Genomic DNA, 72089 nt, shown 5'->3' with positions numbered 1-72089 from the left:
TCTACAGCATGAACACAAAACACGACCCAGTTACAATCTCAAGCGAGGCACTTTATTTCACACAGGGAAAGAAGAAGAGGCGACAGAAGGGATCTTGAAAAGATAAGTTAAAAACATTGGTGAAAATATAAAGCCTTTGTCTGACATAATGCACACCACATATCAAATTCTTACCTGTCAACAAAAGTCTGCTGATGTTCTGTATTTTTTTTTTTGGCTACGAATCCCATTAAAAGAGTCAAACTCAGTGCATTGATGTGACTTACTATAGAGATCCACTTCTGTACAAAAATGAATCCAGACACATAACCAGAGGCAGAAAATAGTCCCCAACAAAACCACAAAGTAGTCCTGTTGAAGTAGTATTTACTACTGGCAGTGCATACCTTTCTAAATGCAAATAGAAATTAAAGGAACAGTTCATAAAAATGACTCGTATTTTTGACCATTTATTCAGGATAGAGATGGCAGCCTTCACCTTTTCATCAGATTTGTTGACATCAAGATGAAATAACAAAGATACCTGAACTTAAAGACAAGGTAGACGAGTTCCTGAGCTTACCATCATTAGCAGACTTTGTGAAAAGTTGCCCGCAGTCCATCACTCTCACGTCTGCGTAGGGTCTGCTGGCCGAGTCAGCCTTCAGCCCCTCGATCTTCTTAATCACCTCAAAGCCTGAGATGACAACCCCGAAGACGACGTGGACTCTGCACAGAGACAGACACCATTGATGTCCATTACAACTTTGGAGCAACTTGACTAAAAGAGGATTTTCAGACTATTCCCAATGAACATCTTACTAGGAGTGAAGGTGTCCCACACAAACCACAGTTTTATGTCAAATATAGTAAAGTCCTGATGAAGAAGATTAGCTGAGCATTGCAGTGTTAGGACGCACTTACACTAGGCAGTCTGTACCGTGCCCAACCACGTTTGACCCCCAAAGTCCAGTTTGTTTGCCTAGTGTGAGTGCTCCGTTCTGTGCTCAAGCCCGGTACACTTCCTTGGCCCTGGCATGGATGGAAGAGGTGTGCTTCGGCACGGTACAGCTGCTCATGCACGAGCACACGCAGGGTACACAATGTGAACATGAAGTATAATCGATCCCAGCCTTCCATTATCGAGATAGTGTTACGGATGAATCTGTCCAAAATGACTCCACAATAAGCCACAAAGACAGTAAATGCAGTCATGTTCTCCTGTGTTGTTCTCCGATGTGCGGACATGGACTCAACTTTTTCTTGAGTCCCCCTGTCTGTCTTGTAAACTAAAAGCCATGCATGTTTTGTATTAAGACATCATGTTTAAGAGGTAAGTAAGAGGTACATTCTGAGGCCTGGTTAGCCCTGGAGCAATGTGCATGCAGGCCAGCATGGGAATGAGGAGTGGGGACAATTGTGCTTCAGCACCATACAGATCAACTTTGCCTAGTGCGAGAGCGCCCTTACACTTTGACTTTTTTTTGTAGTCACTAAAAATCAAATACAAGTTCTCAAAGCCTTTGAGAAGTCCTGGAAACAGTTCATTTAAATCAAGACACATGTACATTCATGATAAACGTTGAACATGTTTTTTTTAAACTCTTAACGGTGTAAAAGTAGAACTACTGTTTACCCATCAAGATGAGGCGCCATCTTTGTTGTGCTGTTTGTGGAAATTCCAGCAAAGAAGCCAGGGAAGGTGGACCAATGGCAGGGACAGGGTCATGTAAAAAAGAGGAGAATGAGAAAAGAATGAGAATAAGTAAGTCACTTCAACATCCTGTGAATGCTACAGTGCCTCTGGGAAAATTCTAAAAAATAAAAACATAAAGTTTGCCAGCTTCTGTTTCATGATATTTCATTTCAAATCAATCTAGAAAAACTTTAAATTCTGGTTGATGACGTAAAAATAACAGGCATGTGAGTTGGTAACTTTATAAGAAATGTTTGAATCATCAGCCTCCTTTAAGTCAGAAGTATTTAAACACACAAAGAAAACTTCTACCTTATAGTGACAGCATGTCATTGTGATTAGCAAAGTCTACATAGTCAAATAAGACGTGTGACTTTGGTGAATACTATCCAAACAATCCAAAGTAAACACTGTACTCGGCAGAATATTTGCTCATAAAAACTAGAGAATGATGAAAACAGTCAGGAGAGAGAGAAACACAGCCTTGGAGAAACATTACCTTGGAGGAGCAGGATGCTAGAGTTTCTGTAAAATGTTACACAAAATGGCAAGAGAAGAAATGTAACACATTTGTAGGAAAAAAAAAAAAAGAAGAATGAATCCATGTTTCTCTGCACTTTAGAATCTAACTGCACACACAGCGGTGACTGTCAATGACTCATTCTACAGTTTTAAAACAGAGAAAAGTGGAAGAGTGCAAAATCATTAAAAAAAGCAAATAAACCTGTCAGTTTAGTGGTAAAGTTTTCATTACTCAGTAACTCACATGAAAAACTGTGAACCGTTGGTGTCCTTCCCTCGGTTGGCCATCGACAACAGGAAGGGTCTGTCGTGTTTGAGAGTGAAGTTCTCGTCTGTTAATATCAGAAAAAGACGTATGGAAGTCTTGGAACGTGTTTTTGTAAACATGAAGACGGAAATATTCAGGGGACAGCAAGTCAAAGGGGATAAAAATGGTGATTTATGAAACCTAATCATTGCCTCACCATCCACTCATTCCATAATGGCACTGATTTGTTGTTTACTATGATCCTTTTCTTAAGTACAAAACGTGTGTTTCAGTCCTGAAACTAAAAATGAACATCATTCTCACCCTGTTCCAAAGTATAGAATCATGGTTTGCATCTATTGTAACATTTAACCAGAGGCTTAGATGTGAAACCAGCTTCATTACTGAGTGAAGGAAAGCCAAACACATCGAATGCTTAGAATATTTGTGCATTGATGTGGAGTAAGTCTACGTTTACAGAGAAAAATGTAGAAATAAATTGACTGGAAACATGCTATAAAATATAAGAAAAGTAAACAAATATAAGTCATCGTTATCATCAGGCTTTCTAAAAACATTTAAGTTGGAAACTTAAAAATCTAAAAGTGCTTCCAAATCTATTTCATCATCTTATGATGAACCAGCGATGCAAGGCAGCAGAGAGCCAATGTGCTGCTCTTAATAAGTCTTCTATTGAGCAAAGGAGCCTGCAGCCTGCATCTGACTTGGTGTCATGGACGTCATGTGGTTATAAATACCTCGTAACATAAAAAAAGTAACATGAGCAGCTCGAGGCTCTGGGGCTCTAAAAACAGTGAAGCTGTTTGTATAGAAGAACCTGTAACAAGCCTTTCACAACAAATTTGCACCTGCATCATTTGCAAACATTTGCACAGTTTTTTTTTTTCAGAGGAAGGTGGTGGGGACAATGTTGACATTGTGTTACTGAACTGTGTACATCTCTTACCTTCTCATTTTGCAAAAGACCACTCTATAAATAAAAGAATATGTTGAAAATTTTAGGCAGGAAGATTGTAGCTTTCAATAAAGAGAATGCCTACTCTCCATGCTGATTTGACAAAGCCTTCTACTGTACAATAGCACTATACAATGGAGAAGTGAAGGTCAACAGTCATATGTAGGAACATTCACAAGAAACCCATTATTAACATTAGAGTGACATGCAAAACATTTCACATGCAAAAGGCGTTACTTTGCTTTTAGATTGACTTTTAGAAGACAACAACATGATATACTGCTTTTTTGGTAGTTTGAAATTCCAATTACCTTCAAAGTAGCCACCGTATATGGACTCTCCTCCCCTTCCATTTCCTGCAGAGATCAACAGAGTTCATTAACATCGTAAAAAAAAACCAAAAAAAAAAACTTGAAACGAACTCTAAACACACCTGTCAGAGTTTCAGAAATAAGCAGAGCGATGCATGTGGCTCCCACATTCAGACAAAAGTGTAGTGTCTGCATTTTGTCCACAAACACCCACATCAACATCAACATCAACACAACAAAGCAGCCCTTTGATTAGAATATGGTGTCTACCCTCGCTTCGTCCCCCCGGTGATTTTGTAACAAATTGATGGTTCTGAAACAAGGATTGGACGATATGGGGGGAAAAAAATTTAAATAGTGTGACTCATATCACAAGTGCATTACTATTACAAGGAATCTATGTTTGCATTAGAATTTGTATTGTCACTGAAAAACCTTTTTAAATAATGATGATTGGACATTTGTATACACCTGGAGAAAATGTGTAGGCCAGTGCATCTCTGCAGCATTTAGTGCTTTGTTATTATTCTGTATGTTACAAAGTCAAATTCAAACAACTCTACTCATCCATCCAGGGGAAGTTTGTTTGGAGCAGCTGGTACATTAAAAAAAAAAACACAGTGATGTACAGTAAAGAAAAATAATTAACACAATGTTTTATTAAAATGTTAAATGAATAATTATATTTAGTTAACTGATAAAATGAATAAATAGACTGAAAACAAACAATAAAAAGATCAATTCAATCAATTAAGAGGATAGAAGCACCATTTTCTATAAAAAGGATAAAGAGATACATAAAAAAAATAAAAACCTCAGAAGCGTTAAGTACGATTGTGGAGGTGAATAGCGATGAGTTCTACGACCACGTAAAACACACCAACACCTCTTTTACTTTTTCTTTTTTAAATTAAAGGCTCTATGAGATGGAAGTTGCACCAGGTCATATTACAAAGATCATACTGTGATTATTTGTGCTGCTGTTTCTGGAAACGATGCAAAAAAAATAACCATTGTTGAAAATCCAGAGAGTAACTGATTCATTCTCAAACAAACAGTGAAGGCTACATTTCTTCTACAAAACGAAAGAGTTAACACAACCAGAACTAACCACAGCTAATTCAATCAACTTGATAAAACACGTCAATTTAGGATGCAAAGAGGTCCTCTGTCAGACATGATTACCTTCAGTGAAGTCGCCACCCTGGATCATAAAGTTCTTTACAACTCTGTGAAATGTGGAGCCTTTGTAGCACAGCTTTTTCCCTGTGATTTTGCCCGTTCCCTTTTCACCTGCAACGAGAGACATGTTACACGAGCCCTCAAATGCGACACGTTCAACAGACGACCTACTGTGTGAAGTGCTTCTGTGTATACCAGATGCCTTAAAGGTGTAAAGTAATGTAAGCCGTGAACGTTGCCACAGGATTTATTCTGAAACCACATGTGGAGAATGAATGGAGGAGAATTTAATGAAGCACATGCCTTTATTCAGGCATCCTGTTGTTAGTGCTCCGACACATTTCATTAAGAAGTTTTCCACTAGAGTGAAGCAGACAATGGGCCAAATATTGGGTTTACTTTCTAAAGTAAAAGGAGCCCTACAGGTAGAGATTTGATTACATGTGATGTGAAGTGTTGAAGTGTGCTTTCAGAGGACAGGGGGTCTGGCCGTTCTGATCACCTGCTTAGGTTGCTGCTCTTTTAGTATTTTGATTCCTTTTGCTTCAGTATTGGTTTGGTTTCTAATGGTGGAGACTGATCCCCCCCCCCCGTAAAGGACACAGCAGTGACACTGAGAAAGCCACAGCAAACTGCTCAGTCAGACACATCACATCACTGAGCAGTGTTGTGTCTGCGTGTCCAGGAAAAGGAACAGACTTACGAGGTATGGAGGGCTGAAAAATGAGATGCAGGATCGATCTGCTGTCTGCTCGCAGATTTACGGCTATCTTTAGTCAAACCAACCCTACTACAGTACACCGTGTTCTACTCTGTTGGATGATGTATGTAGGCAGAGAGACCAGGACCCCCTCTGTCCAACCAGGGAGTCCATCTGTCATCGGACAATTTACACATGCTCCTTTCCTCAACATATCAAATGACCAAAGAGGAGTCCAGAGTGATACTAGGGCTCCTATTGGCAGCCTCGTTTTCTTACTCATTATTATCTTGATGGGACAGATTGGAAGTGAATGATACAAGCTTGATTTAATCAGAGGAAGTTGTTGATTTATTGAAGTATGTGGCCTGACAACCTCAACCATTTTCAAACAGTGAAATGGATCACTACAGCACATACAGGTTTTCATGAAATGCACTCACACAACTTACTTCATTATTTGGGTATAAAGAACATATTGAACAAGGATGGAATAGAAATAGTGTGATTACTAACCAGTGCACAAAGAGAGAAAGTTCTTGCTTGTCTTGGGACAAACATCGGAAAAAAGTTGGAAGACTATGCGTCCAACTAGAAAACACAGAAGAGAACAAAGTAAGCGTGTAGCTCCTAAAAATGAAAAAAGTCACAGGATGATAAGAGGCACTGTCAGATAAACATGATGTTCATAAAAATAATTAACAAAGGCTTATAACATCACCAGGCCGTGGATACATTAAGAGGTGCATTACAGGAGTATAACACTGCAAACATCAGCATATTTTTAATGGGTTTCCAACAATTAGGAGGATCCTGTGGTGAGGCCGAGACATTATAGAAACTTTCCCATAGCTCACACCAAACCTGAAAGCTCTCTGATGAACGTGATGAAGGTTGGTTTGTTCCTCCTTATCTAAATATGTATTTTTTATATAGCCTGCGGCCGCTGAACTGGTCCTCCTGTCTTTACATTTACATCATTTGCACTTAGCTACAGCTCCTTTGGTACACAAAGCTAATAGCTACTTAAGGCTAGGCTTCAAACAAACTGTTCACGACCACTCGCAGTGACACACTTACAGAAAAAACCTTTTATACATGCAGATTATGTTTTTAATTATATCAGTTCAAAGCAACCATGTATGAAAATTAACCACTTCTGTTTACCTGTAAACTGATTTTAAATTCTCTTACCTGGCTCCCGGTTGAGCTCCACATCAAAGTAGCACTGAGGGCGGTCTTTCACCCCCATAGTGATCAAAGTCTAGTTGACCTAAAATGTAAAAAAGGGTAAAGATAAAAACTCTGTATTAAAAATAATCAGGCTACAGTCTCTTAAAGAGCCACGTTCAGGTTGACTTTCTCAGCTGTCAGTGTAAACCTATGGACAACAACATAGCAGTGTGTGTTGGAAACAATGTGGGGAAACTAACAGACAGCAAGGGAGGTAGGAAGAAGAAGAAAGGGGAGGGGAGAGAGCGATGGGAGGGGAGGGGAGTGAGGGACAAGACTCACTGTACCAGCAATGCAAATCTAAGCACGGCTTCCTCCCAGCACATTTTTAAACTCCACTTCAACATGTTCACTGAGTTATCACCGTGTGATGGTTTACAGACACTGATATGTCACACACTGCAGATACTACAGAGCCTGCAAAAACACAGGCAGAGTCAGAATAGACAGAAATGTCTCTTCAAGGTATGACAGTGGCCTGTTGTGAACATGTTTACATCAAAAGCAGTACAGGCAAACGCACATCAAACACTAGTTAACCCAGAATAAAGTAGGTTCATTATTAAGGAATCATATGGACCAAGCAAACTCTATTCTGGATCCTTTAAAATCGACTTCAAATACCAACTCACAAAATGTGTTGGACCTAATTTCAGTCTAGTGACAGCTGCAAACCACAAGGACCGGGATGTCCATTTCCCATAAAACACTATATATAGCCTATATGTGACACTGTACAGACAACTAATATATACATTTACATTTAATCTTTCATATTTAATTTACAACCATTTACGACTCTGTTTTTGCACATTTACATTCAATCTTCCATATTTAATTTTCCTATTTAAGACTAGTAATGCTTAGCAATGCTGGTTGTATATATTCACATTCTTATTTTTTATATTTTTAGAACTTATTTACTTTGTATTTAACATTATATTGTGTTTCGATTTGCGAACATTGTGTTTTTTACTCATATTGTGTGTTTGGATAACCTGCTGCTGTAACGCCACAACTTCCCAGTTTGGGATCAATAAAGTAATTCTATTCTATTCTATATATATAATATCATATAATCTACACTATTTAATGTAATGTAAAAAATATTACAGTAGGTAAATCTGACCCATCATTTCAGCAAACCCCTGCTAAACCTAAAGACAGCCTCACCCTCATCATGTTAGAATAGATGTTTATTGCCATTTGCACAGGTACAGGTACAGTACAGGTACATTGGAATTCTTGTGCGTTTCTCCCTGAGTCAGCTTCTACAAAAAAGTTAAAATTATATATAAAATAGACTAGCATTGTAAGAAAAAAAGAAAGAGTACAAAAAAGTAAAAATAAATAAGTTGTATGAACAGCTAAGTAAATTAAAATAAACTGTACATCCCCTGTCTGTCTCAGATTCTCTGAGAATTGCATTGTCAATAAAACTTCCCAGTTAAATGTACACAGTAATAATCCACTTCAACTTCATAAATCCTATTTATGTAAATCTTTTTCAAGCCAATGCTTTTAATACATCTTAATAACTACACGCTTAAAGTCCTAATGTCATGCAAACCACAGCAGCCAGTTAGCCTAAATACTCAAATGAGGTCAATATATTAATTGATTGAATCAGGAATGTCGATGATAACAGATTAAAATTAACATAAACACTCGAATGACCTACAATATAACGCTATAAATTAATTTACATTAACTGGTATAATCGCATATCAGCTCAGTTGTTAAAGGTTCTGCATACTTCATGAATAACAGGAAAGTAAACAATCATATTTAACTACGTTTACTTCCATGTTAGCGCAGGCGAAATGGTCGAGCTAACAGCCAGCTTCCGTTCGACTTATCTCACCCACAAAGACAATTCACATAAAAATAATGACGACGAAGCTGAAGGAAAAGCTTGTTCAGCATTGCAAATAAAAAATAATTACCTATGTGCAGTAGCTAGCTAAACAAAAAGCTAGTCACTGGCGGCCGACAGGTAGCATGCGCTAAACTCACTTTTTGATGAAGGGGTGTTGATGCGCTGCAGAGTCTTTTTGTCCCTGCCGAGTTTCCGTAGCAGATTTGTTTTGGTGGTATCAGGAAGAAGCCTTCAAGTTAGCTCGGTGGCTAATTTTAATGCGACTTTATTCGCATTTAACATTACAAATAAGTGGGAGTATTTGTATAATCGCTGGCAGTTAAAAGTACCAAACTTAACTCAGTATGTGCATCTGAAGCTGCGGATGGCTGGCTGCAACTTTTGTATTTTTATGATATGATGGTGTAAGCTCGCTAACCACAAGTAGCTAAGTTACAAGCTGCAGCATGAAATCCATAATAATGAGGTGAGTTATTCTCTACTCGTATCTATATGACTCTCCACTGGAGTAATATTTATTTTGTGAGTGGGACTTAACTGAGCAGCTTTCACATAAGAATAAAATCAACACAGTTAATAATAACATTCAGTTGTTGTGTCCACATGGTTAAACTGATGGCGGTATGAATAACAACAAAAGGTTTGTTATAATAATTGGGTTTACAAGTTTTGTATACACAGGTGTATGTTCATGTGTATAATATATATGCAAATTGTACATATAGTAGCCTATATCAAATTGTATAGATATAGACATAGATGTATCAAATGTATAATTGTAAACATACTGTATCAAACTGTATAGATATAAGGATTATATAAATATATAAAATGTAAATATAGTACAAATAGATATGTATATATAGATATAAGGATTGTATCAATATATAAAATGTAAATATAGTACAAATAGATATGTATATATAGATATAAGGATTGTATAAATATATAAATTATAAAAAATCATAGTATATCGAGTTGTATATATGTATGGAAAATCATTGGCTTGTAAATATCAAATATAGTATCATAAATATAGTAATATAGATAGATTGTATATCTAGAGAGATTATAAGGAACACAGAATTTAATTTAATAAATATTAATTATTGAGCTGTGGAAAAGGGGTAGGATTAAATAAGTTTATACTTCTTCCTTTTCAGGCATATCAATTGAATATGTGTAATTTGCTTTTTCTTTTTCTTTTTTTGTGAAATAATTTGAACATTGTTTTTTGTTTACTGTATTTTCGTGCTTTTCATTTTGTTTTGTATTTTTGATATGTTTGATTTTATTTGATATATCTGAAATAAATTTAATCAATCAATCAATCAATCAATCAATCTGTTCAGTTTCAGTCACAATTAAAGTTTGAGTGCAGTAATTTGTATTTATTTAGATTTGAGATGTTTTAGATGCTTCAACACCTGAATACATTTTTTTAAAGTGACATGCTTCATAAAAGTATGATGTATTTCATAGCTCTTGTATCCCACTTTAAAAGTATTGGGGGAAAATGTGTGTTTTTTACAATTTCAAGAGCCACAGTTACCTCGATGTATGTCAGAAAGATTCACAATTGGTCTTGAATGAAAGCCAAGAATGTCCCCTTTAAAATGATACCAAACACAATAGTATTTAACATTGACAAATGTCCTGAACATGAGCCTAAACCAAGATATGCACCAAGATATGCTGGTTTCTGTGACTCAGCTACCACTCAGGAAAGTCTATCATACCAAAATATAATCTACAGACATGGACATTTTCAAAAATCATCACTAACCTTTGCCACCTTGAGTGGTACTGGTTGAACATCTGGCCCATGGACTATATGGGTACCGTGTACTTAATAAACTGGCATCTAAATAGATTTTGGTATAAATAAACAAAGTGGTGTATTTGTGGTATAAAATAATAGTATCTCAAATAAGAAATAGGTGTATGAAAGACAACACAATTATCTGGAAAAAAAAAATCAAGTGATTGTCATGCCTCTCTCTGTTCTCTGAATGTGTTTGAATGCATTGTTGTTGTTTTTTTTAACAAAACAAGACATTTTAAGTGTTTATTTTGCCTCTTAAGGATTATCGTTTTACAATTTGTAATATACTACTGACACAAATGAATCGATAAATCAAGAAAAAAAGATTGATTGTAGTTGTAACCCTACCACAGCATTACAAATAATATGATCTTTCTCTTGACCCCATGTAGGCATTGTGTTCTTCATGGACCCAGTGGATCATGTCTCTGATCCTGTTTGCCTTTGTGGTTCGAGTCAGGGATGGACTCCCCCTGTCGGCCTCCACAGACTTTGAACACAACCGAGAGCTCCAGGAGAGGAAACAGCAGCTCAGGACCGTCAGCAAGGCTCTGCCCTGTTTCCCTGACAGAGGGAGCATCAAGGGCCAGGAGCTCAACATATAGTAAGGATTGTGTTCTCTGCCACAATGCCCATCTGTAGTGACTCAGAGTGTGTTTGCTTTTTTTTTTTTTTAAGCTGAAAACAGACAGAATGTTGTCCATGTGATCACAGGGGCGTTCATGTCACGTTTCGGCAGGCGGTTTGTTTACTAAACACCTTTTCTCCTGTGACCTGTTCAGCTTCGTCTGTTCGGAGGGTGTTTCCTACATGACCGTGTGCCACTGCAGCCTCCCTGTTGCTAAGGCCTTCTGCTTCCTGGAAGATCTGCGCTGGGAGTTCACAGCATGCTTCAATAGCACTGTTGTTGCCTTGGCAGCCCGGCCGTATCCATTTTTGGAATTTGGTGAGTTTAGTGAGATATGAACCTGCAGATTTACTCATGATTAATGAAATTGCAGAAGGTGTTTGTTTGAATAACAATAATACTTCTTGAATGTAAACCACAGCTCCCATGTTTACTTTAATACTAAACAGAAGTACAAAAATCACAGAATAAAAAAAAGAGATCGCCCTAGAGTTTTTCTTATCTCTAAACACGTTCTAATGTTACCCTGGATGAAAATCCACAGATGGCACCATTCAGAAGCTGAAGCAGCAGTACAACCAGAGTGGGGGTCCGGCCCTGGAGGTGACGTTGGCAGAGGTCCAGGAGGATCTGAGGATTAAACCACCACAAGTAATTAACTTGGAGGAAGTGGATCTCACTAACGGCATTGCAAACGGGCATATCGATCAAGGTCCTGGATCAGGTAAGACTGCTGCGCATGGAAGTTATACTGTATAGCAAATAAATGACATTTTCACTGTAATATTTGTTTATTTTTTGTATTTAATTATTTTTGTAATGAAACAGTATTTCCAAAGATTTGTCGGTGTTTTATTATAGTTACAGACTATTTCTTTATTCCCTCTGTTTTGTCAATCAGGTCAGAATGTAAGACTTGAACCTGTGACGGCACCAGGCATCCTCTCCCTGGTCCTGAATATCATGTGTGCATCTTTAAACATAATTCGAGGTGTTCACCTCATCGAGTATACATTCCAGGTACGGCCAGAATCCTATCCCAACTTCTTCAAATATGTTTTGTAATTCAAAAGAAATAGTTTACATGAAGTATTTATACAGCACAGCCTTCTCACCTCATATCACAAAGTCATTTTCTTTATGTGCAGTCTGGGATTTTCGTTCTGGAATCAATGCAGTACTTTTAAAATCACGTACACTTTCACATTAACCGCCTTATTTGTCTGTTTCATTTTCTGTATGCAGGATGATTATGACGGTGTTTGGAATGTTGTCGCGTTTCTTCTGGCGTTTATCTGCTGCGTGTTTCAGGTAAACGAGCCTCACATTTCCAAAGCACAGCTGTTCACTCCTGCTTCAAGAGACATTTGTCGAACTACTTTTTTGACCCTCTTCTCCGCATCCACAGTGCCACCTCTACCTGTTCCACTCGTCTCGAAAGAAGCCGAAGTGCTTCACTCTGTTGAGTATCATCTTCCTATGCAACCTCTACCTGTTTGGCCTGAGGAACGCCTGGCAGCTGATCTTCCACATTTCAGTCGCCTCACTCTCCACCTTCCTCATCCTCACCCGCAAACTCCAGGACAGATCCAGTGACTGTGGGGTCTGAGGAGCAGAGGACACTCGATGGTGTTGCTCCTCTCACGGCTTGTTGTGTCTCCAGTGTTCATGCCAGGTGAGAAGACGAGGGGAGAACAAACAGTTTGATTCTCATCATTTACAAGGATGTTTCATGGATTTTGAACAACAAATTCTCATGAACTTTTTTCTGAGAACAAGTTCAAATGTCTTGTATACAGTATGTACTTGCACTTTGTGAACATTGGTTGTGGATGCAGTGAAATGTAGTACTCACTGGATCCTTTTAAATGATCTTCTCTTAGAATTGGGAGACTAACAGAAAAGCTTAAAGGAGATGTCTGTGTTAGAAACATGATGTCAATCTCAGTCAGTGCCATCTGCTCCCAAAACGTTTTTGAAAAAACAATGAAGGACTTTTTTCAGTCGCTCTTATTTTTCATAGAAACGATAATTCTGTCACAGCCATAACTTTTGTATCGCTTCATGCTTTTATAATTAAGACGCATTTCTGCTCACTGTCAGCTGTTTTTGCTGCCACAGGCCATGTATCATGTCTCCAGTTTAAGTCCAAGGTAACAGTTATTGTAACGTTAATGCAGCATTGATCTAACTGAACATTGAAAACAGGCACACATGACTAGAGCCCGACCGATTAATCGGCCAGCCAATAATAGCTTATCCAGAGACTATTGGTATGGGCTGACCGATATTATTAGATTTAGTCACCAGTCAAAAAAGCATTTCAATGAACTGTTGTTGTATTTCACTAGTAGGTCTCTTTCTGGCTGTCACCAGCAGAGGGTGCTATATGGATTATAACTAGCCTTATTACCCTCCAGAGTATTTGATAACTGCATTTGGGGGATCAACGCAATAAATGTATTTGTCTTCATCTATCTGTCTCTACAGATCGATCAAACAGTATATCTTAAAATAATATCGGCTGATATATCGGTATCTGATTTTTTTTCTTTCAAGATCGATATCGGCCCTAAAAATCTCATATCGGTCGGGCCCTGCTACAGACAGGCAGGTCTTCCGTCCCACACTGGTGGCCATATGATACTTTAATTATTTAGAGTAGTTTGAAATCTTCGACAGTCAAATCAAGTGGACAATGTAGCTGCTTTTCATTTGTACATAGAGTAGTAAAAACATAATGCAGAGGTGTGTTTGTAAAGCTGTGGGTTGTTTCATGCCTTACTGTGTTGACTTCTATACACCGGAAAGTGCTCGGCCAGTCTTTGCAAAGGTGCACACGTGAGGGCTCAGTTATTTCAATCACATTGAGGGAAATAATAGTCATGTCAGGCATGATGGAAGTGCATATTTTACATGATTTTCACCTTGTGATCAAAGCAGAGTCATATCAAATCAACTCCAATTTTAAACCAATTTGTTTTGTATGAAAAAGGTAAATGTAGATGTAGACCTACTGTAGATGTTGAAGTAGGTCCAGTTTAGGTTTTTCTCCTGACTTCAGTATTGTTAGAACGAACGCTTCGGGGAAGAAATGAAAACACTCGTTTCATGGGTAAATGTTTTACTGCACTAAAGCGGTGGTTAAATTATTTTTTTGTGGTGACAATTGTTCTTGAATGTGTCGCAGATCAGGTTCAGTTAAAACAATATTTATTTTGCGGGTTTTGTTAACTTTGTTCTTTCTGTCTCCTTCGTTGGGGTTTAAATATCGCTCTGTCATTTTTGTCATCAGATTCTTCTTGACATAGAAATCATGTGGTCTGAATCTGTGTTTGAATATAGAACACCAAACTGTAGTGCTGCTAAATAAATAGATTAGCTTTGAGTCTTCTTTTAGCTGAATTAGTTTAATTTGTGGTTTTTTTTTGCACTGATGATGGTTAAGTAAAGAAAGTCTGTTTTTAGCATCAGTTTTGAAGGAATGCAATCCCAAAGTCCTTAACTGTAGTAATTAGTGCCGTCAGCATTAACTAGTTAATCACAATTAATGAAGGTCTGAAATTCATGCATTTATTTTTTTTAATTGTGATTAATTGTATTTTGTCCCTTTAGGCGCACGGTGGATAAGCCTGTGCAGTGTCTCCCTGTAGTCACAGAGATGGAAAATAATATCTCTGCTGCACCTTTGAATGTCTCATTTCACTTTAAAATCTCCAACACCCCTCAGTAGACGAGCCAAAAGTAATAGCCACCTTTTGACGACAAACGTTTTGCCTTTTTTTTTTTACCGTTCCTTGGAACTGTTTTCATTTAGTTTTTGATCAGTGAAGAGTTTCTTTTTCTGTTAAGTTAATTTTGTAAACTTTCAATCTACCGGAAGCTCCTTACTTGATTTCAAAATAAAAGCAGAGTTTAATTCAAATGGCAAGTACTCTCAGCTTAAGACGGGACAAAAATTCAAAATAAAAGCCGAACAAGTTTTACATTTCAATGCAAAATAATGGAATTTCAAAACATGCGATTAATCACAATTAAGGATTGAAATTAAATCCTGCAAAATGTAATTGTTTGACAGCCCTGGTAGTCATGGAACTGTATAATAAAGTCACTTTTAGCTTTTAGTTTACAAAGAGTGAAGAAACTGATGTTTGCACTTGACAAATAAAATGTAGTTAAGCTGCATAAAAGATAGAGTCTCTAAATGATACAGTAGAGTTTTAGTTAGCTTGTGGGTTGTGCTGTCTATTTGCTCTACACTAAAGTGAACAGCCTTGTTCTGCTGTGTGTTAGCATAAGACTGAGGAGTAAACTCACTTCTAGAGCTTTTCTTCAACAGGGTCGACTTACAGACATTTTGAATACAATCAATAAAGAAAAGTATTTTCTGTGTCAGACGTTGGTGATGCTTGTATATTTTTGATACAGAGGACTAACTCACTATTTACACTGTTCACTACAGGTTGTTGACCAAATCGATTGTACAATAATGTTGACGGCAACGGTCTGAAAGTGTAGAACCAAATATAATGGAGGATATTTGAAATGAAAAATGAAGGATAATTATGTGTGTGTGCAGGTTTACAACACAGGAGAAATAAAATGTACAACTGAAACATGATCGACCTGATGAATAGGACATGTTTAATACAAAACAAAGTGGGCATCTGTTAGTTATTTGTTATCTTGTAAGACTTGCATAAGGGTGGTTGAGTGGTTTTTTTGTATGTGTAACCCTTGTTGTGACAATGAGAGGTTAAGTAATACTATCATTCATTGGAACTGCCAAATACACTGGAGATTGCAGGGCTTTAATTTATCTTCTTGGTGGTGAAACTGACATTTCATTAATAAATATTGTCTTTTTTTTGCATTTGGCTTCTTTGATTTGTTTTTATTGATATTGATGAGACAGTTCAAAAAAATTGCTCCATTTGTAGATGCATGTATCTAACTCACCACTAGATGGAGCTCTTTCACAACGTTACAACCTTCTATGGTTGTGTCAGTGTCAACAGAGAGGGTTGCTGTTGTTATGTTATCAGCTGATTGATTTAACAATACGTTATTAATGTGCCTAATCTATACTGTATATAATTGTCTTTTTACAGTCTCAGGCCTAACCTTTATAGATGAAAACTTCCTGTAACCTTGAAAAGAAATCCTGAACGGCACTGAAAAAACTTAACTATTAAAGTTTGGATTATTCAGACAGAAGAGGTCACAGGAGGTGAGAATGAAGCACTTAATGGTCTCATTAAGCAGCACATTTTAGCATTCATAAAAGTCTCCACTTACTTTACCTGCTGACCCTGTTTGACATCGATCACATGAAGGTTTAAACAGCTGGAGCTATGACTGCTAGTCTGACTTCAATCACCTTTATTATGAGAGTTTCAACCAATCACAGTTTGAGAATAACTTTCAGAATTAATATTTACAGGTGTTTCAAACTTAAAGGCATTCTTATAAGATAAACAGTTTGAAGCAGGAAAAATTTCATGTGAGAGGAACGTTGGGGAAATTGTAAAAATGTTATGCTTGCATTGAAATAATAGAATCTTTTCATGATATTTCAAAAAGGACATATGGAAATGAGAAGCTAATTTCCTGTGCCTGCCTTTCATCTTTCAGGTTAATGACTTGTACATCAAAAACTCGACCTGGCTTTTAAAAGAAGCTAAATTAAAGAAGGCAGCCTTTTGCTAATGATGCGGACGTTTCAGTATACAGTGCCACTCGTGTGTTTTTCAGATCTTTATGGTTTACAGTTACGGTTTAGGCTAAAGGACAAAACCTGCATGGAGGCTAATGGATCACATCAATGGAGTATAAGGAACTACTAAGTATGAGGAGCCACAATAAAGAAAAAAGCATCGGAGATTTCCAGAAAGAAAATGTTATTTTAAAAGAATAAATTTGTAATATTTTGAGAATAAAGTTGTTAGAGATCCAAGTCCTGATATGAAAATAAGTCATAATTTGACAAGGGTAAATTCATCATTTTATGAGAATAAAAAGGCTTCATTCTATTCTCTGGTAAGCCCATTTTATTTCGAAGGGAAATGTCAGAGGCTCAGCCAGTCACCTTCACTTTAATGAGGAATGTGGAGCATCTTGTAATGTTATACTTTGGTAAAGTTTTCACAAATAACTGAATACTTAATCATTTGGCACATTGCACCATATTGTCACAAGTATCAGGACTCGGAAAAGATTTAGTGAGAAACTGAGTCCACTTCAGAGAAGGATGGTCTCATAGGCAGCCTTATAATATCACAACATTTTTTTTTTTTTTTACAAACGTATTCTATCGAGACCTTATTCTTGGCATCTGAGATTTTTTTTCTTCAGCCTTCATACTCTGAAGTGATAAAAAAGTACTTGTTTCAGCTTATCCAGGGGTTTGCATGTGTCTCAGCCATAACATTTATTAAAGCTCCACAGCATGGATCCCACTGATAGGATGATTCAGTTTTAATCCTCTTCCTATCAATTAAGAATTAGTTTTACAGGAATACGCATTGACCTTTCATGGCCTTTAACCTTCGCCTATATTACTCACTCACTGCATTTTCCTATAAATAGGCTTCTGTTTAATGTCTAGAGACACCCATAAAACCCTCCCATAAACAAGGGACTCAACTTACATTTTTGACCACAGACAGAGACGTGGTTGAGTAATTAGCTGAGTAGCTTTCTGACTGTGTGTCAGCATTTTCCTGAACATCAAAAAAGGAAATGTGTTGTTGCAGCCAGGAAACCAATACAACATGTCTCTAAGAGCTCCAAGTGGCATTATAGATCCACGGTGCCCTTAGCTCTGCTACAGTTCATCTTAATTAAAGCATCAGCCTCAGTGATTCTCATTTGCAGGGATTAACCTCTTTTATCCTAATTGGCAGATGAGAAGCTGGCCTCTATCCCTGAACAAATAGGCTTAACAGCATGGGTGGTCCTGCTCAAATGTTTATGGCTCACATTTCTATCGCTCGCAGGCTAGTGTGTCCTTTGCTCTTACAAGTACACAAAACAGCTGCACTGTTGCTATTATTCATGTAAACGTTTGCCGTTAGGTAGCCAAAAAAAAAAACAACACAAAGAAAATGAATTTCACAGGTGATTTAATACTGTGTCTACTACCATTTTATTTGTGTTTTAAAGAAAAAGATAATAACATGACACACACTGAGCTTGTTCCTGTCTCTGTAATTTGTCACTGACAGACAGCTGCTGACAGGCATGATTCCGCCTCCACGTCAGTCACATATTTATAATAAATAGCTAGTTTAGAGCTTTCTTTTAAGTCTTGCAGAGTAAGAAATTGAAGGTTTAAGTCTGACAGTTGGGGCACTTGTCTAATTTAAATTTACATAAAAAGAGGTCAAACCCAGATCACAGAAACACACCCAGAGATAATGTTTCACAGATGGTACAAAGGCAGTCAAGCATGTGTTACAGTGGCTTGCGAAAGTATTCACACCCTTGAACTTTTCCACATTTTTTTCACGTTACAACAACAAACATAACTGTATTTCATTGGGATTCTATGTGATAGAGCAACACAAAGTGGTGCATAATTGTGAAGTGGAAGGAAAATCATGTGATTTTCTGGTTTTTTTTACAAATAAAAAACTGAAAAGTGTGGCGTGCAAAAGTATTCAGTCCCCCTGAGTCAATACTTTGTAGAACCACCCTTCGCTGCAATTACAGCTGCAAGTATTTTGGGGTAGTTCTCTACCAGCTTTGCACATCTAGAGATGGACATTTTTGCCCATTCTTCTTTGCAAAATAGCTCAAGCACAGTCAGATTGGAAAGAGAGCATCTGTGAACAGCAATTTTAAAGTCTTGCCAGAGATTCTCAATTGGATTTAGGTCTAGACTATGACTGGACGATTCTAACACATAAATATGCTTTGATCTAAACCATTCCATTGGAGCTCTGGCTGTATTTTTAGGGTCGTTGGCCTGCTGGAAAGTGAACCTTCTCCCCTGTCTCAAGTCTTTTGCAGACTCTTAACAGGTTTTCTTCTAAGATTGCCCTGCATTGGGCTCCATCCATTTCCCCATCAACTCTGACCAGCTTACCCTGTCCCTGCTGAAGAAAAGCATTCCCACAGCATGATGCTGCCACCACCATGTTTCACAGTGGGGATGGTGTGTTCAGGGTGATGTGCAGTGTTAGTTTTCCGCCACACATAGCGTTTCGCATTTAGGCCAAAAACTTCAATTTTGGTCTCATCCTCTACATGTTTGCTGTGTTTCCCACATGGCCTGTGGCAAACTGCAAACAGGACTTCAACAATGGCCACTCTTCCATAAAGGCCTGATTTGTGGAGTGCACGACTAATAGTTGTCCTGTCGACGGATTCTCCCACCTGAGCTGTTGATCTCTTCAGCTCCTCCAGAGTTACCATGGGCCTCTTGGCTGCTTCTCTGATCAATGCTCTCCTTGCCCGGCCTGTCAGTTTAGGTGGACGGCCATGTCTTGGTAGGTTTGCAGTTGTGCCATACCCTTTCCATTTTCCGATGACGGATTGAACAGCGCTCAGTGAGATGTTCAAAGCTTGGGATATTTTTCTATAACCTATAACAACATTATCACTGATCTGTCTGGTGTGTTTCTTGGGCGTCATGATGCTGTTTGTTCACTCATGTTCTCTAACAAACCTCTGAGGTCTTCACAGAACAGCTGTATTTATACTGAGATTAGATTACACACAGGGGGACTCAATTTACTTATTAGTTGACTTCTGAAGGCAATTGGTTGCACTGGATTTTATTTAGGGGTATCAGAGTATAGGGGGGCTGAATACTTTTGCACTTCACACTTATCAGTTTTTTATTTGTAAAAAAAAATGTGTAAACCACGTATCATTTTCCTTCCACTTCACAATTATGCGCCACTTTGTGTTGGTCTATGACATAAAATCCCAATGAAATACATTTACGTTTGTGGTTGTAACGTGACAAAATGTGGAAAAGTTCAAGGGGTATGGATACTTTTGCAAGCCACTGTATGTGTCCCTAGTCTGTCTACAAACCCCCCAATTGTGAGAAAAGTCCATCCTCTCAGTTTTATTTCCTGCCCCACTTTTCAGAAAATCTTAGCTTAAAAAGGCAGATTAGACATTTCCCTACGTGACATCACAAAGGGCAGTAGCCCCTCCCCCAGGTGGGTGGCACTTCCACAGTTGTTTGTTCGAGCTGCAATCTTCCCTGTGTTACAGTCTAAGTTAATGGCATGACTGCTGCACACAAAATGATGATTTTCATTTATAGTTACGGTCTTGACTCGATCACAATTCCTAGATGTCTTGGTCTTGTCACGGTCTCGGAGCACTCTGGTCTCGGGTATGTCTTGGTCTCGGTTAGTGTGGTCTTGACTATAACGCTACTGTTCTGAGCAGGGCTGAAATAGATAAGTTCAAGGCAAGATAAAATACCGTATCAGAGTGGATTTTTTACAAGAAACTTCACAGACATGTGTTCGAGACCTCTGGGATTTATTCAGACTGGTTGAAAAGGAGTATAACGTGAACTTTAAAAAATATAAATTCCAAGTTGTATAGAAAAATAATGTGGCTGTAACACACTGCATGCTGTCAGCGAGATAATACACAAACGGGTTAGCAAGCTAGCAAAATATAATGGAAATCAAAAAGTTCAAGTAGATAGACTAGCTTAAATCATTGATTGCTAAAAGTGGGTATATTGCTGAAATGGTTCATGTTTGAGATGCCTGGCCTATACACTCTTAAACAACTGGCAGTAGGGTTGCCAGGAAGTTACTGTAAAATTAACGGTATATTGCTGTTGCTGAAATTTAAAGTTTTCTACTGTTTTTGTAAATACAGCAAAAAGCTGTGATTTTAAACCTTAACAGGAGAATACTGTTGAAAGAATTAACTGTTTATTTGCAGATTTTTACTGTGAATTGTAAATACTACACCTAGCTATAGATTAATTTCCTTCTACCAAAATGGACACAATATATTTATTTTCTAAACCTAGTGATTTGATAAATGATTCCTTGCATGTCAGGTTATAAAACACCATGTTTTAAAATAATAAATAAACAGTGCCTTTAAAATTGCAACTTAAAATGTTAAGACAAATAATAAAACTTCAAAGTGTCTTCTCAAACCACATCTGTCTTTATTGAAACTGTGACAAAAACAAAGAAAATACACTTTAAGAACATGAAGGTTAAATAGGCAAAAAAATCTAGCACAAATATTTACATTAAGACATTTAGCAAAGGCCATTTCCAATGTATAAAAAGTACATAAAAGGGTTTTGGTGGATACATTTTAAACAGAAGTGAAAACATTTCTGTTATAGATTCATAACTGAGTAAACAACCTGTCCTCTGAGGGAAATTGGGTCCCTGGACCTGCACCTCCCTCTGATTTCTCTTTCCAGACTGAAACTGCCACAAGGATTCTGTAAAGGCAAAAAACAACATTAGAACAAAAGCAGCTCCAGCTGAACAGTGGACATTAGCATATGGACAATCCTTTCTGAATATTCTCCATATACAAAGAAGTAAAGTAAAAGTATGTAGAACTAGTATGAATAAAAATAAGTCATGGAATTACTTTAGGTACATGAATTCAGGATGTATGGCAGCAGCTTTATGTGTTAAAACAGTAAAAAAACAAAAAACATGCTTCAGGTCCATTCTGACAGTCTCACTAAAGTTTCCTTTAATACATTTTCAAATACTGTATATTATACTATTTATACTATGGCCATATTGCCTAGTAGGCCCAGCTAATCATCATTTCTAATTCAATATTTAATCAATAGTCAGTGTCAGTTGAAGCTGAAACAAAGAAAAAGTGACTGTTGCTGTTAGCTAACCTTACCATTCTAGTACCACCAGGCAAGCAAGTCAAGTTCATTATAGCCCACATTACAAGAAAATGTTTTGTTTTTTGTCCCATTTAGCAACTGTTAAGATCTGTATTTCAAGCTAATGTTAGCTGGCAAAGAATTCACTCACTGCGTTTGTGTCTGCCTGCAGTGTTTCTGTGTAATTTCCAAATCGCTAACCTTAATCTTACAAATGACTTCAAACTTGTGATGGTTTTTGCCTATTCTAACTAACAAAGCAGTAAGGCACTCACCTCTTAATTGTCAGGATGGAGATGGATGACAATCTGGCAAAGCCAACTCCACTGTCCTTTCAACCATGTGGTCTCAACTTCTTTTTCCCAAAATGCATTGCAAAAACTACAGTAAATTACCGTTTTGTTTCCTTCAAGCAATAATACAGTAAAATATTGTTATAAACCGTTATAATACCGTAATGTCCTGTATTTAAACATAACAGGATCATACTGTTGAAATTTCCTTGTAAATTTACAGCAATTTCTTAGAGTGTAGGATCAATTAGATAAAAATAGGTTTAAGTAAATTCTTGAAAGAGTTATCGGAGTTCTGTGACTAAAATCATTTTTGGGGGCGCTGGTGGCGCAGTGGTTAGCGCATCCCACCTGTGGCTTCTTTCCCGCATGTCATTCCCCACTAACGCTCCCTGATTTCCGACTCTATCCACTGTCCTATCTATCCATTAAAGGCACAAAAAGCCCAAAAATAAATCTCTAAAAAAAAATATATATTTTTGGATAGCCTAAATGGTTGAGCTGTTTCACTGAAATAAATGACTAAATCCGTTAGCTTAGATCGGTGGACAAAGATTTATAGTTAAGGTTCATATGGTCGGCTAAATAGTTAAAACATAATATTGTGGCTTTATTTTTATTGGTTAATTCTTAAAACTGGCTACAACACAGTTAGCTAACATCAGTGGTTAAAATAGTTAAGTTTAATGATTGAATATTAGCTAAAAAAGCTACTGTTTGGTATGCTGAACGCTGCTTAGCTATAAAACTATTCAATGGTGAATTAGTTGGATGCAGGCTAGTTAAACGACAGACAGTTGAGTTTGTTTGCAGATTAAGCAGTTAAGTTTTGTTTGGAAAGAAAGTCAAAACAATGACTTAACAGGTAAAACAGTCTTTTCTTTCTGGTAAATGGTTGAAATAGTTCACTAATGTTTGTGGATAAATAGTAAGCTAATAATATGTGAATAATTGTCATGGTGGTTGAAAAATAGAAACTGGACCCAAGTGCAGAATCTAATTAAAATTATTCATTTTAACAAAAAGGCAAAAGACCAACAAAAACTTACTTTCTTCAAAAAAAACAGGAAGTCAACAACTGACATCCCACAAACAATGATCTGACACAGAAGGGAAGAAACACAGACTAAATAGACACAGGGGTAATCAGACACTGGTGAGACTAATTACACAGGTGAAGACAATGAGGACAATCAGACTGGAGGGAAACACAGAGGCAGGAATAACACAGGACAAGAAACACTTAACACAAAATCAGACCAAATCATGACAAGAATAAGCAAAAAGCTAAGTTTTGATTGCACATTAACATTATTGTGAAATCCTCTTTTATATAAGGGGCCCCATGTAAGAAATCGATCACATTAAGATTTGAGAGGTTGTTGATTATATTTGACTTTATTTTCTTACAGACTTTTAGGGCATGTGACAAAAACGGTTGGGTACAAATGTGTTCACCCTGACTGTGGCTGCATCAAAACCCATAAAAAGCCACTAAGCTCTTATCTGATATTTACATATGATGGCAGGATGTCTATTGGATTTCTCCCCAAGATTGTATTAAATTACTGTGAGCTGTCCTATATTCAATCAAGGTGAGTCACTCTGGCACCCGCTCTGATCTATTTAATCTTGTCTCAGGTTCAGTGCCCATGCCAATTGCTGGCAGCCCACACTTTTGAGTGTCCATTAATTCTGCTTGCATCCTTCATCTCTTTTCCCCCCAAGGCCTACAGTTTACCAGTATCTCTGTGGAGGTCTCTCAATATTACAAATTTGAGATTAATAACCGAGAAAGTTCAGTCTGTGTTTTTTTTTTTTTTTACAACAGTGGGCATCAATAAATGTTGTCAGTTGTATTTGTGTACTTGAAAATGCATAAACAGGTTTTTTTTTTAATTTTGCACTTTGGGGCATAACATCACACGTCACATCATTACTTAGGCTATACACAGCATATCGTCACTGCAATAAAGTTGTTGTTTCTATGCATAATCTGATGACATTATCATCTAGTCGAGGCTTGTTTTAGTATATTATTAACATTACTTTAAGCTCAGTTTTGGTCTCCACCATTTCCTGAGGTAATTATCTCACGCTATACCTCCAAAGAGTTCCCCAGCTGATTGATACACTGGTATATGTATCTACAAAGTTTAATTACAGACAGGATGACATTCTCTTAAGGGGGAATAAAACAGTTTTAACCCTGAAACCTTCACTGGTCTGAACTGTAGGCTTTCAACATTTTTATAGCGTATTTTCATAAACATGTCAGAAGTACTGGAAAAGCTTTTAAATGAACAATATGATAAAAATATGCTATGAATATGATGTGTTCATTCTCCTTCAGACCTTGGGGCTATACAGCATGTCCCTTACGCTTATTAGGATGTTCAACAGTTCATGACTTTAGTCTCTGATGTTCTCTGCTCACTGAACAATTGCATACAATCCTAAACCAAAGAAAAATCAAATGATAAACTAAATTACAACATAGAGGAACGTGTTTTGTTGCCTCAAGGGTATTTCTGACAGTAAAGTCTTGAAAATGACTGACTGAAATTAAAACAGTTCATTTGATAGATGTAATGTTCAAAATTGGACTTTTAGATTTGGAACAGCAGAAGAAAAACACTCACAGAAACAAATCCAAATCATACTCTGCAAGCCTTTCCACCCAATATTTAGGGGCACCACTGCTTAAAAAGTCTAAAAGCTAAACATTTCTGTTACGACCAGTGAATTTAGGACCCAGATGCAGGACACATAAACAGAGGGGGTTGATTGGTAATGAGGTTTATTGTGGCAAATGGAGATGAAGATCCTGGAGGTTAGCAGAGTGAAGGGGACGAAGGCTGACCAGAGTAGAGGTGTGAGTGTGGCTGAGCAGTTTTGAGTCCAGAGAGCAGGTTGAGGCAGATGGCGGAGCAGGAAGGCAGGTGGGTGAAATGGTGATCCTGAAGCAAAGGAACAAACAGGATGAGACTCAAAAACCAAAACAAGCACAAAAGATTAATTTCAAAGGTTTTTTCAAAATCTTAATTTAGCCTGAGCCGTAGTCTACCGCAGTAGTTGATGCAACGATCTGGCGATGAGTGGATGGAGAGCCGGGGTATATATACTGCTGAGTTGAGGAGGAGATGGAGAGCTGGTGTGCAGGTGAAAGGAATGAACCTCAATCAGGAGGGAGCCAGAGTGAGAGAGCCATGACAATTTCACCCAAGAACTTTTCAACCACGTAGTAATGAACCGAACTGTTTCTTTGTTCTGATGTTTGAAGTTAAACATGCTAATGTCCTGTACATGTGTTTGTCTTGATGTGACATGACTGTGGTTCATGTTTCATGTTCTGCAGAAACAGGAACCCGGAAACCAGTTTTTAAACTGAGTCAGGCCCGCTAAACTGCAACTTAAGGTTACTTTTAAACTTTCCTGTATAATAAATGGAAAGAAAAACATGAATATATCCTTAAAGAAAACACATAATTCAATTATATATTTCTTTTGCATGTATCCAATTATTCCCCCTCTTCTGAAACTCAGTGAACACAGAGATAGTCTGAAATTGACTCTGCTATCAGTCCAACAGTAACTGCTCCTTCAAGAGCTATCTGTGACGCTGCAAGCTCCAGAATGAAAATATTAGTGAGAGAGACAAACGGATGAAAGCAAAGTCAAGGTTATTTTCAGACGCCTGTCCACATCTAAATTTTCAGACTTAGTCATGCTTCTAAACATGCATTTTACTCATTGAAGTCCAGTGGAATTATTATTTCACTATGAGCTTTAGTCAGTGGATCCACTACATTTAATATGTGTAGTCTACCTCACAGATAGAATAGGCCTATGAAGCTGCATACGCTATGCACTTGGACTTTGAAAGGGATTGAATAATGCACATTATTTGATTGATAAAAAAAATCATTATGCATAAATATTAGGGCTGTAAGTCTTCTCAGTGTCCCCTGTAGAAGAATGTAAGTGCACTGCTGCATCTTTGAACTCTTTAGTTTTTGATCCATAACGAGCTCCTTTTTCCGAGGTGAAGTTAATGACATAACCTTTGATCTACCAGAAAGTCCTTTATTTTGAAAACTTAATTTCAAAATAAAAGCAGGGTTGAAACGTTATCTCAAGGCACTCTACAAAAAGAGCAGGTCTAGACCTACTCTCTGATATATCAATTAGAAACACACAAATGCATACAACATGATGAAGCACTTGGCAATATTAGGAATGAAAAACTTCCTTTTAAAAGTCCAAAGCTTGAGCAGAGCTGGACTGATAGGTGTACAGTCTGTGGGCATCGCTATGGGCCAAATTGTGGGATAGAGGGAAAGTCAGAAATAGAGAGGGAATAGGGCTATAGATAATCAAGCTGAGACAAACAGGCATTTGATGTTTACATATTTAGTTGCAACAACAGATCGGAATGAGGTTTCATTTTAAGGCTAATCAACAATCGCTGTTCTTGCTTTTTCTTTACAACACACACTTCCAGCTTCAAACACCAAGCAAGCATTCTCCCTGCCAAACCAGCCCAGACCTAAATACAATGCAGTCACTTCACCCAGTCCAGGCGGCACTTTGTAATCACCACACGACTAATATTTTCCCACCAACTGAATTATGTATTCATGTCAACGGTAAGATCAAGCATCCTGTCATTGTGCAAATGCGCTAGAACAATTTCCCTGAGCTTGTTTACACCCCGGTTAAACATGAATCAAAGAGCGCGGCGTAACTTTCTTCTATAGTCTGTGTTGGAGTTGACAGATCACTTAAATGCTGATTGTAAGTGCACACATTAGAGGAATGGCGCTCTAATGAAGTGTGTTGCGCATTCATCACGACTGAGCGTACAACAATGCACTATTAGGAGCGAGGAACTTAAGTAAAAATAACATCTCTATGAAGCTGCTTTCAATAACTGATTTTTTTTCCTCTCTTTTTTTTTTGGTTGGGACTGGATGAATCCAACTGAAAACACAGGCGCTATAAAGTCGTTCAAAATCTAATTTAATCTAAATTAAATGAAAAACCAGTGGGTTCTTTTAAATCCCAGTGATATTCTATTGTTCTAAATACTCTTTTAATACTGCACCATATAGCACAAAGTTTGTCTATATTCGTTAGTTGAGCACTTTAAGTCCATGCTTCTTTTGTTCTTACATACCAGCTGGCGTTGGATAGAAGTCACATTCCCAAAGTCTACAATTTTCATGAAGTTCAAGGTAATACTTTATACATTCTCTGTGAAATGCAAATGTGAAGATAAAAACTGACTCGGATATATCCCAGCTAACCAAACACTGTTTCTCTCTGCAGTGAAGTATTAACTGAACAGGTACGGGAGCAAATCCAGACCACAAAGGTCATGAAATGGATGATTTCTTCCTCTAGCTCTGCCTGTGAATGTACTTCAGCATGAGTCCCGACCGCAGGTTAGACACAATCAGAAAACAAGTTGGACGGGCTGACCACTTGTTTGCTCAATGTTTCTCTTTTTTAAACTTTATTTATCATATAAAAATGTAACTGGTGTTATAAATATTGTAAGATGCTATGTGGAAATTCACCTTTTACATTAAAACATTTCCAGGGATGTAAGATTTACTCTATCTCGTCTGCATCCACCTGCATTTATTTTCTATCTAAGTATCTATATAATGCTCCAGCCACATCTAGCCAAAAGTGTCCAAAACATAATCTGATGGCAGAATATGCAACATCCAGAATTTGTATGTCTTTGCTCTGCATTTTTAAACACATGGGCCATGAGGTTTTCAACACTTAAAAATCCCTCTATCTACAATCATTACAGTTTCTATGAATAATTAATCATATAATATGCATTATGCTCATTCCCACCTCAAGCGGAAAAAGAAGAGCAGCCGGTGGGGGAAAGCAGGCATGACAGGGTGTGTTTGTTAATCTGTTTTAACGCAAACTCAGCTTTGACTCGGCTAAATTCACTCTTCTGAGCTCACACATGAAGAGCTCAGCTGCTTTAAAAAAGCAATGAGTGAACGTGTAAACCCCATGGACCATATGGATTAACTCAAATATAGTTTTTTTTATCACCTCAAAGCAGACTCCGGGGGTCAGTCATACCTTTAAAATATTGTCACTGAGGAGAGAGTGGAACTGAGAGGAGCTAAGACGAGAGTTTGCTTTGATATCTGACCTGTCAAAGATTGATTTAGAGCTTTTTATTCCGTGGATCAAGAAGTATTTAAATTCTTATTAAAAGCACTAAAACACTTTAAAGTTAAAATCTAGCTTTATGAAGCTGAGCGTAAGTTGAAGCAGGAGGACAGTTGCATTGTCATTTATACATCAGTCATCATTCATTCATGTCACTCCCTCTCTTCCTCTCCCTCTGAATTACTGCTCAGGTGATCAGCTGATGAGGGGAGTTTACTCTCTAAGTACTTAACCAATCAGATTCGGCCAAGGCCTCTTTCCCTGTCAGTTTGTCGTTTCAGTTTGATCGATGTGACCCACCTTCCCCTCGAGTCACTTCCATTCCACCTCAACAGTGTCCAGGTCCAGCTCCTTAGAAGTCCACTCCTCTCCACATCCTGCATACTTCATCACCACCACCAGCGTGTAGACATTGCATTGCACATTTTCTCTTTTCCAAACTTGTAAATAAAATAGTTGTTCATTCATAGGCAGGTCTCTCCTGATTGAAACCAACAGGCAAAAAGGTCTCTTTTACAGCTTTCTATTCACGACTTCAATGTTTGAGCTGTGGAGCTGAGGCTAATATCAGAATTTTAATACTTCATTCTTTTTAAGCTCATGCGTATTCCAGGTCAAATCCAGTATAACCTTCAAAATAAAGCTAGCAGTCAGATTTTAGCACATCATGTCCCACTCGATTAAACATACACTCACCATTTGCTTCACTTTTTTTTAAATACTTTGTTACAATCCAAAACTTTTCAGAGCAAATTTTAAAATAATTTGCGATATATTCACATTTACAATCAGAGTTTCATTTCAGATTCCCATTATTGTTGCAATGGCCCTCACTTATCAATCTGGTGTAGAAACCAGCGCAGATTTGGGTGTAGAAATCGTGAAAAAACGTGCGTATCTGGCTGATCACAGCGTACGCAAGACCGGGTGTTGATAAGTGTGGCGGCTGGAAACGATCGTCATCTAAATACCACGCCCCTATATATTCACGGTTTAGCCATCCTCGCCCACAGAGTTTACGGCATGGAGATACTTAATACGGCAAAGAAGAGAAACGAGATACCTGAGTGACACCATAACAGAGAAAAGTAAAGAGGAATAACATTGTGTTGTCTGGCAGTCTGAAATGTAGGATTAAAGAGCTTCAGAAGAAATACGCCTGCACGGAAATCTCAACAGCGTTGGTTTTAAATATAAAAAAATATATAACATCCGTGATATGTAACGTACATAATATAGGCTATAATATATATATTTTTAAATACTTTTAGTTCCTGGTCAGACCATACGATCGCTACAATGTAGCCTAGTGTTGCGGGTCTTAAAAGAAGCAGCTCCCGGACCGGAGGACGCCAGCCGTACCACACCTGAAATAATCCCAGATCGTGGAGCGAGTGGCTTCCTTCATCGGTTCAGCCTCAATATCAGGCACAAGTGGTACAGGCGAACCTGCATCTGTGTCGGATAACGTCGGTTGCTCTGGCAGCTCGCCATTTATGAGACTTTAAAAGAGAAGAGAAACCTGAAACGTCCTGCATCACATGAATAAAGTGTTTGATCAAACCCTGTGCAATGTGCACTTCTCATCCGATTTGCCTTCTTTCTAAACATAAGAATTTAACACTTACATAAAAGAAGGTCCTGACTCCGTTTTAGAGCCCCCGGATTTCTGTATTCGTTATTATGTCACATGTAGTTTCTGGCCTCAGGGCGTCTGCTGTGCGCAATTACGCATGTGGCACATCGGCGTATTTATTATTTTAATCTCCGGACATCCCGATTAATTATGATTTCATATTTCAGAGGCTAAAAGTTGTATTTAGTATCCTCAGGAAGTTTTTCTGTCCTTTTAAAGTAACTGTTTTTAGTTTTTCTGTTTTAATTTGTCTCAGTATTTTCTGCAGCGATATCTGCAGCATGAACGTTTAACATGTATTTACTGAAAGCAGCCTCTCTAATCTTTAATCTTTAAAGTAAATCGATTAAACAAACAAAAATGTAAACATCAAATAAAACACACAACTAAATAAATCACCTGACAGCTCGCGATGCTCAACACTATTTAAAAAGCAATGTAGCCTACAGAGATCGTTTGAGGTGGAGCGTAATATAAAATACATTTGAGATATCTTATCTAACAGTGAATCTGTGAACCTCTATCTATCCGTCTTAACAAGCACTGTTATAGTATGATCTAATTATTTTTCTGACACAGACAGATTCGCTGCAGCTCAAGTCCACACTGAGTTGAAAACGTGCGTACACGAACTGAGACCTGGCGTGGGATTTGAGCGTACCCTCCGCTCACGTCCAAATTGATAAGTGCCGAACTTTGCGTGGAAATGACCGTACACCCATTTTTCTGCCGTACGTACGTTTGATAAGTGAGGGCCACTGTGTTTACATGATGTTGTAACTACACCGATATGGCAATTGTCATTCTTTTTTTTTTCTATTATTCATGTTTTACTTGATACATGTAGGTTATTCATTCATTATTCTGTACAGAAAGAACCTTAAATCACTCACATCAATTTGAATGACAATAATTCTCACGTTGGATTTTGGGTTAAAAACAACTCTCAAAGTGTATAGAAAAAAAGCACTGAAACTGAAAGGTCATTTAAATGTCCAAGCGGTTTGTTGTGTTGCCTAGCCCAGGGAATCTCTAGACCTGGGACAAGAGTTTTTCCCCTGGTAAGGGTTCACTGGAGCACATCCTGATCAGCTACCCACAAGCTCTTGGAGAGGGCCGCCACAGCTGGCAGCATTGACCAGGAGCTCAAAGCAGTGGTGCAGCTGTTAGGGCAGTGCCGGATGAGGGGCTGGAAAGCTTTCTGCGAGCCTGTCGAGGTGGGATGTTGAGGCTTTGCAGGCTACACATTGTGCAAGGTCTTTGCATCACAGAAGCTGCCAAATGGAGAGCTATCAAGACCACCATGCAGAGAGAGCCTCGAGGTGGCTTTGGATCCTGAGGTCATCAACCCTGATCAACCCTGCCTGGGTCAACCCCCTGAGATAGGATGTCTGATGCTGTGAGACCCCTGACACCTGTTATATTCAGGATACATCACTGATGATGTGTCCCAGTGCATCCTAGGATGTTTCTTCAAACCAAATGATGTAAAAAAATAACTATATGCTGGCTTTATTGAATTAAAAATCAGAACTCTCACCAAAGTATAATCTCTGTTTTTGATGCTCCAGCAGCTCATATTGAAGTGGAAGCAATTCATTTGAAAAAAGTTTTTTAAACCGTTGAGCTGTTGAAAACACACTGTTTCTCAAAGAACTCTGTGTGCTTCTTTTTTGACATTACACTTAATACAGCTGGAAGATCAAGCCGTATGCCTGCATGCACAGACATCTGATCTGCTATTCACTGAGAAAAAAGGCAATTTCAAATGACTGATTGCAACTTGTTGAATAGTTTTCCACCAACAGGGATTAGCATATTTGCACAAACAAGTTGAATCTACAGTTTAGATTAGCTCCTCTGGGGGTGACATGAAACATGAATCAGCATAAGGCCGTGCCCTCGTCAAGCTGCAAAAAGCACTTATGAAAATAAGCCTCATTTGAGCAACAATATGTTTCCTGTAGCCGTCAGTGAGGACGAAATTGTTCTTTGTGCGGAAAGTCTTAGAGCATGACCTCACTGTATAAAATCAAACTTCCACCATTTAGTATGTCTCTCGTTTATTTCAAACAGGTTGAGCGTAACAATGACAACATTTTATGGCAAGTTGAATTCCTGTCAAGAAAACAATCTTTACATACACTGTACAGCAAATGATTTACAACAATATTAATAATAATAATAATAACAATACACAAAATAAGTCATATCAAATCAAGAGGTGGGTTTTTTTGTAGACATCTCTGAACTTACAACAATAAATACTCGCCATACATTTGAAGCTTCACAATGCAGTGCATTGCCTGAGTGTTCTGCCCACCGAAGACAAACCATAATATTCAACTCTTCAACCTTCAATGTACACAACACAATGTCCAGTTCACAAAAAAACCCTCTATCATATAAAGTCTACTTTAATACAGAATACTTACTGTAAGCACACAGAAGAATCATCGGCCAACTTTTTTATAAAGTATCATTGATACAAAGATAATCATGCGAGGTTACCAGAACACGGTCAAATAACATCAAGCAACACTTGTGACTTATTAAAAAAAACCTCTGTACATTTTTGTTGTTGTTGGTATGTACAAATCTATTTACATTCATGGTTATTGGAGGTAAATTGGCAAATTCACATAATAACATTTAACGTCACTGACAAGAGAAGGCGGACGAGAAACAATGTAATGAGATCTAATGGAAGTGAATTCTGATACCTGAATGTTACATGTGTAGCTACAGTTGCTAGTCAGCAGAGCAAAATGGCGTGAAACTGGCGAAGCAGCTTTCCAAAGATTACAAAATATTAAAATGAAAAACACAAACGTTTCATTAAGAAGAAAAGTAGCAGGTTTACAGCGTTACTATATCGTGTGTGGGATAAGCTAGTTTTGTCATCAGAGGAATGTAATTTAAAGTATATCAATTAGTACATTTTCTATATATGCAGGTGGATTAGTATCTTCATTAAAGAGTCGTGCTAGCTTTAGGTCTTTATGCTAAGCTAAGCTAACTGGGAGCTGACAAAGACAGATATGAGAGCAATCCTAACTTTCATCACTCCAACAGAAAGTGAATATGTTTTTAGCCCACCAACAAAACATTCCATATTAAAGGCCTTCAGAGGTTATTATGTACTGTTGTTTATTTCCCCATGATATCACATGGTGGGTCAGACCCTTTAAACCAGCACTGGTGTGGTTGAGTTTACTCTTTCTTTCCAGGTAGAGCTGGTCTTGCGGATGTCAACACTTCGATGCACATGCAGTTGACTTTCAAGTCTCAACCTGTAAGCATTAAAAGCACAGTGACAGCATTGTTGTGACATGGCCAGTCATCCCTGTCACCTTGCTTCTTTTTTTTTCTCCTATCAAATCCAAAAGACACGACTGACTTATCAGGTTCAAACTCCTCTGGTGGAGAAGATTAAACCTGACAAGTCACTGGAGATTTCAGCAAATATTTACGATTTAGGAGTTCAAGCTCCAGTCAGTCTCCAACAGCATCAACAATAAAGCTTCTCTGCAGTGTAATGCAGTGCCTCTATTTAACTGTTAACTAAAGCCACAGATTGCTACATAAACAAGCTCATACAAGAGAATTGAATGTTCCTGGCAATGCTCTAAATCCCACATGTTGCAACAACAAGAACAAACAACAATTACAGAGACGCATTACTTATATTACTGCCACGACACAATCGCTCTGGCAGGACAATCGACAGCAATTAATTTTCTATACACTGTATATTTGTCTGTGCGGTGTTAAATGACTCCTTCCATGTTAATGTAAACATTCAGAGACTGGATTGCTTGAAGGCATTTCCTCTCCGGGGTTACTGTGCAGCCCGGAGAGCCAGCAGTGATTTGATTGAAAGTATCACTTCAAAAAACACTGAAAGCAGCAGCTCACAAGATTGTGGAACAAAACTGCATGAGCAAAAAAAAAAAAAAAAAAAAACATCAACTCTGTTACCGGCTCAGAGTCACACAAAACAAGAGGGAACTGAACTGATCAAGGGAAGTCTCTCAAGAGGGTGCAGAAAAAGACACATCTCCAAACCATGTCACTGTGAATCAGCAACACACTGGTCTTCTAGTCTGAAGTCCCAAACTGTTTGGCTTTTCTCGTCTTCCTACAGAGTGAGGAAATTGACATTTTGCACACTGTTTTGTTCGTTTACATTCTTCTATGTTGCCTATAATAGCTTTTTTTCTAACAATAGATAAACTGCTCTTTTTCTCCTACATGCTGTGTCTTCACGCTGTGTGTTCACTTGGTGCTGAATGAATCCACTAAGTGATGTTTAATCATTCATAATTAAATCAGGTTAAGGGTCTGCTGGTGGAGTACACATGTGGACCCCTCCTCCAAACCCCATTGACATGTGACATGTTGCTCTGCCCAGTGTCTGAGAAGACACAGGGAACCGATGTACAATTGATCAAATGATCCATGATGATATGACCCATGAGTTCACCTGTATATGTGCGATGGATCATCAAATTCAACGACAGAAAATGATTGTTTTCATTCAAATGTGCACATACCTGTGCCTGTGAAGCAATCATCTGTTTTGTCATTTTTTTAATGAAGCATGAAGGTTCGAAAGCTGCATGGATTTTGTCCTGGCCACACTCAACAAACACATGATTCAAGAGCATGATAACCTGCTGATAATGGAGTGTGTGTGAGTGTGTGTGAGTGTGTGTGTGTTTTATGTCCTTAAGCCTAAGTATGCTTCATATTTTCCACTTATAGTCTGGCATGAGAGCGGGTATGTCCTAATCACGGTGTGTTTTTATATGCTGGAGAGGTCGTCGTGACATGAGGATGAGCAGCGGCGTGTTTTGGGGCTGCAGCGCGTCAGCATGGTTATCTGGGTGCTGAAGTTGTTGCTGCTGCCGATGGACGGATGCTGGTATTTGGTGTCCGAGCGCATGTATCTCTGCAGGTGCCATCTCCGCCACTTCCTCTTGATCTCTCCTTGGACCTTTAATGTAATAGGAGAAGAAGAAAAAAACCTCTGAGATGCAGTCCTGATATTTTCAACATGTTTCCTGGTTACACGGTTATCTTATGAAACAGCTCTACTGTTAATGAGATCTTTAAACTCCCGAACATAACATAAGCAACACCTATAGCCAACTAGATACAACATGTAATATATTCTACAATTCACTTAGCAGACGCTTTTATCCAAAGCGACGTACATCAGAGAGTAAGTACAACACAAGCAAGGATCTAAAAAGATGGGAACAATGTCAGTAAGAGCAAACGATCAGCTTTGAGTCCGATTGGACACACAGGTGCTGACAGGAAGTGACCAGAGGCAAAGCACAACATTGACGGCAGTTCTTGAGAGCTCTAATCAGTATAGAATATATGGGGGAAAAAAGGAAATGAAAAAATAACAAAAGAATGAAAATGAATTCTATTTTTGTATTTCAATTTTGTTGGGTCATAATAAAGTTTTAAATACCCAGGGATTTCATTCATATTGTCAGGGATCATTGGAGCTCTAAACACAGCAACATACGATGAAGAAATAGTCCATGACACTGCTCTAAATATAGGATGTACTGATTCAACTAACTATTCAACTTTTAATAACGTTATTACTGAGCTGACTCCTTGTCTTATAATAAAAATGACAAAAAATTGTTAATCACCAACTTTTTACATGTGTGAAAAGTACCGCAATTTCTGTTTGTTTTTTCTGTATAACATCACGTGTTTCGCTTCAACTTAATATTTTGCATCAATATTGAACTTGATTACAAGACAATGAGCCCTCCCTTTTTTTTAATATTTAATGCATACTTTGGTCTTTTTTGCCTTCATTGTTAGGACAGTGATGATTGACAGGAAAAAGAGAAGTAGGATGAAATGCAGGGCCGTTGGGTTGGAATCTAACCAGGGGCTTTTGCATGGAGGACTGTCAACCTTTACAAACTGTGCTTGAGCCGCCATATATCATTCTAGACTAGAGCATGCATTCATTTAACAGGTTTATTATACTTCTGCACTGAGACTTAACATTTCACAAAGGACAACTGAAAATTGCAGCAGATTAAAATTCATGCAGCATAGTGTAAAGGCTTGCCATCCAGCCCATATCCGGGATTCAATCTGGCACAGCTCCGGGAACATAACTAATGCGTCCACAGAGAGACTCTATAGACATGACTGAATATCTCCCTGCCCAAAAGGCTGAGCTTTTTTTTTTTTTTTTTACAGCCCTCCCACCCTGCAGGCAGAGCGCAGGAAAAAAAAAATGCTGTGGGGAGGTCCAGGGGTGGAGAGACAGCCTGGCCGCCTAGCAATGATGACTCACAATCACATCTCCACCCACCTTTTTCAGGACTGAGTGTGAATGTAAATCATTTACCATTGGCAACAGAAAAACAACAGATTGACAGCATTTTCTGAGAAGTACCACACGAGACAGTGAGCTATCTGTGAAGGGAAATCTTGGTATCTGAATGGTGTGTTTATACAAACAGTGTTTACATCCTCTGTGAAGAGGGGGGGGGGGGGGGGGACCTACCTCTCCGTTGAGGAAGCAGTAAAGGACCGCGACCACAAATCCCTATATGGAAGAAACACACAGAAAAGAGAGCATTAATGGTGTGCGTCATTAGGTTATTCTTTGTCTTTACAGCTAGTGCTTATGTTTGATGAATTAACAGATCACATTGAAAACATAGCATGTGTGGCTGGTTTATAAAAGAAAGACAGGGAGAAGGATGACGGGAGGAAGTTTCCAGACATGCTATTTGTCTGCATTCTCCATCATTCCTGACTGTGCGATGGTATGAAATAACTGCAGGTTTTACAACAGTAACACTGTCACTGATTCAGCCCACAAAGTGCCTGGAGACCTGCCACAATTTTCTGCAAGGGGTTTCTTCAATAAAGACACTCAAAGGTCTTGGCTGACAGGTTGCCAAATCACTACTGCTAGAGGTTCAATTTAAAAGTGAAAAGAAAAAAAAAAACGTGTTGAAGTTCTTCTCATCTTTGAGGAAACCATTTCACAAGGCACCGAATTCAAACTTTTGTTCATAAATGCTGACATCATACCTGAAATGACCCGAGAATCAAGTCAAAAACCAGCCGTAGCTCAGTCTTCACCTGCTCGGGGATGAATGCAAACACGATAAAATTGATCCCAAACAGAGGAATCAAAAGCAGCGTTGATTTCGCCAGTCTCCTACAACGACAAAGCAAAAAAAAACAGATTCACATTCACACTCTGAAACCAATTTTCACTCTTTCTTTATACGCTGATAATGGAATGCAACTGCTGAGTACTTTTCATTTCACATTTCAGCACAGAGGACCAGAAATTCGCAAAAAAAAAAACACCATTTATGAGATGCTCTCCATTACAGGACAAAATCATACACTGAGCTCTGCAATATATCTCTGTGCACACCGTGTCTTTCTTTACTGAGGTGCAAAAGGATTTTTTATCACTCTGAGCTAAAGTTTAACTTGCTTAGGAACTTGAAGAACCACAGAAACATTCAATTTTACATCACCAGTTGAAACCACAGGACAAACACAGTCTCTGCTTTCTGTGCTTATTCAAGATCATCTTTGTTTGCAATTTTAATACACAAAACTTTCAAAGAATATGGACCACATTTAATCCCCTGCAGTGAGGTTTTTCCTATCACTCTTAGAAGAAATGAATATATCTCATCTTGTCTTTCATCTCAATTAAAAAACCATTTAGAATATAAATAACAGGATTTTATACTCACGAGTACTGGTTGGACTCATTTCTTCCAATATCTGGACAGTTGATTTTCTGACGAAGTATTCTTATAATGCAGATAAACAGTATAAAGTTCATCTGTGGAGGAAAGGAACAATATCAGGTGCATTTCCCTGACATAAAACAATAGAACCAGCCTTGCTCTAAATTAGCTTCAACATGTTTTCAGTGTTTGATCTGATGAATGTAGAGGAATGTTTTACAAATGCTTCTCATAACAGAGTCCTGCTGTTGTGTTTCTTCTTGCACAATTGGATTATTTTGCTCGCCCACAGGAAAAATGAGCATCTCCAAATACTACATTTGCGTCAGACCCCTGAAAGGGCTACGCATTTAAACCCCCACTCACATCACTCAGCTGCTAGAGAGAGAAAAAAGACGGGAGACAAGGAGACGGACGAGAAGATATGACAGCCGAGCTGCTGATCCTGATCTTAATCTGAAGGAGCGCGGGAGAAAACCAAAACATGCTGTGCTAAGAAATGCTGCCAAGAAAAGGCAGAGCAGGACAGAGCTGGGAAGACATACATTATCTCAGAATTGTCCATTTTGGGCATCACTTTAAATTCAAATGTTATAAAAAATAGAAAGTTATTTGTTATAACTATAATGAAAATGTAGATTAGGGACACTTTGATTCATTAATACGTCGTTTAGTTGAATAAAGAAACATTCTTCAGTTATGCTAGCAGTTCATTTAGCCTGTAGCACTGCAGCGCCTAGAGTTTACTAACACAGTAAACTAAAATGCTCTGTGCTAACTCCCGAGGTTGGCATGTCCTGTGTTGAGGACATGCCAACCCCTCAGTGGTGTTGACATACATTATGAATTGTAAAAAGAGTTTAAAGGCTTCATGTTAAATACTACACTGAGTATGACTGATGTTATTCTGCAATTAATTGTGCTGTGGAAAAAAACTGACTTCAGATTTCCATAATGTTGACAAACTGGAATTGTTGAAAAAGTACTCAAAGCTTGTAAACCAACCAGGATTGATGCCAAAATTGGCGTTTTAATGATCCACCAGAAGACATCAGTGTTCTCGATAATATCCCAGCACCTGTGGCAGCGTGGAAACAATAGTCACCTTAAAGATGCAGCAAATCAGGGCTAATTAGAGATTTTATCCTAGCCTCTAGTCTGGCAGTCCTGTTTTTTTTTTTTTTTCTTACCCCACGTCGTTATAATAAGCTTTGGCGATGCTCCAAGCTGTGATGAAAACAGTGGGACCACCTTGGGACAAAAACAGATAAAAAAAAAGTGTGCATTAAAGTAACTATTGTATCCCTTAGGTCTCACAACCTTAGTCATCAGAGGAGCGTGAAAGAGGAATATAAAAGGTACATGAGGAAGAGGTTCTCACCCCAGCCGATCAAGATGTAGGCCCAGAAGTACTTCCTCTCAGAGAAGAAAGAAACAGCCAACAGAGCGTGAAGATAAAGCCCTTCCACCAGCAGCCAGAAGAAACTGGCCATTATACAGTACTGGAAGAACACAATTACTACTTTGCAGCCAACCTGATGATGGACACAGAGCACAAAAGGGATGAATGTCACAGTGCTCTCAATGGATACTGTATATGTCGAACAAGGAGATGACCATCTTTTGAGGGTGCAGTTTCCTATAGAAGCAGAACTGCAGCAACAACAATTAGAAAAATGGAAAAATGCACTTATTGATTTTCTTTTCTTAAGGGCGAAGGCTGTCTGTATTCAGAAGTGTTTTTGCTTTGGGATTTGGCCATACACGCGACAACACAATGCATACATTTCCATGAGTTCCTGTCACTTTACCGCGAGAGAGCACCGTTAACGCTGCGGTCCCATGCGGCCAGGGCAACACGAGTTGAGCTGACAAGCATTCCAATTACAGGTTAATCACCCACAGCACACCGCTTTGTCCTCAGTGAATAGAAAACCCTGACAGGCTAATTGTAGCGTGATATAAAAAGGTTAATCTGCATAGTAAAAGAAGTCATTTAATGGGCATATATTAGATGTTTTATTGTCTTTAATAAGTCTAACAGTAGAAATGTCTCCAAAGACTCAGCCTGAATAATATGTCATTAAATACAAAAGTGGAATATGATTTGAACATGCTGAGTGTCTTTAAAAAAAACTGAATTCCTTGAACTGATGCATCTGGATTCAATTAATGTCAATTAGAAGATTTTCATCAGTACCACTACACAAGCGTCCCCTTTTACAAAGTGTTTAATGGATTTTTATTGGTTTATAAATAATTCAATTCTTTAAAGGTCAGTTATGTCGATTAAGAAGAACATCTTCTGGGCTGTTTGGCTGTCGTCAAACATCAAAACAACAACTTACATTTACATCTGCAGACGTTGCTTATAATAAAACTTTGACTGATGTCTTAACACTTGCGATTAGTGTTTTTTCCCTGTCGGCTGTGAGAAACTCATTATTGCTTCATCTATTATGAATCCTAACTTGATGTTTAGAATATTTTATTGATGTCTTATAAATATTTGTAACCGCATATTTTACAGCTTATTAAACAGTGACGGGCTCAGCACCACAGCTCCTTTCACTAATGAAATCGAATGACTCTGAACTTCATCCCAGACGTAAATCAGTATCATCATTCATATGTTGCTGAAGACTTTGTCACAATTATTAGCCAGAGCCTGTTAATAAGAACTTATTCATAAAGTAAACCGACTTCAGCAGCCAAAAGAGAAGTTTCAAAGTAGTTGAATGAGAGGTGGTGATGTACTCCACATGACAAATATGGAAACCCTCAATCATGAATGAATGAATTCAACTTTGAGTTAACAGATCAGATTTCAGGGCAGAATTGTTTGAGTGTGTTGAAAGATTATAAAACTATAATTTTAGGACAGGTTTGCTTATCCGAGTGCTTTTAGCGTCATTAGTGTTTGTTAACTTTTTTTTTACTCTTTAATGTAAAACTCGCTTCATATGATGGTAAATTGGAGTCTAATCTACTTTTGTTTCAGGGATAAAAAATATATAAGCAGTGAGAAAATCTTGATCTAAAGATTTATGGTGCGTTTCATTTACCTCAGAAGTCGGAGCTGGGAATGACTTCACTCCCGAGTCGACCGCGTTACAGTTACGAGTTGGCAACATGAACGCCTCCAGTAGTACCTTTGTTTTGTTAGCACCAGCCGATAACACAATACGTGATAGACTGCAGGCAAAAGCAACAAAACAACATAATAGAATTTTTACAATGCTATTGGTTTGATCGATTTAATTACAAAAGAAAAATAAAACGTGGTTGGCAATAAACACAAACGCATAGCTGAGTTTCTGACTTCAGCGGGCGTTCCTGATGATTCATCAGACCGGCAACTCAGAATTTCCGACTTCTGAGATCAAATGGAATGCACCATTAAACTCTTTTCACTTCTAACTTCTTGACTTCCAACTAATTTACAACACATAAATAAACCACGTTAATCCATTGGCTCCATCCATATATGCTAACTTCTTATTCTTATTTTGTTCAACTTTATCATTCCCGAAGAATTTCAGAATCTTTATCAAACTGTGTTCAGTGCAACATAAACCATATTTTGTGCTATCAAAGGCAGAAGATAAAATGGAAGCTCAATCTCTATCTCAATGGAAGAAAAAGCTAAAATATGCAGAAGTTAAACAGACAAGAGAGGGTTTCTGAAACAACCTGGAAGGATAACACAATCGACTGTACTCTGGTTGTGCCGAGCGTTTAGCATCCATGCTGCAAGAATCTCAAATACACGGTTGATTTTTCTAATGTTTTGGGTGGGCTTAGATGATGTCTTTGGCTCTTTCACAGCCTGTAATTCATGGAAAACACGTTCTCACTGTGTAGGTCCGAGGTTAGCCACAAACAAGCCGTTTTGGGACGAGCACCCCAGAGATCCTGCAGGGAGGGCATCACTCAGATGAGAAAAATCGATACCATGCCCATTAAAAATGACCCTGTGAGAGTGAATGTGTTCAGAACTTCAGCAGATGTGGCACATGTGAGAGATGGGATGAATAGGGAAGCAGGTGAAAAGCACACAGTGTTGTTAGGAATGGTCTGAAGCACATCATGGAGGGATACATTTCGAGGACAGAGTGGTGAAGAATGAGAAAATAAACAAAACAGTGTGAATATGAATGCGGCTAAAAAAAAACCCCCTGCAACTACAAACTGAGCTCAACCCACAGACACTAAAGCAGGACAAACATCATGATGTAACAGCAAAAGTGCCTCCCCATGTGTCTCATCAGGAAGTGCTAAAAATGACAGACGAGCAGACAAATGCTGCATGAATAATGAACTCAGGTGTACGAAGCCCGAGCCCCGGCAGAGGAGCAGGACTTCTTGTACACGAGCTTCATGAATCATTGATGTAGACTGAAGAACCTCAAACTACTTCTCATTCACACTTTAGTGCAGAATATTTCAACGTTTTCCAGATGATACTGTGGGTCCTGTCGAAGGATTTGTTTTCCCAAAGTGGCAACCTAACCGGCGTATACAAAAAACATTTTAAGGTGCTATACTATTAAACTATACTATCAACACCTCTTTTTAAAAATTTGTTCAAATCTACCCAAAGTTAGAGGATGACACATTCAATTTAGAGCACATCTAAACGGGTTTCTTCATAATATATTTACAGTGACTTAACTAAAGTCCTGAAACGTTCCACATTTCAGAGGAGGATATTGATTTTTAACCCCACAACAATTATTTAACAGTTGCTGTTTGCAGAGGATCCAATCTTTCACACAATTGACTTTTAATAAATCCAATGAAGGATTAAAATTCTTCCTCAGGGATATAATACATGCTGACAAAGTACAGCATTAACATTAATTATTTAACATCATTAAAACCAAAAAAGTGGGGCGCTCTTCTTTCAGAGGAAGACATGAACATGAAGTATTTTCTCCTCTTAACTTTTAATCAAATCATAGATGTTCATGAGCTAGTTTGTTTATTCAGTTGATCTATATTGAAGTATTGCCTAACAGTTATGAGAAAAGCTGATATATAAATATTGATCTTTAAAGTATTGCTACATATACATAGCTGGAAGCTCTGCATACTTCTCCTGCAGCTGATATAGCTGCCTTCAACATCTGCTCTGCTTCTTGTAAATGTTTGCCTGATATATCAAACACGCCTGCAGTTCCGGTGAAAATGGACACACACTCGATAAAATAACCTCCTGCATTTGTTTTGAGAATCTATGTCTTCTGCACGTGAAGTTTATGTTTCAGATGGCTTGTTACAGCAGCTGAGGCTGACAGGGATTTGGAAGAAAATACAAGTTACACTTTCATGTTGAGGGATGGAAAAAGGACCTACAGTGTCTGAGCTGACTGTTCTGATAGTTGTAATGTGTGCGAATAAGTACAGGTTGTTAGCAGGGTCCTCATTTTAAATTGCCTGCAAATAGTGGCATGTGGGTGTATGATGTAACACACACATACAGTGTGACAGAAGCACACTATAATAATGCATTTGGTATGGGCTTCCAGGCTTCCCTAAAATACATTCATCTTATGGGTACTTACAGCACACGTCCAACTGTAGAAGATGAATAATAAACCATGCATGCAGAACACCTAAATAAACATGGACACAGACAAACATCAGTAACTCAGCCAACAGTTGTAATGAATGTAATGAGCTTCGGGGTCATGAGGAGCACTGTAGTACCAAAACATCTCTATAACATCTTTTTTTTTTTCAGCCGAGGCATGACAGCAGCTGGCTCCTGTTAACACCAGCGCTTCTATTAACACAATTGGAGCTGTTCAGACAGCGTGCTCATAAACACACTGTGAGGCTCCTCTGGTCATGTGTTCACATCATGTAACATAAACCTCATGTTCTCAGGCCTATCTGTGGCCTGAGGGGCCCGCGGTCTGCAGTTCAGCGGTTTAGTGGTTGGGTGGCCGGGTGGAGGTGGTGGTGGTGTCTGATAGCTGATAGGAAGACGTCCAAACATTGTGATTTGACATAACTCCAAATATAAACTTCCAAGCCAGGACTTTCTTCCACATTGTCAGCTACTGGTTCATGTAGTTCTGTCTTTCGTGGCAGTTTTATAGAGTCACTTGTTTTTTCACTGGAATTTGACTCCAGCGTGCAATGCTCTCTGTGTACAGACACAAACATACAATACAGCATATGTATCTGGATTGCTTGTCAAAATATATGAAGATGGTTCAAAAATATATACAGTATTTACTGGGTAGTGTTCATGAGAACATTTATTTTTTAAATGATTATTTGTTTACCAGAAGTTTAAGACCAGTGCGTCTCTTACATTCAAAAATAACAGTAGTTTCCTTTCACAGCCATTTTTCGAGATTCCCCTTGTTTAGTTAGGGTTGCTCGCTTTTGTCCGGCTGATTTCAACATGGATTAATGTTTTTACAGAACTTGCTACAAAGTTTTGGGTGCGCTGACCACAGCTGCGCGGGGTGCTTGGGTGAGGAAGGAAGACGTCCTGCAGCAGAGTTTATTCAGCACGGAAAACAGTCGCAGGTGTTACACTTCAGGTTTAATTTGATGCATAATGCTGATGAGTTTGGCCATGGAGGTTGTAATACCCCCTTGAAATAAATTAGTTTGCAGAACAAATTGCATTTCTCTTCCTCCTTATCTTTTGCTTTGGTAAGATGGAGCCAAATTTTGGACCTCTGCGCAGATTCAGCCATCCCCTCAGGCAACTGAACATCAGAATCCTACCCTGTGCACAACACTTGCTGGCTGGCAATTGGCATTTGAATGACGGGACTGTTGGTGTAATATTTGTTTGGGTTGGAAAGTAAAACTGGTCCTTAACTTGATTTTAAACCCAATCCCTGCCACTGTGTCAAATCACAAGTAAAGCGTAGTCACAGAAACTAAGCCACAGTAACAGTAATATTTGTCCCATGGAGTTAAAATAACAGCATCAGACTAAAGTTTGTAATACTGAAGCTCAGACAATCTTTTTCAATCAGCGGTTGTGCAAAAAGAATTTCAGAAAAATAATGAAATCCCAACAGTTATAAGCCTCAAGATACCCTTTGTGAAAAGTTCAAGCTGTTACAAATGAATGGGCAGTGTGGTCCAGAGTTTTTATCCATAATGAGAAGTAAAAAGTCTTACTCTGTCATAGCTCTTTGATCATATCGTATAATATGCTTGAAACTGTAGTGTAAATGAAGAAGGCATTCACTGGCAGAAAAAAGGAAGTAACAGCAGAATTAATCTGAAGGTGCAACATTCAGCTTTTAAAATGTCATTTGTTTTTTTTTATTACTTTTAGATTAAACACCTTATTTTAGGAATATGAGGAACATGAGCACAAAACTTTGATAATTACGGGCTCAAAAGTCATTTTTCCCCTTGGACCCTCCTCCAGACAAACGCCTCCAGGTAAGGCAACAAAGTAGAACCAACCTCAATACGTCAATCAATATTGTACTTATGTGCTGAATATTCCCAAACTAAATTAAAGCAAAGACAGATGGGTAATTGAATGGCCTCTGAAGTTCTGATTACCTGGGGCAGTTTCCAGGTTCGTATTGTGAAATTGAACTAATGCTTGAAGTTTGTATGTGCAGTGAAAACTTGGTAAAACAATACCTAATATATATAGTAATCAAAACCTTGACTTGATTTTGTCCTTATAACATCAGTGGATATATTCATAATTCCATCCCCTGTATAGATCTCTCACTAGGTGGTTTGATGCAAATAATTAGCAGCTCTGCAACACGTCGGCACACCCTGATTGTCACACTCTCCTGCTGAGCTTGCGCGAGAGTTTGATTTCGTCATGGCTCAGGGACACCAAAAAAAAAAAAAAAACAACACCTGAGTCATTCATCTGGAAGCTCCCACAACAACCAGCGGCGTCTTAGATAATGAACTCACAGAGCCCGAGGAGCAGTTGTCCACCTCGCCGACCTCGTACAGAACGACATCCTTGACGAACACAGCTATGGCCTTCAGGATGAACGACACAAACAGATGCATGTGGATGTAGTTCCTCGTGCAGTGAAGTTTCCTGCGAGGCACAGACAGAGACACAAGAATACAGAACAAGACCGAGAGAGAAACACAAGGACACTTCATGCTTATTACCCAATGTCATTGGAGTTAATAGCTTAAAACGGCAGACAATAACAGACAGACTTAATCACAATTATAGCTAATTAGTTCCATTTATCGTTGTGTGTGTGGAGCAAATTGGACACTATTTATGGCCATTCACACACACCACCAATAAAGACAAGATGATTGGACTTCAAAATGACCAATCAGAAACATTTAAAAAAGCATCTATTTTTTAATTACTGCTTGACTTCCCAATTCCATTTTCATACTTGATTAAATGATTGGGGACTTCCAAGCGTTTACAGAAACTCATGCTGCTTGTTCTCAGTGCGAGTGAATAAATATCCTGCTGTGAAGCAGCATGTGCCCAGCCAGTTGATATCGCCTCCTGTTTCATTAAAGTTTCATCTAACCCCATCTGACAGCAGGGAGAGCATGTTCGCACTCTGTCACTGCTGTTTGAAATGACTACTGCTATCTGCTGTTATTCAGATTTTGACCTCACAAGGTTATTTCAATAATTAGTTCAGCTATAATAGCGTTAAATAACATTTAGAGATTGCTTTTGGCTTGAATATGAATATGAACTCAAAACTCAGTATTCATATGAATAAATCAGTGTTGAAATTCCAACTGTTTTTATTTGTGTTTCCTATTTCAGAAGCAACTGTGAGATTGAATCTCAGTCAGTGTGTTGGTAATGTGAGCATGTGTTATCACAGACTGTCATTTGTTATTGATTATTTAATGCCAGCAAATGACAGGGATCATAAAAACATCACATTTCGTAGCTTGTAGGCCTTGTAAAATCATTCTAGTATTTACAGTATGTATTCTCAAACACACGACGTGCTATTTTACAGCCTAAAAACGTATACCATAAACTCCAACTGTACATAGAGAGCCAAAAGTGAAACCAAGCTGCCAGGTCCTGTTCCAGAAGTCAACTTAACTCGCTCAAAATCTCCTAAAATGTTTAAACAGAAATCTACCAGCACTAAAAGACCTACTCAACATTAAGCTGTCTGGCTACCCGCACATTCATTTACGTCTGCTAAGAAGACAAAGAAATGAATGTGAGCAGAGATATCAGAGCACAAATGTGGGGGAACTGTGCAGCAAGTCAGACATCTAGCTTGTTCACACGTGCACAAAACTCCTGAAAAAAATCCTGATGTTTTTCAGGGGGCGAGCTGTATGTGTGAACGCAAACAGCCGACTTTTTCCTGCCAGCCCCCTAGTTTTTTTTTCTAGCTGATGTGAGAACACAGAAGGATGTACTGTAATTAGGAGAATTCCCCCTCGAGCCAGTGGGCGGGGATGGTGACATTTATTCAAGCGACTGGTGCGATCACTTTGTATATAGCAAAACTGCTGTTGTTGATATTTTCTGTTGGCCGGTGTGTTCTTCTTTACTATTTTGAGGAAATCCCGATTCTGTCATTACACATAGCATTTATACAAAGGCCAATATTCTCATTACAGCGTCTTATAACGGACTCTGTTGCGTCACCTGTCACTTTCACATCTTTTTTTTTTTTTATGTCAGCTCCTCAGGAGACCCCTGAACGACCAGATCAGGAGAATTTAAGGGGCAGTCCGCCTTAAATTCTGTAGAAATGTTCAGGAGTGTTTGTCAAAAAGGCTGTTTTAATGTTTTCAGTGACTAAAAGATGATCAGAAGAATAAATATATTCACAAATTTTTCATTTCATATCGTCTATCAATGTTGTGTTGGGTTCAAAGTTTGAATCTAATCCAACTGACTAAGAGAAATTACAGATAATAAAGAAAAGTGTTTTCCATCCAGAAGTCTGCAGTATTATAAAAGATATGCACATTTATATGGTCTATTTGTGTTCTTTATGGTAAAGTATATACAGTCTTAAGCTGACCTCTGCCATCAAAACTGCCATTGTCTTTGAGGAGCTCACAATCAATCCCTAGCTTGTCAAGTTGGAAACACATCTGTCACTTTAAATCCCACCAAACTTCAATCCCATCATCTCCAAAGTGCTGCAGATATCTGCTATCAAAGGATCAAGACACCCACATGGATGAAAATAATAGTTAGTGTGATTGATTTCATTCAGAAAGTGTGTTGTATATTTCTTCTTGCCTTTAACGGTTTTACATAATCCTTCTATATGTGCCCAGCACCGATCAGAGGTCATTCAATCCCAGTGTTTGATGTGTGACACTGAAATGATTAAACTGTCATGTTGTCTTTACGACATCTCCCAGCAGGAATAATGTCAATGTCAGTGTGCGTTATGGTAAATAGCTCTCCTAATGCTCTACACGGGGGGTCCTGCAGCGCTGGCTCTCTTTGTTTAATGTTCTTTATTCTATCCCTTTTCTAAACAGTTCACCGCTTGAGAACATGTTTATGGAAATATCACTAAAGTCAATAAAGCAAATTCCAGCGCAGAACTTCTTTTAGCCAGATTTAAAACATACATCACTTTTCCATTTCAAAAAGGCTTCGTTTTTGCATTGGTACATACCTGAAGATGCAGAGGATCACGATAGCTGTGGTGAGAGAGATGAGGGAAACACTGTGGCCGATTGTGTAGCCGATCTTCACCTGCCAGAAAAACTTGCCCTAAAGAAAAAAAAACATTGATGAGTCCCTGTATGTTACATATTTGTATTGTATATTTGTAATAAAGGGATGGATCATTTATATACATTTGGCTCCATTAATCCTGCAGATATAGATTGTACAGTGGATAATGATTTGAAATTAAATTCATAATTTTATGATGTAGTTAAAATGATCCTTATCTCAAACATAAACAGCGTCAACACACAACTTACAAATTAAGAGTTAGTCCGAATAGCTCAGTTGTTTATTGGCCCACACTGTAAACGGTGTGAATTTTTTCTCATCTGTTTTGATGATATTGAGGCAAAGAGTTATTCATAATTAGGGGCGTTGCTGAACTGACTGATGGGCACGTGTAGCTGTTTGTCAGGAGGCTGAAGGCCCGCCTCAGCTCCACCTCTTTGCCTCTTACTACTAGGTTGACCGAAAGTTTGATGGAGAGACGGCACTTCAGTGGGCCTCAAAGAGTCTGCTCCATAAACCAATCAGCGTCTGAAGCTACGTCCATGCGTTATACAGTCTGTGGGTATGGTGCACGCCGTCGGATCAAGCCAAACACACAGAATGCATGCACACACGTGAGGTGGAAACAAAAACTTAGTACAAAAAAAATCCACCTGCTGATTAGGATCATGTCATATGATCAGAAACACCCCCGGTAATACCACGGGGAAGTCAATGTGAGTGAATTTGGAATGCAATTTTTTTTGTTCAAACTTAACAAAGGACACGGTTTACTAATAAAGTAAGGTAACACTTGCGAAAGGGATCAAGAGAAGATCAGAAGCAGGAACAGGTTCCCCTCTTTCAGTATCTCAGAATCTCTCTCTTGAACTTTATTAACTGAAAAAAAACACTTTAATGACTTCATGAGTTGTAAGTAAAGACTTCCTGAAGAAAGATCTCTCCCTAACCTCCCAAGAAACCAATAAAACCATCTATACCACCCAATGTGATCAAACCTAACAGCTGCTGTCATCGTAAACAGGTAGATACTCTGGGTTTCAGAAAGCTCTGACTTTGAACATGAACACGTGGAGTCTTTCGGGATAGCTCAACAATGTTGCTGCCAAGACACTGCATGCTCTGTGCTTGATGAAAATGTCGATTAAAAAGCTCTGCCTCCTGCAGCACATGCACGTATCAAGTATGCGGAAAGACGGACATAAAATTCCTTTTAGAGAACTTCACCAGCCTGGTCCCTGCTGTGCTCCTATGTGGCATACTAATGAGGCTGAATCAGACAGAAGGCAGTAAAGTGCCTACAAAGAAAGCTTTTACCACCCTGTAGTGCACATCATCCACTTTTCATCCTGCTCCACCTTCATCATCAGTCTAAACTAGCGCTCTCTTTATTCAACTTCCAAAAAAAAAAAGTTACATATGACATATTTATTTCCTTTCCAGACCCTTAAGGCAACATGAATAACCTCTAGTGGCCCATAATTCCCAATGACAGAGGCAGGAATTATAAACATTGGTAACAATGTGCCTTATTGCTTTCCTGCTGCTTTTGATTACTTGCTTGCCTGCAGGTTCAAAAGGCTAGACTATAGTTATAAATACACTGTGGAGTAACTCTGTCTTTTTTCTCAGTAACTTACTCGCAAATAAAGAGGAGCACTTAGCTGTAAAGAGGAAGATTTTTCTAGCTGGGAGTTGTGGAGCAGAACATGTAGTTCTAGGTATTTCTGAAGATTCATACAGAAATATTTTTCTCTTTATGTGCTATACACACTGCGTTCAGATACGACATATTCAATTCTGTTGCTTTCAGAAAAAGAAAAATATATTCCCTGCTTAAAAGAACTTGCAAAAGGATTGAATGAAGCCAGAAAGGGAAAAAAACAACAATGGCTGTGGTCATATTGTAGATAGCCTCCGTCTGACACACAAAGAAAATAAAACTTGCGCTAAATAAATTCTTCCTGCCCACTGGCTCTCGTGATGGGTTCCCGGTGTCACACTGAGCTGCGGCGAGCGCATTAACAAGGTACCACTGGGTTCCTCTCTCTAACATGTACTCACATCATCACTAGTGCCGTTGAGATTGTACCCACAGTTCACGGCGATGTCGAAAGGATGCATCTCAGTCCAGCCGTCTGCTGTGCAGGTTTTGGAGAGGTTACCTGGAGATGGGGAAGACAGAAAGGGGTCAGGGCCACCCAGGAAATACATTATATCTGTTATCTGCTCACCAAGCCACTAGAAAATTTCGCTCAGCACTCCATGCACCGCTGCTGTGAGGCAGAGTGACATTGTCAGTGACCTGGCTTCTTGTGCTTGTGTTAAAAAAAAGAAGGAAAAGTACCCCAACAAACTCCTGTATGACTCTCTCCTGCCATTATTGACTCTTACATTATGTGTGCCTGCAGATAGTGCTCAGCTGTGACAGATACTGACATTCTGATTTTCATCTCATCTAACCACAAATAAAGGTTAAAATGCGCGTTAAAACCTGGCTAGACGGCCCTGTCTCCTAAAGTAGAAACTACATTTACTTACAACTAATTAGCTTTCCCGATTTCATTGTATTAACATGTGTAATCACCTCCTAGATCTCACAAGAGACCGGGATTTACATCCTGAGTCTGAATGTGTCAAAGTTTCCATTTTAACAACACTTTTTCAAGTTCACACTTTCCAGTGTACACCTTAACAGGCACATTAACAGATATGCACCTTCAAGTGCTCTTTTAGGACGTTTTCACATTAGGCACAGATTTTTCGTTCCATGCTTGAGCACAATTGCTCCTCCCTCCATTCTCCCCCTCTGGTATGTCAGTCATCCAGTGCCGGTGTCCACTTATGTAATTACATTATCCGATATAGCAGGTGGCAGTATGCACATAGTTGGTCTGCAATTCTGCCAAAAAGTAGAAAGAACAGGCAGCAACCATGGCAACAACTTCTTAGACACCAATAATGACCATCTTCCTACCTCCACAACTACCGTTCACCTCAGAGGACAAAGTTGGCTTCCGTGTCCTAGATATGCAACCCTGTGTGTGAGTCTAGGGAGGATGTTTTGAATTTGGACTGCAGTATTCATGTCAGAGTTACATATGGCTCCTTTAATGGTTCATTTTCTGTCTGTGTGTCATTGATCTCTGACTTTTTGTGGTGTAAGTAGTAAAAAAAAAGAAGTGATTTAACCCTCTAATAATAATAACAATGCAATTTCTTTCCAATTCAATGTTGAATCCAAAACATGTTGTCACAGAAAGTCATAAGACATGACTATTTCTTTCACTTTTTAACTGTAGCTGAACCAGGCTTTGAGATCAGCACCAAAAACAGTCTTCTTTTTTGTTCATTCATCTTTTGGTGGCATCAGAGGTTCCTTTAAACAGCTTAGCTAAAACAGGGCCGTCACCGCAACGTTGGTGACAGCAAAGTGCAGACCTAGAAAATGCCAGCTAAATGTTATCATATCTAGGCGCTGAGCTGTGGAGGGCAGCATGAGCAGCAGGATGCCGTTAATGCAACAGCTCAGTCAGAGGAAAGTGTTTTATCATTGCTGCTGTCGATGCATTTGAGCCTCATGCTGGGAAGATGTTTTTCTGAATTCCTCCTTATTTCCTCCATCTGTGGGTAATGTTTCCTGTGCAATGGGCCCAATTTTATTGTAGCACGGGCCAAGAAAGAATTTTGGACTGGAAGCAATAATATCTGATCCAATTCATGAACAAGCTAAATATTGACCTCATGTTCAAACTAGTGTCTAAATAATTTCAGATCTGACACATTCATAAGAAAGAATTTATTGTCTTTTAACATAATGCTTCAACATTAAACACACAGTTTGTCAATTCCACTTCCAGGGGGTTCTCATTCAAAACAAAGAAGATGACGTAGAGTCTTCTCTGTTACTCCACCCCTAACCCCTAAAAAAAGAACGTCTGAGTCGAGCGTAGTCAAGACAAACGGCTGAAACAGATCGGAGGAAGAGAACATGTCTACCGGCGAGGTAATGTGTCCAAGCATTATTTGCAACAAGTCTTTTTCTCACAGTAGCACATACAGCAACAGTACGGCAGCTTTCAGGAGCAGTCCTCACATCCTTTTTAGTGTTTGACATAACATCTGGTGTTTCCACGGCAACGATAAACATGTTTTCTCTGTCATGGCGGCTGCTGCATGTCCCGTTCAACCATAAAATTAAGGATTTCTCTGGCTTTGATAACCGTTGGAAATATTTATGGTAATAAAGTTTTTTTTGAATAATTGGACACAGATTACGCTTCAGCTAGGGTACCATCATATTTTGACACAAATCCTACAGTTTTGTGTATAGTCAGATATAATGTGGTTAGGCTTTAAGACATACAAAAAATATTATTTTGGTGCTTTCACCCTTATTATATAGACAGAAAGTGGATAGCGTAAGAAACCCTTAGTATAGTGCATGACAGTGGATAATGTAGGAAACCGGGATGAGAGAGGAGGAAATGACATGCAGCAAAGTGCCAGCTGTAACAATTCAAAACTCCACTCAGAAGCAGTGGTGAGTCCAGGACACAAAACAATTGTTTCTTTACTTAAACATTCGTCGGTCATACACAGAAAGACAGTCTGCGAGGGCTGCAAAATCCAACAAGGGCAAATCCACGATATCCCAAGAAAATCCAAAGAAAGCTCAAAACCAGGCAAGCGAACACAAGGGGGAAAAAAGGTTGGAAAGCATGAACACACTAAGGAGACAGTCTGACAATCTGACATGACAGTCAGAGACAGTATGGCAGAGGGCTGGCAGAAACACAGAGGTATACATACAGGTCAGACTAATTGCAGATGAGACACAGGTGTGTGAAGAATAAAGGCGGGAAACAGAACAAAGGCTAGGAAGTAAGACTAGGGGTGAATCTCGATGTCCTCCCTAAACCCTGAGCCCTTACGGAATTAATTCACCTAGAAAGTGATTGAATGCACGAGGCTGCAAGGGCTCCAATGGTTTAATAAGAATGGGACAGCACTTAGCGGCTTCTCTGTAACCATGACTGCATGATTTCATGTGGCATTCACAGCCGTGGCGCTTATAAAAAGTTCTTAATAAAAATGTAAATGGGGATAAATAAAGGCTTATCTTATCTTGTAGGCGAATATGCTCTCTTGTTTTTGTTAAAAGACCTGCAGTAGAGTTCTGAATTAGCTGTAGTTTCCAAATGTACTTTTCTGGTAGACTGTAGAGCGTGGTTTGACCTTCCTGCTTTTTATCCGTTTCTCAGTTTTTCTTTTTCATTTTTATGGCGTTTGTTTACCTTTCCATTCTTGTGGGTTTCCCCTGGGAATCAGATGTATCACGTCACAAAGCTATGAACTATGGGTAATTCCCTAAGTCTGCAGATATGCCCACTTACGAACAGGGTGCATAAAGGGCTTGAAAAGTCAGCGAGAGATTCCTGACGCATTTGATGATTTGAGCGTGGACATCAAGATTGGGCCTAGGTATGATACAAAGTAAAACAGGAAGTGAACACATAACACATGAAAACAATATCCCACCCAAGGGTCAGAGTGGCACCTTGGGCGCCTAAGAGTGCAATATAAACGCTTGGCTATCTGGTGCCCAAGGAGGTGGACATTTTTAAAGTTTTGACTCTTATTTTACTCCGAGTTAATCACACTCTTAGGGATTGGAAACAAACGTGGCATCAGTCTCTTAAAAGCAACCTCTCCACACCTTTTCAGAGGTTTTTGGAAATAGCTTGTTAGAATGGAATGGGCTGAATCCTGAACAGAGGCAATGACTAAAGTAGGTGTAAAGTCGTCTTTTAGACAGAATAAGCATTCATTTGTAGTCTGGGTGCTAAGAACGGCGTCTTTTCAACATATTTATTACTGCATCCCAGAACATTGCAAAGTGGAAGGACAAAGAGGCACATGAAAGCAGAATAATTCTCGCCTGGACTCAAGGACTGAGCAGACAAAGAGAAACATTTTTTAAAGCTTTGACAGCTTAACACTGTGAAAACCAGAACTGTCCCCTTCCTCCTTCTTCTTAAGCCTTCATGTTCACACTTTACCACTCTTTATGTTTGGCAAATGAGTCATTCTGTATTTTTAAGGAAAATACCAGTTTTCATGAGTGTTCAATAAATCAAGACACCAACGGGAATGATTCAACATAAATGAACGCTTTCATGAGGTCCCTTTCATGTTCACTGTGAAGAACACTTTCCAAGTTATTATGAGGGATAATAAACATTTCAAATGGAAGTCTGTGGCTTAATAAGCGTCACACTGTCGCTTTATTACCTTAAACATGATTCATTTTTTTCAGGACTGTAATTTATTTTTGATCAGGCAACATACACACTAATAGCACCATAGATGTTATAATATTAAAACCATTACATCATATTGTTGATGCCAAAATATATAAAACCATGAAAATCAATCCAACCCCATGTCTAATTCAGTTCCATGAAAGTTTTTTTATTTTTCTTATGTACACACAGATTGTAAATAACAATCACATTTCTGTTTTATTTTTTTTTTTTTGACAACCTATCCCTTTGAGGAAAAATGAAACAGTATTTTTACTGCTTCATTATTAAAACTATCAAAAACTACTGTAGCTAGTATCCCATACGTAAATCGTTGTAACAAAAAATATCCCAATTCAAAAAGTTAATTACACACATGTGGTGAACCAACACAAAAAAAAAATACATAAACAGTCATGTTCTGGTTATATTTGCAAGGCCACGAAAATTGATGGGTAAGATTTAGTTTCTTTGATTTTTCGACAGGAAAATGATCAATATTGTCACATAAACAGATGTGTATTGTATAGCCAGCCTTTTTTTCTACGCAAGCCGAGAGGAACCCACAATATTTCCTCCATTAAAAAAAAAAAACATAGCGCTGACTCTTTAGACAGCCACCTCCTAAAGTCAAGTTTCACACAATGAAAGCTTAATCTGTGAGTTCTAAACGCATCAGGAATGTCTTCCTCTGAATCTTCTTGTTGGTTCTGATTCAAGCTGTCTTGACATGTTCTTGGTGCAGCGTCATCATCAACAGCATCAAGCCATTTTCAGAGAAAAAGACGACCGCACCAAGCTGGGGTCAGGGTAACCTGAAACAACATCTCTTTTCCCTGCAGAGAGAATCTTAAGTCGTCATTTACTACTTAACTTTCAGATGAGTGAAAGAAAGGTCATTCCTGCTGTGAATCACTGACCTTGATAATAAACAGTGGAGGAAACACGTAGAACTGTTTTTCACTCAATTCTTCATGATTCAGATGATGGGGACAGTTGATGCTTAATGGACTTTTTGTCGCAGAGGATGAGTGACTGTGTTTAACCAGCCAAATATTGATCTGTCTTCATCCAGCCTTTCTCTGTCTGTGCTGAAACTCCATAAGTGATATCTGGAAAACCCAGAAATGCTGGTTTATATGTTTTCTCTCACTTTTCAGTACCAAATTAGATATGAAGTAATTTTACTTTGATGGAGAATTAATGAAGCAACTTCCTTATAGTGGACAACTGTTCAGTTCATCTGAAAATGATCAAACTTAGAGAGTTTTGATCAGTCTCGTGGCTCTGTAAGGTAGAGCTCTCATGAGATGTTTGGATAACTACAATGCTGATATTTATTGCAAACCAAGATTTAAGATCCCATGAAGTTAAAATATATAGTTCAGTCTTGTGGTCACCTGATGGTCATATAGTTTTTGGTGAACAAATGACCAGAATTCTATTTTAGCTGAGCTATGCTAACATTTGAACATAGAACTCAATATAAAAGATGATTGATGGTGTTGAAGGGAATGTCAATCAGTACAAAGATTTTTATAGACAGAAAAATGGTAAACCAATGATCATAGAGCTTTGAACTTAACAAGCCTCCAGGAGATATTCTTAGTCAGCAGACGAGTGTAAGCAGATGAGTACATTGTCAAGTTGAAAAAATTTGATCATCTTTATAACAGACATGAAAGAAAAACATGAATAAAGGAGAAGCTGGACAAGGGATATAGAAGAGTTGTAGAAGTAGAAGTTTGGAAATTGTGGATTTAGAGAAGGTTTTTTTTAGAGAGCGACTGTCTTAGCCTCTCCGGGGTAGTCAAGCTGTGCCTGTCTCATTATATCTGCCTTGGGTTTACAGCAAAGTCTTGCAGAATTTGCATGAATTATGAGATTCTTGTTTGCGGAACCGTCTTCATCGTCTTCATGAGGTGATCCCATTACGCTTAAGATTGAGACTTCTTTTCCATTATGGAGATTTTATGAAACCGTTTATTTTCACAGTAAGTCTCTTAATTCACACATCACTCACTCAATTTACCTGAGTCTGGCAGGCACCAATCTCCTCTTGAGTACACTATTTTTATACTTCCTACTTTATTCAAAATTCAATGTGTTTATTATGAAACTTGAATTTCGGCTGAGTTAAACAGCTTTTTAGTTTCACATGTGGCAGAAGTGATAGCACGGCTTCCGTTTTCAATTTTCTCTGATTCATAATTCCACGGCAGGAACAAAAACTACTTATTTGAAGATAGATGGTTGACTGTGTAAAATAAATGCACTTTCCTGGTTCTTCTTAGACAAATCCCTTACGCAGCAGTTGTTCTCATGAGGACAGTCTCAATGTACATGATCCTAAACTGCAACCCTCCATAGAGGAAAGATTCCATTACTATCCCTTCCACTTTGCTATGATTGTAGTCATAGTAACCACTCTTACAGCCGTGATGTCTGCTTTGCTGAGGAGTCTTTAAGCTGCAAAAACGGCACCAAATGGATGAAAAGTTTTTAAGACTTGTGCTGAATAAAATAGAAAATAAACTTAAATAAAAAAATGATGCATGTGTAGGTGAAACAGAAAAGCTCTGTATGTTATCAATGGTACAACATGTCCAAAGCACATGTTTTTACACTTTTAATTTAGCAAGTCAAAGTCAATGTTTACAGTTTAAGTAGGCTAAGGAAAATGAATTTAGCAAATGTTAAGAGTAGCTGCAAGTATACAAAAACAACAAAACCCATCATCTATGAATTCAGTTCTTATATATGTAATTTGGACAGAAATATACAGCTCCACTGATTGGTGTTTGTCCTCCCAACTCCTTTGGTCAAGAATGTGTGTGTGAGAGAGTTTTGTCAGTCTGGATGGATGGCTAATTCTGTCCTTATCCAAGAAAATGGATCAATCAATGACAAGGGACATGTTTTAAATAAATATCTGGATTGCTTAATTTTTTACATTTTATCTTCTAATCAAAAGTCAGTCTTATCATTGTGCAAGTAAAGCACACTGTATTTATGTGTACGTCTCATTATATAATAAGAACAGACCCAGACCCATATGACCACAATGAAATGTGGATCAGATTCTACGGTTTTAAGTTTCTAACTTTGTATCTTACTCTGTAATGTCTTGGTACATACACTGACTGTGCGATACCTTTCATAAAACACAGATAAAATGAATCAAAGCAAAAGCTATTGTTCCTCATCGATTTTCCATATATAAAGGAGAAGCCCTCTCAAAGGAAAAACAGATAAAAGAAAGTAGAAGTGCATGAGTCTCAATCAAACATCAGTAAAAGTTCATGGACACTATTTGTTCACAGTGAAAATGAAGAAAAAAGTAAAAAGTAAGATAAATGAAGAATTTCAACCAAAGAATTTACATCAGTTTGAAGACATCTACTCCATTCAGTCTGACATGAAAGACTGCTTGTGTCAATATATTTACCACAGTGAATAATAGAACAGTAATTGGGTCTCAGATCTGCTCAGCAAATAGCCTCTGATACTCACACGTTGAACAACGATTACAAAGACTCAACCTCTAGTGGCTCGCAAAAAATAATTCAAAATATTTCAGTGAGAAGATAACAATAATTAGCCGCAGCATTCTTTTTTTTTAAAGCATTTTCAAAAGTATGTTCATCCATCCAGTCTGCTCTGACAATGAGCAGGTCTAAGTTACATGTCTCTGACTTTACCATCAGGACTACATGTTTTTTGCATGCTGCCATCAGGTGCATTTAGAGTTTCCAAGTGCCTGCCTGTCTAAAGTGCTAATGTTTAAAATAAACACGTTTTATACCATATTTTTAGTTTCCACTGGCTGAGTTGACTTTCCTTAAACTAAAAACATGCAAAGGTATGAATAGCAGCAGGATTTTTGGTGAGGCTTCAGAATACAACATTACTAAAGTTTAGGATTACCGTTGCAGTAAGACTTCAAAAACTTTAATTCATGAGAGAAAGCTGTGAGTCAAAGAAGGTAGAAAAAATAGTCTCTCCTTGAAGTTAAAATCCTTATAATAATCAAACTGAGAAGACTTTTCTTTTGGTTCGTATATTTCACAGCTAAGTGAAAATATAACGCAGCAGAATATACCATAATGACCACATCAGTCCCATCTCCCCAATAGTTGTAATAGCTGGATATCAGCACGTCCCTCAGTCAGTGAGGGGTAGAATGGTTTTGACCTGCTGGGTCACAGACACAGAGGCACGAGAGGAGGGGGTGAAAAGCTGGGGGGATGACTCAGAAAAGATGTTGAAAAGATGGAATAGATATCCTCCAGTAGAGATCTGAAAATATTTCTCTGGGAAAATGAAACTAAGGACCTGAGGGAGAGATTCACCAGCATCAAAGAAACCATGCAAACAGGTGTCTGTGCTGATCTGCTCCACAGTCGGCCTCACTTTGATGCGGGTTCAAATTCAATAACCTGATGTTTAATTCAAACGGGAAACTAGAATTACCGCTTGGAGGTTGTATACATCATGCAGTTTGAATCCTCTCTTATGGTTCCCACAGGATAAAGTGAGGAAATATTTGAATAAATCAGCACCTTAATACAAAACAACATTAAACAGGAGATGTCACATACTGGTAAAGTCTGAGGAAGAAGATATTTAACACTTTTCTACAATTTAAAAGTTTGACCAGAACCTGCTGGACACAAAGGGTCTTGTTCAGCCTCTAAGTTAAAATAGCTCCTTTATGTGTGTTGTGTTTAATGCGAGAAAAACATTTATCTCCTCCGTTTTTTTCTCTCTCTTCTTTTCAAGAAAATGAAGGAGTAGGGGAGGTTGAGCGAAAGCCCAAATGGGGCTAGTCCTACTCAGGGCATCCCACCCTCTTTTCTTAGATCACTCTTCAGACTTTTTTCTGGGTCTTGCTATTTTCTCTTGTGTTCTCGTTGCCGTTCTTGCATGTGTAATGTTGGCACCAGGAATAGTTGCATTTTGGTTGTGGGGGCCATTAGGGTCCAGGGTCCACCTTCAACAGACTCTGAGCCTGAGTCTGTTGAAGGTGGTAATGCTTTTCTGGTTGCTGTGGCAACAAAGGGGCATAAGGTATATGTAGCTTATCAGTAGGGCATAGGAGCGTAATTGGGATGATGGGAGTCTTCACTGAGCACTTTACCTTTCATCAGGGCAGAAGTACTTTGTGTTTATTTCTGCTCTTATGTCTTTTGAATGGCACACTGATTATGTAGTCAGTACACAAGAGATGACGGAGTTAAAAAAATATGAGAGCTTCAAATTATTTTGATGCTTCTGAAATGACTTGAAGCGTCAACCAATTCTAATGAAAACTCAAAGAAAGAAATCATTAACAACTTTTATTTTGAAACCAATTTCTCAGACTAAATTGCACTTGTGATAACAATTTACATTCCACATCACAGCCTCATTGTGTCACTCTCCAAGGTGCTATACACAAAATATGTTGTGATGATATTTCAACACAAACAATGTCCTAATGTTTTCTGGCTGAGTGCAGTTTACCCTTGTAATGCATCTTATACCTCTTATCCACATTACAATGGATGAATGGAGGCTTAGCCCCAAGAACATTGAAGGCAGGATGACAGATGCTAAATCTAAAAGTGAAACTCTCCTTGGAAATAGCGAGTAAGACCTATAGTAAGAGCATGACTGGCATTATGATTCCATCAACTGTCTCCAATCAGTGCTGCAGCCACTGCTACACAAGATAAACAAAAGTCCCGTAAGAGCCTTCTAACTCAATCTAGCCGCAGTTTGCTTTTGCACAGTTCATTCATTTGCATGGAATGCACCAAATGAATGTTTATAACCTTCTTCAAACATCCCAGTTGCTGGATATTTTCTTGGCAACGCAGTAAGCCGTGCATGTTACTATTTGTGGCTCTTTAATATCATTTTTATTGTGGTTTTAACTGTGGAGGTTTTGCTGATGCCAAAGTGTTTTCAGGCAGAGGAGTTGAACGCAGGAGTGCGACAAACAAGGACACAAGGTTTTGTTGGAAATGCAAGAAAAACACAGAAATGCATCAGAAAACAAAAACCTCAGTCAGAAAAGCAACACGCAAGTTAAAAAAAAAAAAAAAAAAAAAAGATAACACTGGAAGATCTGATGTTGAATAGAGCCCATAAAAACATTCCACAACATTATTGAAGAGGACGGTGGTCAAGTACCGTGCCTTTAAAAGCTGATTCAACAAAACGGAAAAACATGGTGCTGTTTCTCTTTCTTATCTGTGGTCAGTGATTCCTCTCTCCTCCTGCCCCCGTTTCGTCTGTGCTGCTTCCAAAATAAAGGTTATAGAGGATGAGCTGGATTCCTTGTTCCTTGGATTCCTCCGTGTTTTCTTAGACCCTGACTATAATCTGTGACTCAGCGCACATTTTAAATCCCGTCTTTCATTTGGCTCATGTAAACGCTGTACACGGCTTACGGTTACCCTGGATCTACTGTTATCCTGGGTTTAAGGTGCCAGGAGGACTCTCACATATCTCCCTGAAACAAGTTCACAGGGTCAACATTGTTATTGTGGGTTACATTTTTCCCAGAGTATTGTTTGTAAGGTGCTGTTTAAAACTGCTTGAGAGAACAAGTCTTTTCCCCTCGCTTTGTGAAGTGATTAATATTGACAATAAATATTAAACTATTGTATGAATCAAAGTTGTGAAAATTGGTATCTGGTCCTTTGCATAACAATGATATAATGATGGTTTTCACTATAGCATCGTGAACTAATATACAGTTTGCCTTGAGTTTTCTACCTCGGGCTCTCTTCAGGGTTTCTAATATCTTTCTAGTGACTGTAAAAACAGCAGTTTGATGACTCTAAATGTCCATTTGCAAGCAGCGCAACACATTTCCTCTTCTGTATCTAGTCCCACAGGCTTGGCTGTGTGCAAATAAGCTTCTCAAATATCACAACACTCAAAGCTGATGTAAATAAGAATAAATGAGGCTACATAAATGTGTCTGCCTGCCCTTAGCATATTTCAAAAAGGACAGAACAAGATCCTGTAGGCTTCAAAATAAATGATCCACTAACACAGCATGATTACATTTCACATACTCAATCTGTTAAATGAGTTCTAGAAAACATGATTTACATCATTTCTTGCTCTCATGTGGAAATAATCTAATTTTGAGTGGATTTTGCAGAACACTTATTCAGCTTTGATGAGCCTAACAGAGCAGAGGTTTTGACGCTGAATATGAAAACGTAATAGCATGTTGTATTTACATTATCTGAAGGTATAGGTGCGCTTACCTCTGTGCTGGTCATTGAAGTAGCTGAAGTAAGTGGGGCAGGTTATTGTCACCACCTCTCCCACACTGGCTGAAGGCCAGCAAGCAATGATATCCCACATGCCCTGGCAACCTGCCCGGGGGAGACAATACCATTAACATGGCATCATTCACTTTGTGTCAGACACAACAACATACACACACACAGGCTCGCCCTGGTAACATTCAATAATTTGCTTGACAAGACACCAGTGACACAATCAATGCTGTGCAGGGACAACATGTCATATAGGATCAATAATAAGCAGAAAAAAATATAAAGGAATGTAAAGAATTCAAATCTAGACAAGCTCTGATTGAGAAATTCAGGGTCGATATTGATACCAACGTTTAGAATAACAGTTTAGCCGTGTCTATTTTTCAAATGAGCTGTCTTTGCATGCATTTAAATCGTTGCTTGTAGTCCCTGCTCTTGAAATGTCACAGAAATGTGTCTTACAAACAGATGTTGTCGATCTATCCCAAAGGCAGAGTAAGACTCCCGCACTGCCAACATTTTTCGACAAATCTGAGTTTTTCGTACAGGTAACTAAAAAAACCTAAAAAACCTTTTCTCTGAATCAGCAGTAAAGTAGCCTGCCAGCATTGAACTGATGCAACACAACTTGTGCACATCAGCTACTGACATCGCTGCATGCCAAAATGTCTTTCAACAGGGCTGACATCTGCAGATGACGGTGTTCAGCTGATACATTTGTCCATCCCAGATTTAGTAAATCATGTTTGTAATGGCCAGATTCAATGCATAACAATTGGTACATGATTACTACAATTCAAGACCCAAGGCTTAAAACGTACGGTCTCTCACTGAGGTACACACACGTATTCATTTATTAGGGATGTGACCTCAGAGCTGCTTTACCTTCCTGTGAGGAAGCAGACAGGGAAGTAGAGAAATGAGGCTTACTCAGAGATAAGGAGCAAAACTGTTACAATACATGTAGTTTATGTCTAACTTAATGCACAATGAATAATGTTCAAAAGGTGTTTTTTATTTAAACAAAGCTGAATGAAGATAGCATAGAGGGTCATAGAAAGGAGGAAACACATATTGTATTGTGGAGTTTGTCACTGCAGCTGTGTTGACTTGAGTCTTAGCATATGTGTTTAACTTCTTCATATATCTCGACCTCAGTTTGTCAGGCTTAATAATAAAAGGCCTGAGATTATCTTAACCAACACAGGAGCTCCACAGGGCACAGTTTTATCTCCCTTTTTATTCACACTTTATACTACTGACTGTAGGCATGTCCAAAGGTTTTCAGATGATAATGCACTATGGGTCTCCTTACCCAAGGCAACAACCTTGTCTACAAAAAAGAGATTGAATCTTTTGTCAGCCGGTGTGTTGCAATATTTTTTAAATTGAATGTTTGAAAGATTATTGATTTGAGAAAAAAAAAAGGAAGAGGTCTCCACACTAATCCTTAAAGGTCAGCAGATTGTCCAGTTTCATAAATAGCTTGGTGTCTTCCTGGACACTAAATTGAATTGGAAAAAGAAACACTGATGTAGTATTTAGTCAAGACTGTTTTTCTGAAGGAAGCCTAGATCCTTTGACATTAGCAAGAACCATCTTCAAATTTATTATCAGGGAATCTTGGCACGTGTCGATGCTGTGCTGGAGGGCCAGTGTCTGTGTGGGTGATAAAAAAATAGGATCAATAAGGCTGGCTCTGTGATTTGCATCACCCAAGACTCACTTAAAGTTACCTTCGAGAAGAAAATGAGGACCAAACTGAAAACAGTTCTGATCTTTGAAGGCAATCCTTTCCACAGTGTTATTAATGGACTCTGAAGCTCTTCAATGAGCGACTAGTGATGCCTTAGTGTTCAACTGAACGACTTAGAAGGTCCTTTGTTCCAGCTGCAGTCAGATATTTTAATGAACATTGTTCGTTGTGGCTCTGATTCATGGCTGTAAATGATGTCTCAAATGGTTTCAATGGTGTTCGTTAATTATTTACTTGTTGTGTATGGTAATTGTTCTGTCGATATTGTTTGTTGTGTGTATGAATTGACCAGGAGACAAATAAGTTTCCCCTCTGGGAATCTAGCCCTTATTTTTAATATTAGTCGCTCTGAGTTGAATATGACGATCAGCTGACGTCAGACTTGTTCATGATTGTGAGGTTACTGTATATAAAGCTAACACCGCCCCTTTTATGTGAACGCAGTTAGGGAAACTCTGGGTTGACTTATCAGGCTGATCACCAGCTTCATGTGACCGTTAAACAGGATCTCTTAGGTGTTAATGGTTTATGACGCTTGTACAGTAGTATCGGGAACACACACACACACACAAGATCAGGGGCAACAAGAAACAAACTGTCACAGACACAAGGGGGTCACACAGACTAAATACACAGGGGTGGTAATCAGACAACAGAACGAAGACGAGCAATGGAAAAAAAAAATGACAGAATACAACAGGAAATGACAACTGAACAAGAAAAAATAAATGAAGTCAAGAGCTTTTCAACCAGTTCGGTCGCCTCCTGGCCATTAGAGAGAATGCAGTTGTATAGTCTGGATTACTTTTAGTGCTTCCTCACATGTCTTTACTTTGGAAAACCACAAGGCTACATCCACTTCTTATTTACAGACTATGGGTTCGACCGTCTCTACTGGTATAGAAATGTAATCAATCACTAAAGCTGACTCTTTCCCTGTCCCATGCCATCCATAGTGAATATGATGATCAAATGTTTATTCTTTAAATGTCAATCAATCACTCTTTTAAAGCTCTTACTATTATATTCATATTTTATTTGTTGAGGCAAAGTCCATTTAGGAAAAACTACATTTCTGCCTTTAGACTCCCACACTGGCTTAGCCCATCACTATTTATTCACTCATGCTGTTTCCCATTTCCTCTGAATGGCCTCGTGCAACACCCCGAAAACAGTCACAGAGAGGGAAATGTGTTTTGGAGAATGACCTGAAGTGAGGTTCCCGAAAGTACTATTCTCACAGTGCTCCTTCTCCAGCTCGATCTGGTTCACCACGTCACACATCTGCAGCGTGGACACCTGTGGACGAGACAGAGGAGAGCACATTAAGGTGTCAAATGTGTTTCATTCACAGTACGGTTAGTCCGCGGAAGATTTGTGTGAACTGAGGCTAAGACCGACAGACACTCGGTTCCCCTGAATACGCTCTTTTAAATATTTAAGCCAGCATTTTTCTGCACCACATTCCTGCAGCTATGGCCTGTCAGTTTATGTGTTCCAATTACTTTGGCTAATAATACTGCAAACACAGAAATGTTCCCCCAGTAATCTAGCCCGATTGTTCATCTGTGGCAACAAATGGGAGCTGACAGCTGCTGGCAGAGAGCCAGTGGGTAAATGAAAACGTGGAAGACGGGCAACACGGAGCTCGAGAAGGTCAGCGCAAATGAAGAGAGAATAGAGAGGGAAGACATCTCAAGACCGGTGGAAGTGGAGGTCATGATGAGAGAGGCAAAGCACATGATATAGCAATGTATACTGTCTTATATGGTCCACTTGATCTGTTTGGTGCGCTTCATACTGGAGCTGTCAAACATTAAATAATCCTCATCAGTCATCCCTTTAGTCCGACCTCCTAGTTCACCTGATAATATTGTAAACAGCAATCTGCAGCTCGCCTCAGACAAAAAAAAAACTGTTGTTAATAAAAATAAAATGGACAAAGCAACATTTTTTTTTCTCTTTGTTCAAGTATATGCGTATTAAAGTGATAACTCAATGCAATGAGACAAAAAAACACTCAGAGGAAAGCTGTGTTCATCCTTTAAAGAAGGAGTAGGGACACTATCTCCAGCATGTCGTGTGCTCGGCTTTGTGATGTCTACTTCCGCAGGAATACTGAAGAGCACACAGATATGAATACAAAATATGATTTCTCTTGTTTCAGAGTGCTTCAAAATTACAGAACAATAAAATAAGTCGCATAACAGAGCATCAAATACGAGTCAAATATTAAATCTGAAGGGTTTAAGGGTTGAATGCATAGCAATGATAAATACCAAAGAAAGCTGAAAGCAGCAAAAGTGGTATTGACTTTGAAGTAATATTGACAGTAGTATTGGAAGTGTTAATGACAGGCATTAGTAAAGGTTATATTCCACCTGAACAATCAGGTCAGATCTCATAATATTCCAGTCAAAGTTGGTGCATGATATAATCTGCTTAGGGTCTACAAATCCTTTAAACTAGTACCTTTGTGTTTGGGGACGTTTCATTGCTCCCATGTCAACTTACTGCACAAGCAGAATAAAAATGATTTTCAGAAATGTTACATTTTACAAAAATGATGTTTATGACTGTATATGATACTGTAACTGTATCTGCTATAACAAAATATGCTATGACAATAAGGTTTAATTTCTGTGTGCACTTTGAATGTGAGGTGATTTTGCAACATTATAAATATATTTTTAAAGCCAATTATTGTCCAATTTACAATTTACTCAAGTCTGATATGGACACCTATAAACCTATGTATGGACATGTGAAAAAAAACGGGGAGGACTCGTGTATGTAATAGTATAAGCTTTAAAACGAACATTGTTGTCAAATCTGTATTTCTGGAGAGACAGCAGAAGTCATTTAAAGTTCTAACCAGGTACTCAAACTTCCTTGAGTAGTTACAAGTTATAAATTCAGAGTATTTAAGATTTTCATGTTTGGAGGGTAACTTTAAATCCTACTCAAAGGAGCTTTTAAGTTTTGGCTTAAGGTAAAGGTGAACAATGTCATTAATACTTCTTAGCACTGCTGTAGCTACAGCTTGGCTCAGACCACAGGAGTTTAAAAACCTCAGCTATTTAGAAACTAAGTTGTATCCTGCACTTAAGAAGAAACTTCCAATAATTTTTTCTCCAATCTCAAACACACACTATACGTTTTGGAAAAAATATGGTGCATGACACATTACCGGATATTATCAAGATTATTGGGTTTGTCAGAGGGGGCAATGAGGATTTAATCCGGTATAAATCGCCCCCAACAACTCCTGAAGTCTAACTCCAGCATATGTCTGTCCATAACATCCAAATGTGCTACTCTTGACTTGAAAGCAGCACATCAACACAAACATGAAGGGTAAGAGCTACCTTAGGCAAACAACCGTGGAAAATATGATAAAGTGTAGACCACACATAAAGTGTTGTGAAATACATCAATGCTATTTACAACCACTTCTCCAAAAACCCTCTCTCCCTCTCTCCCTCTCTCCCTCCAGGGATGAGGTCGTCCTGACACTCTCAAAACCCAAAGAACTATGATCTCAGGAGTTTTTGCCTTCAACCGATAACAGCTGAAAAATCCGACATATCCTGAAGTAAAGGCAGCAGCACACGGCCGGAGGCAGGCGATTCAACTGCTCACATGCTACTGTGAAGAGCACCATGGATAAAAGAGGACGAGTATTGAATGTATCTGTGTGCAATGAAACAACACCGTATCCCAGGATGCATTTGATAATAGTGAGCTTAAAACATTATATTCTACAACTGATTCAACCTGGACTGTTTTATCATCATGTCTGGTAAACATAATTCTACTATTAGAATGTTTTTGTAAACAATGTATATTAGTAAGTCTAATTCATGCAAAATTAAGTTTGTTGCTGAACTGTTTGCCACAGGTATATACAATTTTACAAGATTCTTTGCACTTGTAAGAAAGCCTCTCTTCTTTTTGTTACAGATTGATAAAATTGATTGAACTGATTTCAGTTATTGGCTTCTGCTTTCAGTAAACCCACAACAACAGAGCATGTGTCAAAAACTGCACTTATCAGCATTTTTATATTTCCCTTTACCCACTGTTAAATCCCCTGTTATATCAATGAATGATATAAGTGATATAAATACATCAACAGACTACGCAGCTCTTAGCTCCAGCGAGTGCTTTAACATCTCTCAGTTCAGTTTCTTTGATCACAACTTGATTGTTGGTGCACGTACCTCACAAACTGCAGCAGGAAGCTGTTTTCAGCCAAAAAAAGAACTCTGATAAAACCACCGTGAGCTGGCAGACGAGTCAAGCAAGCTTTTAAACACAGTGGAGCATTAGTATGCTATGTGATGTTTCCATCAGGAGTAAATGCGGACCGCAAATACAGACCTAAAGATTAGTAAAACTTGAACCAACATTTGAACAAAAAATGTAATCTAAGGTTTTTCCTTTCCTCTGACTTATTGCAGCTTGATCATTTACAGAAGAGAACAAGTACAATGGTATCCAAATAATGTCAACTGAGTCCAATTAGCTGCCTTAGTTTAAGATTCTTGCTTGTTGTGCATTATAAGTCAATAACTCACTACAGTGATGTTTCAAAACTAGCCAGATGCTCAGTAATTTGGATAGAAAGTGTTTGGGTTTCTTGGCACACCAGTTGCAATAAATCACACAGACCATTAATGCAACATAAACAGTGGAGAAAACAGTCTTCTTGTAGTCTAGATTTGAACCTAAGGCTGCTAAGATCAAGCTATCTACATTGCATCGAGGCAGTTTATCAGATCTCGGATTACGCTGTATAAATTTGTGACTAGAGCCAGATTACACAAAGAGGGAGACCGTTCATAACAAAATAATCATCAGAGTTCAGGGAATGGTTAATCCACTTACATTTCCTAAGTCATATAGATACAAGAGACAAGGGAAAAGTTTCTGACAGTAATTTATGCTTGAGCTGAATATACAATATTATCTGCAATTAAGAGACCCGAAAACTTACTAACATCTACACTCTAGACAGACCAGCCATTAGATTGCTTTAGTAAGCAATTAATCAAACTGTCAATGTATGATAAGCCTACAAAGCAAAGCCATATACACCAGGAGAAAAAAACATCACATTAATATCTGTCACATTTCAAAGTTTGTTAGCGCAGAGCTGGTCACAAGGGGAAGAAGCTGTTTCTTCAATTATTAAATGGTGAAGGGTAAATGGACTCTAGCTTGAATAGCTCTTTTCTCATCTTCTTACAACTGAAAACTCTTTTACACAGCGGGTCACACCATACCCTTTCACACACTGATGGCAGAGGCTGCTACATAAAGTGTCCATCAGTATTAACTTATCAATTCATACATATTCACACAACGAAGGAGCAGGAGCAACTTGTGGTTAAGTGACTTGCCCAAGGACACATTGGACATGTGGCTGCAGGAGCTTGGGATCGACCCCCCTACCTTCTTGAAGGGGTTACCAACTTCATCACTGAGCCACAGGACACATTGGAAGGTGGTGAGGGTTTTCTAGGATGGCATTTACCCTCTGAGTGACTCTCACTTGAAAAACAAGTGCAAGATCATTCAAGTCAATGCCAACAATCTTTTGGCAAAGTTTTACTATATTTCCCTGCCTGTTTTTGTTCACGACGCCGAGGTCCCTATTTTTGCTGGATTGCCTTTTTGTTGAAAAAATTGCAGCTTGTTCAGAAGCCGCAGTAAGAATCTTTAAAAGAAAGAAGAAATCTGATCATATAACTCAATTTTTAAAGACTCTGCACTGGCTCCCTGTTTCTTTTACAACTTCTTTTAAAATACTTTTAAAGTTTTACACAGCCTTGCTCCTACATACATCACTGATCTTCTTCTACTAGCCCAGTTACAAATGCTTCCCTTTTTATATCCCTCATGAGACCCACACAAGCCCCAGGGAGAGAGCTTTGTGTTGTCATGCCCCTACACTCACTGCCTCTAGATATCAAAATGCCGAGCTCTCAGAGTGTTTTTAAAGTAAACTAAACTACATTTTTAATCTGGCTCATAACTTTACAGCTTTGTTTAATGTTTCTGTCATTGTTTTAACTCCGGTTTTTATTTTATCTTATTCAACTTTTTACCATGCTTAAGTTATTATATTATCACTTATGTTTTTTATTTATTTATTGATTTTATTTAATTGATTCATTACATTTTCTATTAAATTGTATTCATTGAAATTATTGTATTACCTTCCTTTTTGTTTTTATCTCGTTGTTTATTTTTGCTTTCAATTCTATCTATTGTGATCAATTCATGTTATTTCCTTCTATGAACTGTGTCCAGGATGTATTGATGTATGAAGGGTGATGTACAAATAAGGCAAAGTTGAGTAGAGTTGATTGTTCTGATGATACCTTATTACCTATCAAGATATACTGATGAAACATGTTATCTTACTTGTAATTGTACACAATTGTAAAAGAGCATTCCTGTTATAGTCATTCCAGCTATAGGTCGATCCCTGACATGACTTAAAAGAGAGAGAGGAACAGCTGCAGAGCACATTAGACATTTCTCTATAGCGACAAAGCACAACATTCCCCAGGACTACAAAGAACAGGCCAATATGCTGCTACATGGATTCAGTTTAAGGCTCATATGAGTCTTTCCAGAAAGTCCCTTTAGGATTTCTCATTTAGTTCTCAATGTAGAGTCTTTGAGATCTATAATACAACACATAACTGCAGAAAAGCCTATTTGTCAACTACCCTCATGTGTACTCTTTACACTTGCCAAATTGACCTGCACTGAAAGGTAAGCCTATCATCATGGGGATATGCTCAAAGGCTTTCCCTCCAATTATTCCATTTATCCAAATTAGAGAGGGAGAGAGGGAAAACATATATGAAATGTAAGACCTAATTGGTGCAGATATTTAATAAAACAGTAGAAAGCCCTTCTGTTGATACTTGACCTAAGAGGATTTCAGATTAAAGCTAAAAATTACCTGAAAAGAAAACCAACACTTAATCTTATTTGATTCAATTCTAATGTCAGCAATCAGAAAATGTGTGCTCATCAGCCTCAGTCTGAACAGTCTAATTTGACTTCTTCTGTCATGATTTTTGTTGGCAAAGAAAGCGTAGACTTCTGTTAAGCAAAGTGAGCCAGACATAAGGGCTTCAATATGTTCTTTAAAGACAGGTGTCCATAACGGAGACTTGCCCATAGATTTTTCTTAAACGAGTAAAAATAAATAAATAAACCAATTTATATGATAGTCATGGTTTTAATAAAACCAGTTGATTAGGATATTATTCAAAGGTTTACCAAAAACCAGATAATTGCACAGCCCTTTATCACAATACATAGCCTAATGGGTATAATATCACTGTATGTGTAATTAGATAGATAGATAGATAGATAGATAGATAGATAGATAGATGGAAATTATCCTTTATAACCATAAAAAAGTAAGTAAGTTTCCTTGACGAAAAATTACGCAAAAAAGAAACCCACTTACTTTTGGGAGATACCCGTAGAGCAGCAGCACAAAGAACAGCTGTGAAGCATCCATTTCGTCTTTAGTTATTAAATCCAAGACTCATCGATGTTGTTAAAACTCCTGTAAAAACCTGTATGAGGAACGCGAGGTTGTATTCTTAAGTGTTTACGGGTGTTGAGAAGAGCTGAGACGCGGCTCCGCTTGTATTGAATGGTTATTTGTGCAGACAGCGCTGTGCCGCTGCCCCATCGGACTGCAGCGCTTCTCTCTGTGAGCGCTTCACACTACGGAGAGCTGCGTCTGTTTTACTGTCCACCCCAACCCCTCCCCCTCCCCCCCTCCTCCTCCTCCTCCTCCTCCCCTTGCACATCCACCACCCATTCACAACTCCAGCCCACGTGTCCCAAGGGTCAGTTTATGAACAAGTCTGTCAGGCCGCTGGGGATGGACTCATTTGGGTGTTAGGAGGAGGATGATCTAGGCAAGAAGAAAGCTTATGATTTGTGTTTCGTTCATAAGGATGTAAAGCCCAAATCGTACAAAACTTGTTGCAATTAACACCACTCCTGTTTGGAATTAATTCATTGGGGTGATTAATAGCATGCAAGCAAAAAAAAAAGAAGCTTAAAGGCTG

General features: G+C 38.5%; 3 protein-coding genes across 10 annotated transcripts in view; 1 reads left to right on the top strand and 2 right to left on the bottom strand.

Moving 5' to 3' along the window:
* nktr (natural killer cell triggering receptor) overlaps window positions 1–8898 on the bottom strand; it is a 15448-nt gene extending 6550 nt beyond the window's left edge. For 2 of the 8 annotated variants that reach the window (XM_061064773.1, XM_061064774.1), the window contains exons 1-8: window positions 8793–8898; window positions 6808–6886; window positions 6130–6204; window positions 4917–5024; window positions 3732–3776; window positions 2442–2529; window positions 1616–1645; window positions 563–708 (exon numbers count right to left, since the gene is read on the bottom strand). In XM_061064773.1, coding sequence (XP_060920756.1) covers window positions 563–708; window positions 1616–1645; window positions 2442–2529; window positions 3732–3776; window positions 4917–5024; window positions 6130–6204; window positions 6808–6865 — 550 coding nt within the window. In that variant the 5' untranslated portion in view covers window positions 6866–6886; window positions 8793–8898. The other 6 variants (XM_061064776.1, XM_061064779.1, XM_061064778.1 and 3 more) reach the window with 6 other exon arrangements.
* Window positions 8899–8915: 17 nt separating this feature from the next.
* On the top strand, window positions 8916–13280 carry sec22c (SEC22 homolog C, vesicle trafficking protein). Its single transcript, XM_061064781.1, has 7 exons — window positions 8916–9191; window positions 10943–11154; window positions 11333–11496; window positions 11723–11902; window positions 12080–12198; window positions 12424–12489; window positions 12587–13280. Exons 2-7 carry the CDS (start codon window positions 10973–10975, stop codon window positions 12785–12787), a joined length of 912 nt encoding a protein of 303 aa, XP_060920764.1. The 5' UTR covers window positions 8916–9191; window positions 10943–10972; the 3' UTR covers window positions 12788–13280.
* Window positions 13281–34829: 21549 nt separating this feature from the next.
* vipr1b (vasoactive intestinal peptide receptor 1b) lies at window positions 34830–71743 on the bottom strand. Its single transcript, XM_061064837.1, has 13 exons — window positions 71474–71743; window positions 65184–65274; window positions 62205–62315; window positions 50696–50796; window positions 48567–48664; window positions 45877–46009; window positions 39332–39485; window positions 39141–39201; window positions 38956–39028; window positions 37954–38045; window positions 37268–37397; window positions 36732–36773; window positions 34830–35174 (listed from the first exon to the last, which is right to left on the bottom strand). Exons 1-13 carry the CDS (start codon window positions 71525–71527, stop codon window positions 34983–34985), a joined length of 1332 nt encoding a protein of 443 aa, XP_060920820.1. The 5' UTR covers window positions 71528–71743; the 3' UTR covers window positions 34830–34982.
* Window positions 71744–72089: the final 346 nt, after the last annotated feature.

This window comes from Labrus mixtus, chromosome 19 (assembly GCF_963584025.1).
Source record: "Labrus mixtus chromosome 19, fLabMix1.1, whole genome shotgun sequence".
Taxonomy (NCBI): domain Eukaryota; kingdom Metazoa; phylum Chordata; class Actinopteri; order Labriformes; family Labridae; genus Labrus; species Labrus mixtus.
Note: the sequence above shows the minus strand (reverse complement) of the source record. Positions and strands in the feature narration are given on the sequence as shown.

Bases quoted from the DNA above. Each gene is read 5' to 3' on its own strand.
- sec22c (XM_061064781.1), top strand. From the start codon at position 10,973: ATGTCTCTGATCCTGTTTGCCTTTGTGGTTCGAGTCAGGGATGGACTC. The intron at 12,199-12,423 runs GTACGGCCAGAA...TTCTGTATGCAG, and splicing joins TCATCGAGTATACATTCCAG to GATGATTATGACGGTGTTTG. The intron at 12,490-12,586 runs GTAAACGAGCCT...CCGCATCCACAG, and splicing joins TTATCTGCTGCGTGTTTCAG to TGCCACCTCTACCTGTTCCA.
- vipr1b (XM_061064837.1), bottom strand. From the start codon at position 71,527: ATGGATGCTTCACAGCTGTTCTTTGTGCTGCTGCTCTACGGGTATCTC. The intron at 65,275-71,473 runs GTAAGTGGGTTT...TCTCGTCCACAG, and splicing joins TCTACGGGTATCTCCCAAAA to GTGTCCACGCTGCAGATGTG. The intron at 46,010-48,566 runs GTATGTACCAAT...TGTGCCTCGCAG, and splicing joins GTGATCCTCTGCATCTTCAG to GAAACTTCACTGCACGAGGA.